Source organism: Adiantum capillus-veneris, chromosome 12, assembly GCF_014529385.1.
Source record: "Adiantum capillus-veneris isolate H3 chromosome 12, ASM1452938v2, whole genome shotgun sequence".
Classification (NCBI taxonomy): Eukaryota; Viridiplantae; Streptophyta; class Polypodiopsida; order Polypodiales; family Pteridaceae; genus Adiantum; species Adiantum capillus-veneris.
In genome coordinates, this window is record NC_140942.1 from 83,482,736 (window position 1) to 83,554,824 (window position 72,089).

At 41.6% G+C, this 72,089-nt stretch overlaps 1 pseudogene; it reads left to right on the forward strand.

The window, feature by feature from the left end:
• Positions 1–29,722: 29,722 nt before the first annotated feature.
• LOC147446055 (uncharacterized) lies at positions 29,723–39,266 on the forward strand (annotated as a pseudogene).
• The last annotated feature ends 32,823 nt before the right edge of the window (positions 39,267–72,089 follow it).

Here is a 72,089-nt window from a genome sequence, read left to right on the forward strand (position 1 = left end):
CACGACTAGCTAGAAATGCATTGAATTCATGAGACATATACTCCCCCCCTCGATCGGAACGAAGGGTGCCCATAGTACATTTCGAGACATTTTCAGCCATAGCCAAAAATTATTTGAAGCACATAAAAACTTTGGACTTCTCTTTAAGCGGAAATACCCATGTATGCCTGGAGTAATCATCAATGAAAGTCACGAAGTATAGGTAATTGCCCAAGGACGGAGTTTGTATGGGCCCACAAACATCACTATGCACAAGCTGCAACTTGCATATGGCCCTAACTGAACCATCCTTTGGAAACTTAGAACGGTACATTTTACCCAAAATACATCCCTCACAAACATGTTTGTGACAGGTGCTTCAAGAGGCGTCAAAGAAGCAACCATATAAGATTTCTGCAAATGCAGCAAACTGGCAAAATTCAAATGACCAAAACGTGCATGCCAAAGTTTTGCATCTGAAATAGCCCTTGAATCTGCAACAACATTTGCAAAATTTTGTCCACACTTGTTATACAAAGTGAGCTTATACAGCCCACGGCACAAAAGGCGAGATACAACAATTTTATCACCAAAACTGAGATCATGAACTGTACATCTGTCATCCACAAATTTGACTACAAGTCCAAGTCTAGTAAGTGCGAATACAGACAAGAGATTCTTCTTGATCCCAGGTACATAAAGTGCATCAACAAGTGTGAAGGAACTGCCATTTGCAGCAGTAAGCACAATCTTTCCAACTCCCTGAATCGGATAAGAGGCATTGTTGGCACAAGTGACTGAATTCCCATGAGGGACAGACTTGAGAGTGGTGAATAATTCACGATGTGAGGTAATGTGCTTTGTAGCAACACTGTCAAAATACCACACATATGAATCTGCAGCAAAATGACAAGCACGCATCATGGACAACAGGATTGTAAGTGTACTCTGCGCTAAAAGCCCATTCTACATCAACATTAGCAACACTATCTCCTTTCACAAAAGACTCAACAATGGCTGCATTTGTAGTGGAACCACAATTTGTAGTGGAACCACCCTCTTTCTTCTTAGCCTCTTTTGTCTTGAACTTAGGACATAACTTGATCAAGTGATCATAGCTTTACAATAATGGCAATGCATCTTCTTTTTGCCCGTATCACCAGAATTGCAAGACGAAGTGCTGCCAGCAGAAGCATTAGGAACATAAGTTTTTCCACTTGCAGCAGAACCATAAGAAGTGGTTGCATTGCTGTTACCACCCTTTCTTTGAGAAGCAATAAAAGCCTGTTCAACTACACGCTGTCTAGTCTTGTTTTTTCTGGAAAGTGACTCTTGCAACAACAATGTGCATAATGCATCAAACTTGACAACTTCTGGATTTCCTTGGGTCATAAGTCTCCAAGTACTAGAAAAAGTCTGGTAAGAATCTGGTAAGGCATCAAGAACAGTCTGCACAAGGGAACTATTTGAAATGACTTCACCTGCAGAAATAAGTTTCTCATTGATATCCTTGACACTAGCAAGGAAAGTGTACATATCATCTTCCTCATGCATAATTTTTGACTCCAACTCTTTACGGAGCAAAGCAATTTTAGCCTCATTGCGACTTGCATAAAGACCAGCCTAAATATCCCAACCCTATTTTGCAGATTTTGCTGAACGGCTGTGAGGAACAATGGTGTGCTTCACAAACAACGCAATCAATGCATGAGCCTGTGCATCCTTTACATCCCAACGAGCTTGTTCTATCATAGGCAAAAGAAATCTAATAGCAACAATCCTTGCAGCAAGACCTGCAACATCCTCAACATTGCCTACATCCTCAGAACGAGGACGTACATCAATGCCCTGCACAATAATCCAGACGTCCTTTGACACAAGAACGTGTTGTATCATATAAGTCCACATAGGGTAATTATCCCCATCGAACTTGTCCTCAGTAGCAAACCTCTTGAACACATCGGTGTTGTTGTTGTCAGCCATGGTAAATGCTGCACCTGATGTGAAAACTGCTCAAAAATAGGAGAGACGGAACGGGAACAACACGTGCTATGTAGCACAAACCGTAGAAGACTATAAGGCACCTGTTATGCAGAAAAAGACAGTGATAAAATTTCTGCACAAAATGACGAAATAACCTGTGCAGACCTGCCTGTAGTGGAAACACAGGCCGAAATGAGCCCGAATTAGAAATCTGAGCAGACTAAGCTCTACGAGCTTCCCCAAAATATTTGTCGACCTGCAAACGCTCGCCAAATTTCACTGTAATCAAAGAAAGTGAGCAGGCGTGTGCTGGAGTAGCTGGCGACTGAGCCCAGGAGGACGTAACCTGCTCTGATACCAATTGTTGGAATTCGGGTTGCAGAGAAACGTACGCAGCTTGGAGAAGACGAAGGAAGCTCAAGGCACACAATAGAGAGTGTATTACTTAGTGTGCAATGGAAAGATAGATAGCCCTAGAGTGATGGGCGTATATACAATGCTTGGAGGGAAAAACCTCCTAAAGAGGGAAAAAATGCCCCGACAGTCCTAGTGTGTTCACACACATCACTACGATATGTATATGGTAACGGGATTGACCATTGAACATTTCATTTGAATTTTGGAACTTAAGCTTTTTGAAAGTCTTAATGGGTTGAACCTTAGGGTCTTTGAAGCCCATTGATGCACACCTTCTTTCGATCCCTATTTTCCCTCCTTTGCATCCCTACTGTGACCATTCTGCTAGTGATAGCCGTTTTTCGGCTTTCCATAATTGCCATAGTGAGCTACCTCACCCTATCAAATCACTCAAACATTTTGGTTATCCCTACCATTTCACTGTACATAGGCGTGTGTGAGTTAGGGGACTTTCCCCATATTTTCTTAAAAACCCTCAATTAGCTAGTCACTGGGCTAGTTGAGCAAAAACAAACAAAAAAATACAAGTATATTATAGCCCATTTGTGTGTAAATATTTCATTGTATATAGGGCCTAAATAAAAGGATTTTTCATAATTATTTTGGCATTTATTTAAATATTTCTACCTATGGTGTGTTATTTATGCTATGTACATTGACTCACCATTACCATATTTTTTCTTACCATTTTGCATACTCTTTATTCCATATAAAAATAATTTCATGCAAGATTCTCTTATTTTTGGTGTAACTCTATCTCAACAAAAATCCAAAGAAACTAGTTTATTTATGTGTATATTTTTTCACTATTGTGATTTTTTTTCTTCCTACATCTATTCTCTATTACTTTCATAAATTAGAACACAAAAAATATTCATCTTTTTATGGTAGATTTATAATGAGAGATTTATTTTGACCCCTTTATATTTTTTCCACTTATATTATTTATATTTGACATGTACATATTTTTTTTAGACCCTTCAATATTTGATTTTCTTAGTTGTACTATTCACTTATATTATGATCTCAACAATATCTTCAATTATAGACCTACCAAATAAGGTCAAGAGTATGTAAATAAGGTCAAGAGTATGTGGCATGCATGCATGCACTATGGGGGGCTCACTCTTGGAGGTATTCAATAGAATCATCCAAAGAAGGACCTCACAAGGACTTTGTACAGTGGAAAAAATAGTCGGTTTTGCTGAATTTTTAAAGATCACATGCTCTCGAATTTGAAAAGGTGATATAAACAAAAGTTGTAGCTCATGGGCTGAACTTTTATCTCAAATGTTTTCATATTTTTTTCAGCTATGAGCTGTGAGCTATGATTTTATTGGTGGACCCCAGTTTTCCCATGCTATGCAGCCACACTCCCTCTTTCACTTTATCATTTTCCTCTTTCACACACACCTCTCCACTCATCATCCCCACCTCTCTCACCATTCCTCTCTGCACCCTACTCACCTTCTTCTCAACCTTGAAGAATAAGAGAAACCATGGTGAACTCATGTCTCCTACACACACTTCCATTCCAAAATTAACCACCTAGTCTCATTTTTTCTCATCCATATTACCCATATCTATCAAAAAAACCACAAAATTCAGCCTCTTCTCTTGAGAGATAGCATCATGATGATTGATTTCTCATGTTCACTTACCTTGGCTCCCAAGGAAGGTCGAGAGTGAAGAAAAAACGTACCGTCAAAGCTAGTGGACCGTCAACAAGCGTCAAAATTGACCCTACTCAAGATACTTGGAGCATCAACATTGTAAGAAATCCATATTTTCTTACCTATTAAGAGTTTTTTCTTCCTTATTTGTATCCTACATGGATACTCCCATTGTAAATATCCAATTCCATTTGTAAATCAATAAAATACTAACTCTACTAATTTACTAACACTAACCTAGTATGAAAAGTCCTATCACCTCCACTTCTCTCCTCTCTCTCTTCTTCATCTATCCCCACGACCTTCTTGATAATTCCAAGCAAAAGAAATTAGATAAGTGCTGAAAATCTAACCCAACCATGGTTAGAGGAGTAACCCTAGCGCTCAAAATTACTATAAAAGGAAGGTGTAGTTAGCACAAAAGGAGAGCCATAAGCAAGAGCACTATGCTATAGCTTGAGAAGCCAAGCTCAATCTTTCTAGAAGGAGCTCTTGAGTAGAAGCTCATTGCTTATGCATATGCATGTATTGTATTAGGGGTGATTAGCAAGGGAACTCTATGCCATTGTAAGAAAGAGTGATCACTCAATTGAGAGTAGGAAATCTATCATTTCTCCTACTAGTGTAAGCCCAACATTTGATGAATCAAGGAGGGTGGATTTGGACTAAGCTTGGATACTTTGCCTCTCTTCCAACGTGAAGTAATGGACAACAATGATGTGTAAGTGTCTTGGTGTTTTTTTAAAGTTCTTGATAGCTTGTCTCTGGGCATTGTCATCAATTTAGCCATAAATCCCATATACTGTAAGAGGGCAACAGGGTGGAGAGGACTCCCTTGGCCTTAAGACAGTGATTGGGGTGGCTTTTCTTGTGATGTGTTGTGTAATTTACTCAAGCTATATTGAACAAATACTAATCTCACTTTGATTGGTCATGACAGATTTGTAAGAAGATATTAGTGCAACAAGCACCCCTTCCCCCTTCTCTGTCTTTCTTACATATATAATTGTGTTTGCTTGATCATTGACGATACATTTCAAAGCAGCACGAGCACTCTCTCTCTCTCTCTCTCTCTCTCTCTCTCTCTCTCTTTACGCGTCCTAGGACGCATCCACAACTAGGTGGTGCCCCAAATTTGTGTAGGGTTAGGTTGCGGGTTTGTGTGTGTGTTTGTTGTTTTTTCCAACCCCAACCCAATTGAGCAGCACGGGAGCTTAGAAGGGTGCTTAGAGGCCACTCTTCTTGTTGCTCGTCCCGGACTGCCTCAAATTGGTGCCCCCACTGAGGACGGCTTTGATATGTTTTGTGTAGGCTCAACCTTTAGCATAACCAAGTAGCTTGCATGAATCACGAGAATTTGTATGATCCCTTCATTCCCATTGCAAGGCAAAAGGTACACATAATTGTTAGTACTAAGTTGCAGTTTCAACGTGTAATTCGTAGAATTTTAGGTCCTCTTAGGTTGGCAGAGATAAAAGCATCAGTAAATCCTTTTATTTTGCCTCTCATTAGGTACGACCTTAGTTTGGACGTCTATATTTTTGTTTTGTTTTAAGAATTAGGTCATGCATAGACCATGGATAATGGCCTAGGAATAGAGGTTTTCCCCTTTCATTTCACTCCACACATTGGAGTAAACATTTCAATTAGTAGAGAAATCCATTTTCAACAACGTATGGTGTTCATGTTTGGTGCCCAAAGAGTAGGAGAAATTCTCGCATCACCAAACCCTGTCATTCTACCTCTTATTGATTAATCATAGGTCATTTGATGTGAATATTTTTATTCTGTTGTAGAATAGATTGCAATTTAGAAAATATTATTGTGTAAATCTTTTAAGGAGAGAAAAAACAAAAACGCGTCACTATGAAATCAATTGAATGGAGAGCCAACGCCAAATGTATGGATATCCTCTTTTATTTGGAGAGCCTGGAGAGGATGCAGAATTATTTTTAGCGAATTTCAAGATGTCTTGCCGTATCAAGATGATAGTAACTGATCAAGAACGTGTAGAAATGTTTGAGGTGGTCCTTAGGAAAGATGCTAGCACTTGGTTTGACTCTTTGCTTGAGGAAGTTAAGAGGAATTACACAGAAGTTTTGAATCGTTTCAAGAAATACTTCTTTGATCTCCAAAACACTCAAAAACTATGGCAAGACATTGTTTCTCATAAGCAAAAAGACTTAGACGACTACTACTTGTACAAGCAAGAGTTTCTACGTCTTTGGGCTCTATGGATACGAAATGTTGCTAACCCTAGTGATGGTGCAGAATTTCTAAAGAAGGAGAGGTTCATATCCGAACTCTTTCCTGACCTTAAGGTAAAAGTTGAGGCCGGTGCACCTGCAACCTTTGATGCAGCTGAAACTAGGGCTGCTGAGAAATATAGGAAACTCAAGTGCTTAAGGGGGGAGGTTCCAATAGAAGGTCTCAGACCCAAAGGTAAGTCACAAGCATCAACATCTAGGGAGCTTCCTGAGGTAACGGCGAAAGTGATTGAGAAGTTAAATGAATCTTTAAGCAGCTTGTCAATTCACTTTGCACAAGCTGTAGGTCCAAAGGGACAAGCAAAGAAGTCTGAAGAGCGAGATTCACGACCTAAGAGAGTCTTGCAATGTTGGAATTGCGGTGAGTCTGGACATGGGATGTATAATTGTCCTTGGCCCCGTGGAGAGCCAGGGATACCTAACTTGAATTACCCAGTGATGAATGCAGGTGAAGGAACTAGTCAGCAACCACGGATTCTACAAAGGCCAAATGGAGCAAGACCACCTCCACAAGAAGTGGAAGGAGTTCCACCTTTGCCTGACCCAAATGTGCATGTGGTAGAGGTGACAAATCAAAAGAGGTTGACATGGAAGCAAATGGCATTAAGCGTGGCCGTGGAAAAGGGAAGGAGAAAGAAGGAGTCACGTCACAAAGTGATCATGGACAAGAAAAGAAGGCAAAGGAGACCAAGGAAGCTAAGAGGACTCGACATCGTATCAATCTCCAAGACTTCCTTCTTGGAAATGGTATGGCTCCATACAACCTATTGGAAGACATGAGAGGTAAGGGTCCTGATATCTCATGGCCTCAGTTTTTGGCATTATGCCCACAAGTTAGGAGGGATTTAACAAAGGCAGTTAGCACTAGGAGAAAGGTAAAAGAGAGTGTGCTTGTTGTAAAAATTGCACATGCTGAAATGAATGAGGATATTACACCTGTGCTAGATTGTTACATCAAAGGAAGATTGGTTAGGAAAGGTCTAGTGGATGGGGTGCACAAATTTGCATCATGACAGAGAGACTCATGCAAAAACTAGGCATGCACATCCATGAGACACCTGAAATTAAAGTCAAGATGGCAAACAATAGCAAAGCTAGGTGTGTAGGCATTTGTAAAAATGTTTTTGTAGAAGCCTTTGGCATTAAGAAGGCGGTGGATTTTTATGTTATGTCTACCAAAGGAAATGGTTACCCATTTATCCTAGGGAGACCATGGCTAATGAAAATGCGAGCTTTGCAAGATTGGGAGAGTGGAAGCTAATTTGCAGGAATGACAATCATAAGAAGGTTGTCTTTGACATGAAGGAGCAATGCCAAGACGAGCTCCATGAAGAATCAACTCAAAGTGAGACGGAGGAAGGCTGGACCGATAGCACTTCAGAAGGAGAAAGTAGCGGCAACATTACTGAAGATGAGTCTTCCATCGAAGTCATGGGGGTAAGGTTTAAGCCAAACAACCAAGAGACCTCTTGCCCAGGTTTGGAAGAGGTAGGTTTCCAAGAAAACCAAAAAGTGGAAGATGAAAGAATGCTAGAAAGTATGTTATCTACAAAACTTACAAAAGATGAAAGAGAGGAGTTCAAAGGTGTGTTAAGGAAATTTCCTAGGCTTTTTGCTAAAGACTACATCGAAGTGCGTGGAGTAGATGCTGTTCAACACAAAGTTGAGTTGAAGCCAGAGGCCACACCTAAGGCTCATAAGCTACGAAGGCTAGGAGTCATCAAGGAGCAGGCTTTACTCAAGGAGATAAAAAAGCTTTTAGCAGCAGGTTTCATTTATCCAGTGGAGAATTCAGAGTGGGTCTCTCCCGTCGTTGTCACTCCCAAGAACAACGGCAAGTGGAGGGTGTGTGTGGATTACCGTCCACTCAATGAGGCAACAAAAAGAGATCACTTTCCCTTTCCATTTCAGGATGAGATACTAAATGAGGTAGCTGGTCATGAAAAGTACACTGTGTGTGATGGCTACTCGGGTTACTTTCAAATAGGTATCGCATTGTAAGATCACTTGAAAAAAACCTTCATCACTCCTTGGGGTTGTTATTCTTTTAGAGTCATGCCATTTGGACTGACAAATGCTCATGCAACTTTCCAACGCTTCATGAACATGGTATTTCAAGCATTCTTTGGAAAGTCCATTAGGATTTTTATTGATGATTTTTGCATTTATAGCTCAAAATCATTGCATCTACAAAGGGTAGAAGAAGGTTTAAAGAAGCTCTACAACATGGGAGGTCAACTCAACCCCGAAAAGTGTCACATAGGTGAGGATGAAGTGATCTTGCTTGGTCACAAGGTTTCCTATAAAGGCATTGAGGTGGATCCTTCAAAGGCAAAGGCTCTTATTGAGCTCCCATCACCCAAGAATCTCAAAGAGGTCATCTCATTCATTCAAAAGGTGAAGTATATGTCACGCTTTATTCACTTAGCTTCAGAGTTTCTTCACCCTTTGCAAAAGTTGACACAACAAGTAGAATTTGCATGGTCTGATGAGCTTGAAGAGTACTTTTGTAACATTAAAGTCATCCTGTCAGAGCTACCAATACTCATGCCTCCTTGTTGGGGGTACACATTCTTTGTTAGCTCTAGTGTTGGGAAAGAAACAAATTGAGCGGTTTTGCTACAACAAGATCCCCATAGTACCCGGATGCGACCCATCTACTTTGCTAGTAGGGTCATGAATGCTTTGGAGAGAGGCTACACGGAGGCAGAACTCATGATGCTTTCTTTCATGTTTACGATGAGAAAGTTTAGATCCTACTTGCTACTAAAACCTTTTGTAATTCTCACTGCAGAAAATTTGTTTCCTTGGGTGTCATCTCAAATGAATCTTAGCACTAGGATCTCAAAGTGGATTATGGAATTGCAAGAGTTCCAATACTCTTTCAAGGTAGAAGATAGTGTGTGTGCACAATTGGCAGGGATCCTTACTTATAGGGTACATGAGAAGGAGATTAAGGTGCCTGAAGTAAAGACCCTACTATTGCTACCACCTAAAAGTATTCCTAATGATTTTACCTTGTTCTGTGATGGAGCTTTTCGACGAGTCACAGGAAAAGCAGGGGGAGGGCTAGTATTGCTCAACCCAAGTGGAGAGGTGGCCATGAAAGAGAAGGTCAATCTACCAAGTTCAACTAGCAACAATGAACTAGAATACGACACACTACTTCATGGTTTAAAGATATGCATTGTCCAAGGTATACAACGTCTCATGGTAAAAGGGGATGCACTTCTCATTGTGAAGCAAATTTTAGGCATTTGGGCATGCAAGAATGAAAGCTTAAGGACAAAAGTTCATGCCATTCGTAGGATGTTTAATCAGTTTAAAGAAGTGCAACTATATCATATTCCTAGGAAACAAAATGAAGATGCCGATTTACTTGCACAACAAGCAGTTACATGTGTTGAGAAAGAAGTGCAGGTCATCATTGTGGCAACAACTATCAAGCAACCGAGATACCAGGGATTGGAGTCATTGACTCCCATTATTAGCTACATTTTGGAGGGTGAGTTTCCACAAGACTTCATGAAGGCTCATAAGAGGAGACTCATGAAAAAGGCAAGCGCGTATCTCTTCCTAGAAGGATCCCTCTATCAAAGATGGAAGGATCAAGTGTGCAAAAGAGTACCAACTATCAAGGAGATTCCACCCATTCTAAAAGGTTTGCATGAAGAGGCATGTGGTGGTCATTTTGCCCAAGAGTTAACTGTGAAGAAGATTTTTCTTGCGGGGTATGTTTGGACAAGTCTCCATGTGGATGTCTAACATTGGTATAAAAGTTGTCACAATTTTCAGGTAAATGGGAATAGAAGATTGGTTTATGGTCCAATGCAAATCGTGCTTGCAAATGGACCCTTTGAAAAGTGGGGCATTGATGCTATGGGTCCTCTCCCTAGGATAAAAAATGGTAAACTCTACATTCTAGTGGCTATAGACTATATGACTAGGTGGGTGGAAGCACAAAGTGTGGCAAAGGTAAATGAGAGGACAGTGAGCAAATTTGTCTACACTCACATTTGTTGTAGATTTGGCACACCTTTGGAGATTGTTTTTGATAATGGTCCAGGGTTTAGAAAGGGCTTGCTCGCAGAAGTCTGTGAAGAACTTCACATTCTACATCGTCATAGTACACCCTACTATCCCCAATCAAATGGTTTGGTAGGAAAAGCTAATGGTGTCATTGTACGCATCATTAGAAAGATGGTGAGAAACAAGAAAAAGTTGTGGGATGACTTCTTGGATGGTGCCTTGTGGGCGTATCGAACCACATATAGGGAAGCCACGGAGTTTACACAATTTCACTTGGTCTATGGTTAAGAGGCTTTACAACCAATTGAGCTCAACATTCCAACAATGCTACTTCATGGCAAAGCAGCACAAGATGATCAAGAAGCATGGATGGATCGACTTCTTATCTTAGCTGAGCTTGAGTGGAAAAGAGAAGCAGCATACGAGTGCTACAAGAGAACATCCACACAGATGAAGGAAAAGCTTGACAAGAAACTGAAGGACAAAGGCATCAATGAAGGAGATCTTGTGCTAAGATATGACAATCGACTCGATAATCGTTTTGATGCCAAGTTTGAAACTAGATGGCAGGGGCCATACATAGTCAAGAAGGCTTTCAATTCAAGTTACTATCAACTTATGGACTTGAATGGGAAAGAGCACTCCAGGAAGGTAAACGGGTATCGCTTGAAGCCTTATTTGAGTCGCCTTCTACCAAAGGATCTACCAAAGATATGTCAAAAGGCATCTATCACATGTAAGTATTGTTACGTGAAGCATGAGTGTAACTCAAACCAAAATTCTGAGGGGCCAAACAATTAAGATCTTGTCAAGGTCTCTGAAGCACTCTCTTTAGAAAAGATGCTCTATGATAGTACATGAATATACCATTATTATGGGGGAGGGCTAATGATAGCCGTTTTTCGGCTTTCCATAATTGCCATAGTGAGCTACCTCACCCTATCAAATCACTCAAACATTTTCGTTATCCTTACCATTTCACTGTACATAGGCGTGTGTGAGTTAGGGGACTTTCCCCATATTTTCTTAAAAACCCTCAATTAGCTAGTCACTGGGTTAGTTGAGCCAAAACAAATAAAAAAATATAAAAAATATAAGTATATTATGGCCCATTTGTGTGTAAATATTTCATTGTATATAGGGCCTAAATAAAAGGATTTTTCATAATTATTTTGGTATTTATTTAAATATTTCTACCTATGGTGTGTTATTTATGCTATGTACATTGACTCACCATCACCATATTTTTCTTATCATTTTGCATACTCTTTATTCCATATAAAAATAATTTTATGCAAGCTTCTTTTATTTTTGGTGTAACTCCATCTCAACAAAAATCCAAAAAAACTAGTTTATTTATGTGTGTTTTTTCACTATTGTGATTTTTTTCCTTCCTACATCTATTCTCTAATACTTTCATAAATTAGAACACAAACAATATTCATCTTTTTATGGTAGACTTATAATGAGAGAGATTTATTTTGACCCCTTTATATTTTTTCCACTTATATTATTTATATTTGACATGTACATATTTTTTTAGACCCCTCAATATTTGATTTTCTTAGTTGTACTATTCACTTATATTACAATCTCAACAATATCTTCAATTATAGACCTACCAAATAAGGTCAAGGATATGTGGCATGCATGCACTCACTATGGGGGGCTCACTCTTGGAGGTATTCAATAGAATCATCCAAAGAAGGACCTCACAAGGACTTTGTGCAGTGGAAAAAACAGTCGGTTTTGCTGAATTTTTAAAGATCACATGCTCCCGAATTTGAAAAGGTGATACAAACAAAAGTTGTGCTCATTGACTGAACTTTTACCTCAAATTTTTTCATATTTTTTTCAGCTATGAGCTGTGAGCTATGATTTTATTGGTTGACCCCAGTTCTCCCATGCTATGCAGCCACACTCCCTCTTTCACTTTATCATTTTCCTCTTTCACACACACCTCTCCACTCATCATCCCCACCTCTCTCACCACTCCTCTCTGCACCCTACTCACCTTCTTCTCAACCTTGAAGAATAAGAGAAACCATGGTGAACTCATGTCTCCTACACACACTTCCATTCCAAAATTGACCACCTAGTCTCATTTTTTCTCATCCATATTACCCATATCTATAAAAAAAACCAAAAAATTCAGCTTCTTCTCTTGAGAGACAGCATCATGGTGATTGATTTCTCATGTTCACTTACCTTGGCTCCCAAGGAACGTCAAGAGTGGAGAAAAAACGTACCGTCAAAGCTAGTGGACCGTCAACAAGCGTCAAAATTGACCTTACTCAAGACACTTGGAGCATCAACATTGTAAGAAATCCATATTTTCTTACCTATTAAGAGTTTTTTCTTCCTTATTTGTAGCCTACATGGATACTCCCATTGTAAATATCCAATTCCATTTGTAAATCAATAAAATACTAACTCTGCTAATTTACTAACACTAACCTAGTATGAAAAGTCCTATCACCTCCACTTCTCTCTCTCTCTTCTTCATCTATCCCCACCAACTTCTTGATAGTTCCAAGCAAAAGAAATTAAATAAGTGCTGAAAATCTAACCCAACCATGGTTAGAGGAGTAACCGTAGCCCTCAAAATTGCTATAAAAGGAGGGTGTAGTTAGCACAAAAGGAGAGCCATAAGCAAGAGCACTATGCTATAGCTTGAGAAGCCAAGCTCAATCTCTCTAGAAGGAGCTCTTGAGTGGAAGCTCATTGTCTTATGCATATGCATGTATTGTATTAGGGGTGATTAGCAAGGGAACTCTATGCCATTGTAAGAGAGAGTGATCACTCAATTGAGAGTAGGAAATCTATCATTTCTCCTACTAGTGTAAGCCCAACATTTGATGAATCAAGGAGGGTGGATTTGGACTAAGCTTGGATACTTTGTCTCTCTTCCAACGTGAAGTAATGGACAACAATGATGTGTAAGTGTCTTGGTGTTTTTTTTAAAGTTCTTGATAGCTTGTCTCTGGGCGTTGTCATCAATTTAGCCATAAATCCCATATATTGTAAGAGGGCGACAGGGTGGAGAGGACTCCCTTGGCCTTAAGACAATGATTGGGGTGGAATTTCTTGTGAAGTGTTGTGGTGTAATTTACTCAAGTTATGTTGAACAAATACTAATCTCACTTTGATTGGTCATGACAGATTTGTAAGAAGATATTAGTGCAACAAGCACCCCCTCTCTATTCTCTCTCTTTCTTACATATATAATTGTGTTTGCTTGATCATTGACGATACATTTCAAAGCAGCCCGAGCACTATCTCTCTCTCTCTCTCTCTCTTTACGCGTCCTAGGACTCATCCAAAACTAGGTGGTGCCCCAAATTTGTGTAGGGTTAGGTTGCGGGTTTGTGTGTGTTTGTTGTTTTTTCTAACCCCAACCCAATTGAGCAGTACGGGAGCCTAGAAGGGTGCTTAGAGGCCACTCTTCTTGTTGCCCGCCCCGGACCGCCTCACTAGCCTTACCAATATTCTTCCAACATTTAATGGCCTATTAACTTATGTGTAGTGGAAAATAGCATAAACATAGTGAGCATTTCATTAGAATAGATTCCTAATGAGCATAGCAAGAGTGCTTGGATGGAGAGAGCAAGAAAAAGCATAACACCTACTTAGATAGGCATGAACAATACTTCAAAAGAGAGGAAAACTAAGCTATCTACAACAGTTGAGGACCGGATTTATGGTCCCCCCTCCAAAAAGCTTTGTATTTTAGGTTTCCCCCATCAAGGGAGACATTTTACAATACAGTTCTTTGTGTTCCTTCAATAACTAGCTACTGCAATGAAGATAGAAGTTTCAAGCACTAAGCAAATACTTATAAAACACATTAATTCCCTCACAGTCTCAGACCCAAGACCTCACACACCTTCGAAGATGGTGAGAGCTAGCGGGGTATGCGAGTAGATTGAGAGGAAGAAGGAGTAGTCTGATGAGAAAGAAGTATATCTCCTCACATAATCACTCATAATAGCTTAACATAGCTTAGTAATTAGCATGGTAGAGGAGATGAGCATGCATTGGAGCTTGGCTCTTGGTTGGATTTGCATCACAAAGCCAAGAGTTGTTGGTGTAGGCCTCCCTTCTCACAAGCTTGGAGTAGATGATGAGCTTTCCATTAAATCTTGAAAAGGAGAGAGATCTTATTTGCTTCACACATGAGATTGTGTGAGTGTGTGTGTGATATTAACGTCTTGCCAAAATCAGCCCCCTCTCTCTCTCGGTCGACCCCTCTTTCAAAATACTCACGTGCTGAGACCCCATTGGACCCTACAAAGCCTAGCCAATGAAAATTGAGAAGCATAAGTGATACCCTTGTGACATGTGTCCCCCTTTTCCCTTTTGTGAGAGCTTTAGGTAATTAAATAATGAAGCTAAAATCTCATTGGACCCCTTTGTCTTCTGGCCAACAGGAATCAGGCAAGCCATTGGGCTGCTGAATGCTCATTGGACCCCTTGGGACATTGTCCAATAGTCTTCTAGAGAGCTTACTTCTTATTGGTTCTTTTATTAAGTATTTTTAAATGAATTAAACTAGATTTACTCATCCTAATTCTCATTGTTCCACCTCTATGGCCATCCAATAGGATTTGAGTGCACCTTGTGGGCAATTGGGCTAGGGAGCTGACATGTGTCCATTATTCCCTTTGTGTAAAGGGAAGATTTGGAGTGTGTGTGTGTGTTCTCTCACCTTTTCTCTCTCTTCCGGTACGTTTAAGGCTCGCCCCCTCCTATGTAGGAGTCTTGAAGACTTTTGTGTACACCCATAAAGTATCCAATTCCACTAAGCTTGACCATTTGGACTTACCTTTGAATTTTTGAAGTCTTAATGGGTTGAACCTTAGGGTCTTTAAATCCCATTGTTGCACATTGCTCTTTTGCATATGCCCCCCCCCATTGGATCCCTACGTTCCCTCCTTTCGATCCCTACTGTGGATGGTCTGCCAGCTTAACCAATGTTCTAGCTTTTTCTTCGCTGGTACTTCCCCATATTAAATGATCAATTTAACATGAGAAAATCATTTAGAAGAATTAGATATTAGTTATTTATTACCTCTCTCTTGAAATCATAGTCGTCCTCGACTATGGGGTAGAGAAGATAGATACTATTCATTAGTCCTTTTTCTAGCGGGGGTAGAGGATCCCTATCTTACCCTACAACATCGTTCCAGAATGGATGACTAATCCATTTGGTGCTTGAGAGCCTAAGACTGCCGCAAGTATGTCTGTGCAAGTCCTATCAATCTTCCATAGTAGAGTAACAAGCTCTACTTGGTGTTTGGAAGACGTCACCTCCTCAAACTTGATTCTAAGCATGCATACTACTTAACAATTGTGCACATTAAGAAAAAGAGAGTCTTATAAGACAAAACTTTTGTTCATTTTAAACATTTGTACATTTTCTTACTCTAGGGAAGCATTGTAAGCATTGACAAGGTTTAGGTTATCCTTTAGTTGTATGCCTTGGATCCATCTAGCATCTTCAAAAGGATAATTCTTAAACTCAATAAGATACCATCGGATAGTCTTACCGCCTCTTAATACCTTGTCTTCATGCCACTATTTCACTTTTTGGAGTACCACAAAGTGACTACTTTGGAAAGGAATTTGTGATAAATTCAAAAAAGAAAAGGGGAATTTTAAAATGTTAATGGCCTTAGTAGTTGGAAGGGGTGTCTCATTTATCATTTCAAGGTATGCGTGATGTGACGTGTCATAGAACGACGTCAACGTCAAATTTTTTCCGTGTGCCAGGTGATTTCCCTAGGCTTTGGAACAAACGCTCGTCTCATTCACTCTCGCCTCTATTCTGTCAGATTGAGAAGGTAAACCCTACTACTAAGGTTTGCAGACATCTCATTCACTCTCGCCTCTGCTTTGGCGGACTGAGAAGGTTAACCTACTGCCGTTTTGAACTGCCGAGGTTTCCATGTCTGCATGTGCCGTTTTTCTGCTTCTTTTGAAGTGAAGCTTTGCATGCATCATGAATACTATAGCACTTGGAGCTACACATATGCATGCATAAGTCTTTCTCCTCATGGTCATAAAGTGTCAGAGGATATAAATGCTTCGAGCCATTTAGAGCAACTTGAGAAGTTGATGCAACTCAAACAAGAATTTCCAGTGAGGAGGAAATTGATTCAAAATATGTTTAGTGATTTGACACAAGGAGAAAGAAGGGAGTACTCAACAATGCTGGACAGGTTTCCAAATCTTTTCATCATTTCATATCAAGAAATAAGGGCTTTTGTTGGAGATCCGGTAAAGATTGAACTAGTTGAAGGGGCAAAGCCAGTACGATAGAAATTAATAAGGATGGTAAGGATCAAATGAATGATTTGAAGGAAGGAGTGGATAAAACTTTCGATGCAGGGTTCATTGTGCTAGTTGATAATGCTGAATGGGTGAGCCTTGTAATCGTCACTCTAAAGAAAGATGGACGTTGGAGAGTTTGCATTGATATATGCCATCAAATGCAGTGACCAAGAAAGATCCTTATCCCTTACCCTTCATCGATCATCTTTTAGATGCAGTGGCTGACTTTGAATGATACAGTGTCTGTGATGGTTATTCAGGGTATTTTCAACTTATCCTTGATCATGAAGATAAAAAACAGACTAGTTTTATCACTCCATGGGATTGTTTCTGCTTTTGCTGTCTTCCTTTTAGGTTAACAAATGGGCCTAGAGATTTTGAGACAAAAGTAGATTGGGTCCTTACCATATTTCTTGGAAAGTTTGTCAAAGGATTCATAGATGATTTCTCTGTATACAAATTGAAGGAAAGAGCATGTTCAAGAAACTGAAATGACTTTTACAAGGTATAATGAATGCGGGGTTTAGTTGGACCTTAAGAAGTGTCATTTGGTGCAGCCAAGGGTGAAGGTTCTTGGACATGTGATTTCAGAAAATGGGATTGAAGCAGATCCATAGAAAGTAGAAGCCTTGTTATTGCTGTCATCTCTAAAGAATACAAGACATTTGGCCACTTTCATACAAAAGCTTAAATATCTGTCTTGATTCATACCTTTAGCATCACAATTATTGTATCCATTGCAACAATCTGTTAAGAATGATCCATTAGAGTGGACACCTGAATGTGAAGATGTTTTTGACAAAGTGAAAGAAGTTTTGAGTACACTACCATCATGCAAGCTCCTGATTTGAAGAAGTAGTTTTATGTCAACGCATCAGTGGGAGATGATTCCATTGGGGCTATGTTGTTGAAAAGGGGGAAGGAATCTCATTATATAAAACATGGTCATTATGCTCGCAGAGTGAAGACTCCTCATGAAAGAGACTACTTAGAGACTGAATTGGTGATGACCAGTTTGGTTTATGCTTCGGACGATTTAGACATTACTTGTTGCAAAAGTCGTTCACTTTTCTCACTAGTTATTCATTGCTTCCTCAGCTCTTTAATAATTTGAATATATAAAAAACAATGATGAAATGGGTGTTTGAGGACAGATCAAACGGATGTCCACTTGGCAGAATATGTAGCCGGACCCAACATTTGTACTCTATTAGTTTTTCGAGCTAGTCTCTGCGTAAATCCTAATTCCAGAGTAGCAGCCAATTCCCTGAGTTGTAATTCTGTCATGACAATTGTAAAGGTACATGTGAATGGGGCACTAGCCATCTAGAATGCCCTAGGTATAAAGGTCAATAACCTTAATGTGAAAAGGAGGCTTACCTTTAGAGAAGAAGGAAGCTCTGTTAAACGTACACTCAAGCTACGAGCTGCTCCAACTTGTAATCATCGCAGTTAATGAATGGATAATCAATTTTCAATTCCAAAACTTGCATTGTGTTCCTCTTTCTTTGCTCTTTCATTCAAGTGTAAGCATTGTTAGTTTTGTTGTGGTTCGCGAGACTACGTGTTAGTGAGCCTTAATTACAATTTTGAGTGCTTAAATCACTATTTCTAGTCGTTTTGACCATAGGAGAGTATTCTTAGACCATAGGACGATATTTTTGGCATGTTCTGTTGCAGTTTTTAGGAATTTTTTCATGATGGATCATGATTTTGATACCTTGTTGGATTGCAAACAGACTTGTTAGGATAGTGTCCTTGGATGTCCTAGACCTCCTCCTAAAGTTTTGTTGCATTTCAAGTCCGTTCGAGTGCCAAAATTGCGTGATGACCTAGAGCATGAGAAAGGACATAGGCAGATTCCCGTGATCATTGAGTGTTGGTTTGCTTGTTGAGTTGTTGTGTTTGCTTGTTAAGGTTTGCTTCTTGAGATTGATGATTTCAAAGAGTCTCCGTGCCCCATCCAAGTCACTTCTCTAAGTATTGACATTATGTTACTACAAAAAAGCTATGCTGCAGATGTCCGTCGTGGGACCCACGAACATTGGCGTCGTTGCCGAGGATATGATCCTTAGATGGTGAGTGACCTAGTGCGTATTTAGAGCTTTCTTTTTGAAAGATTTATCCTTCCATTCCATTTACACCTTAGCAGTGAAACAACTAGACACGAGATTTAGTGCTTGATAGAGTCTAGAAGTGGAGGACTTGCTAGATCTATTCTTGAGAAGTAAAGAGGGTTGTGAGTGAGATAGCCAAAAGTATTTCATTCTTCGATTTTCTCTATGCTTTTAGAGTGCTATACCAATTTTTGTTATGACTTTATTTTGTACCTTTTTGTTTGTTTTTATTTCATGTTTCATTTTAGTACTTAGGAGTAGGATAAGTAGAAATTGCCACCATTAAATTTGGGCTAAAAGATTAAGGGAAAAAAGGGTGAAAACCACATTTTGGCAAAAATGACCATAACTCTGAAATTCTGAAAATTTTATGGTAGAGATCTCAAAAGTGATCCAAACTCAAAAATTTGTGGATCAAAGGCATTAACAAACTCTCTATAAGCAATCTGGAAGGTTTAGCTAGATTCTGTGTAGAAACATGGATCGCGATCTATGTACTCCAGAGTCCATTTTTGGTAAAAAGTGACTAGTTACAGTGTACATCATTGGGAAACTGATTTGATCAAGTTTGCTTGAAATAAAAACTCAAAATCACTTCAAAATTGGTTGTTAGGTCAAAAACAACAAAACGAGCATTTCAGACACAAAATTTGGGTTTTCTCAATTTTCTAGGATCCAAATTAAAAAAGGGCTAAGATTTAGCCTCTATAGGGGATAGAGAACCAGTAGAATAAAATTCATGAAAAAATGCTGCCAAACATGGATCGTGATCCATGTACCTTTTTGACATTTTGGGTTAATATTTGACAAGTACATCCCTGATAACAGGTGGAACAACTTTGCCAAAACGGACCATGTCAAAAAATTGAAAAAAAGGTCAAAACAGTCAAATACAAAAACTAGTCAAAAACCGCAGGACAAACAAAAAAACTTGCTTTTGAATGACAAAAATTGGTTTAAATCCAAAACTTTTGATACCATAGCATCTAGTAAACATGTTGATTCTAATGGTACCAAGAAATGACACTTTGGCTTCCAAACATGGATTGCGATCCATGTATCTCATGAATTTTTTTGGCAGAGATTTGAGTAGTAGGTAGCTAGTATCATTTGGAACAACTTTCCCAAAGAACCATGTCAAAAGATTGAAAAAAGTGGTCAAAAGAGCCAAAAATAGAACATTGTCAAAACGGGCACAACAACAAGAACCACATAGCTAGCACCAGGAGGCCAAGGGGAAGCTGTGTGCCAAGTTTCAGTACCATCTCACACATAGGTACATGGATCACGATCCATGTTCCTTTGTCACAGATTGATATCAAACTTGCACCATAGCTAGAGGACATCACAAGGAATTTAGTGGTCTTTTCAAAAGTGAATTTGGATACCAGAAACAAAACCAAAAGCCCAGAACTGCCAAGTACTTTGACAGAGTACCAAAACTGACCTAACTTTCAATCCAAAGGTCCATTTTCAAAAAAATTGTTACCACAGGACCTACTAATCATTCTAAATTTGATGGTACCAAGAGAAATCAATTTGGGCTCCAAACATGGATCGCGATCCATGTACCCATAGTGAAAACTTGACTTGAAACTTTCTAGATCAGTAGTGCATACACAAGGAAACATATGTCCTAGTCCAATTTTGGAAAAAATTGAGCAAATTTGGGCCAAAAGGAAGCAAAACATATGACAGATAGAAAACTGTTGTGCAGACCTAGTATGGGCCTTTTGACCTATCAAAACAAGTCCAAATCCAAAAAGATTTGAGATTTAGCTTGTGGACATAGAGTGCAACAAGCTTCCAAGAGACCAAGTCCAGATGTGGTTGAAAATGGATCGCCATCCATGTATCTCAACCTCAGAATTTTGTGAAAAATGGTATAGAACGTGCACATGAGCTTGTTACACACAATCAAAATTCGGAGAAAAGAATTTCATAGGGAACATGGATCACGATCCATGTACCTCAACATAGTGGGGGTATCTAACTTCATGATCTTGTAGACATACTTGAGAACATCCCAAATCTCAAGTGCTGTTTTAAGTGTAGTTCACTAAAATTGCTCTAACTTTTAATAGAACACTCCAAATTGAGTTAGGTATAGCTAGGAAGATAGCTATCCTAGGTTTCCTATATCCAAACTTTTAGGGTATCCCAAGACTAGTTTCCAGAGACCAAAAAGTCACAAATTCTGACTTTTGAGAGACTTTACTAGAGGCAAAAGGGGATAAGTCGCACTAAGTCAAAGTAGGCTTGTAAGAGACTACCTTGAGAGTTTTGAGGGAGCCTTCACCATGATAAATCATCCACCACCTGGGTTTTCTACTCCACTCAGAGAGATGAGAAATGCAACAAACGATGCAATGCCTTTAATAGTGGGATTGTGAGAATACCTAGAGAAGAGGTGGGCCTCTAATCCACAAACCAAATGTGAGATTCATCAAACCCAATGAATCCATGAAGGTTCTTACAAACTATGCTCATGAGGGTATATATAGATTCACAAATGGGGATGCATATATCTTCTACAAGTGTGTAGAGCCCTGTGGTAGAGAGTTGACCACCCATAAAAACCTCTATGCATTTACGTATACAGATGCCAACGGAGTGCAAGTTTTGATGGTAGATAAGTATGGACGTGAGTACAAACCTGTCGATCCAATTTGCCTAGAGAGATACGCATACAAGGGTACTTGGATCTCTACTTACTTTCAGACATAAATGATGCTAGAGTACACATCAGAGAGGATTCCGTTGGGGTTTTCTCTAAGAGGAGACGAGAGCACGAGAGACACCTTTCCAAGAGACCATGAATTGGTTAGATTAGTGACTAAGACACAATGTTTAAGACCATATCAAGTGTCCCAATGTGTCAAGACAAAGTACAGTGGGTCAGGGGATCCATATGCTCATGTCTTTCTCTTCAAACAAGTATTGAGAGCTGAAAAAATTGCTGATTTCTATACTCAGTATGAGGGATTTGGACTGACATTAGAAGGGACAACCTTCACTTGGTTCCAACCGCTAAATAGAGACGATTTTCCCAACATAGCACAACTCTTACACGAGTTTGTATAGGAGTTTTCAAAAAAAGGGGAATCAAACATAACTCAATGTCCCAAATCTACGCTTACAAACAGAAAAAGAATGAAAGAGTGAAAGAAGCTCTGCTTCGCTTCAAACAATACATGGAGAGATGTCCTGTGCAAGAGCTATTGCAAGATGAGAGATTATCAGCTCTCTTCATAGAGGGCTTGAGGAACGAAACTCTTAAAAAGGACCTACATCGTAAAGGATGCATGACGTTTGAGCAATTCACTAGAGAAGCTCTTTATCTACTTGACAATTGTAAGGCATATGGAGAGGTGGATAAAGATATAGACAACGCGACTAGTAGTGCCTCATCTCCAAAAAGAGAATCAACAACAAAGAAGGATGTTCAAACTCCTTGGGAACCAATCATTGATCAAGTGGTCTAGGGGGTGATTAGAAGAGTAAACAAAGGCTACAAACAGAACCTGAATGTATGACAGCCTCAATTGAAGAGATGTAATACTTGTGGAGGGGATCACCCCACTCCATGGTGTAGCACTCGGCCAAAGCCGCAACAAATGCTAGGGCAACAACCACATATTCTGAATGATGGGAGAATGATAGTCAACTACACTCGACCAACGCATGTACCATAACCTGTCATAATAATCAATATCTAATTCTCCTAAATGATTTTCTCATATTAAACTGATCATTTAATGTGGGGAAGTGCCAGGGGAGAAAAAGCTAGAATATTGGTTAAGCTAGCAGACCGGCCACAGTAGGGATCCAAAGAAGGGAAAATAGGGATCCAAAGGGGGGGCCATCTGCAAAAGAGCCATGTGCAACAATGGGCTAAAAAGACCCTAAGGTTCAGCCCATTAAGACTTCCAAAATGCTAAGGTTCCAAAATTCAAAGGTTGTGTCCAAAGGGTTAAAGCTTAGGGGGAATTGGATGCTTTGTGTGCTCTCCAAAGTCAATGCACATCCCTACATGGGAGGGGGCGAGCCCTTCTTCTAGGGAATGAGAGAGAAAGCCACACACACACACACACAAGCTCCTTTACACAAAGGGAATTAGGGACACATGTCAGCTCCCTAGCCCAGATGCCCACAAGGTGTGCCCAATTCCTATTGGATGACCCTTGAAGTGCACCAATGAGAATTAAGCTAGAGTAAATCTAGTTTAATTAATTTAAAAATATTTAATAAAAGAAACCAATAAGAATTAAGTCTCCTAGAAGACTATTGGGCAGTCTCCCAAAGGGTCCAATGAGCATTCAGGAGCCCCATGGCTTGCCTGATTCCTATTGGCCAGGAGGCAAAGGGGTCCAATGAGAGTTTAGTTTAATTATTTAATTACCTCAAGCTCTCACAAAAGGGGAAAGGGGGACACATGTCAGAAGGCTATCACTTATGTTGCTTAATTGTAATTGGCTTGACTTGGGGAGGGCCAATGAGGCTGCAGGGAGAGCAAATAACAAGGGGGCTCGCCCAAGAGAGAGGGGGGGCCCACTATGTTCATGCTAATTTCCGCTACACATAAGTTATTAGGCCATTAAATGTTACATTGGTGTCAGAGCACCAGGTTTGTCTTTTCTTGATCAAGAAGGGAGGTCCTCAAGCTAGATACAAATGGTTGGTATTATTAATTGCCTGTGAGTAAGTAGAATAGGGATTTTTCAGCCTTGCAGTGCGCCTGCCTTTGTGTAGTTAACGGGGCATCACCGTCGAGAGCTATGGTCTTAATAGTGGAGTCCTACGGGGCTTGCCTTCGGCTTAACCACTATTGAGCTATGAGAAGCTTGACAGGAGCCGGTGCTGTTTTGGTGTTGAAGGACCCTCTCTTCTATTCCTTGCAATTAAGGGTATTCGAGCCGCGGGTACAGTAGCTTGAGCGCTTTTTCTAAAGGGGTAAAGAGGAGTAGTAACTAGGGCTTGAATTGCCAAAGTACACCTAAAAGTTGTTAGAATGGCTGACAATAGTAAAGAGAGCGAAATTAATGTTGATAACTTTGATTTTGCTCATGAGCAAGCTACTAATGATGCTTCAATGCTTGTTAACTATCTTGTTTCTAGGATTCAACAAGCCATGGGCAATCCATCTCTCCAAAGTGAAGTGCAACGGCAGCTCCGTGCTCACGGGATTCTCCAAGCGCATCACCATGACGAGAGAACACCTAGGAAGCCTCCTTGTGAGACTCCCAAAAGAGGTCTCTCTCCGATTCGGGAAGAAGAAGCGAATCCTTATGAAGGGCTCAAGAATTTACTTCTTGATGATGCATCTCCTTCCCAAATGAGAACTCAAGAGCCTCCACCGAAGGAACGAGAAAGAAGCGAGTCTCCCGCCACCTCGGCGAAGATGGCTCCACGAACACGGTGGGCTAAACGCTCTCCATCACCACCAAAGCGGAGAAGACCATCGTATTCTTCTCCTCACCACAATTCAAAGAGGGATGATAAAAAGCAAGAGAAGAAAAAGGCAAGAAAGAGGACACCCTCTTCTCCATCTTCTTCAACCTCTTCCTCTTATGAAAGCTATGGTGAAGACGACAAAGATCAAGACAAGAAAAAGGCGAGAAAGAGGTCACCCTCTTCTCCACCTTCTTCAAATTCTTCACCTTCTGAAGAAAGTGATGGTGCAACCTTTGAACCATCAAAAATAAGAGGCCATAGGAAATCCTATGCCGCATGGAAGAGGTCATCCAAGCTGAAGAAATTCAAAGAGGGAGGGAAGTGCATCTCTTTCCTTACCTATGATGGTATCTTTGGTGCTATGGACAAAGTATTGGCCTTTATCCAAGAATTCCATGCGGCGTTTGAAGATGAGGGCTTCAAGGAGTCCTCTAAACTACGCCATGTAGCTATGGACTTTCAAAAGTCCGCCAGACAATGGTGGTCTAGCCTATGAGCCAACGGTGAAGCTCCACGAACATGGAAGGCTTTAAGAGCGTCCATTATGAAGCAGTTTTTGGCCACCGATACCAAAGACAAAGTACTCACCTAATGGCGAAGCTTAAAGCTCTCTCCCAATGAATCCATCCACAAATATGTAGACACGTTTTGGGACTTACAACTCAAAGCCACTGTCTTCAAAAAGATGGATTTTGGAGAGCAAAAGAATCAGTTTTGTGCGGGCTTAACCGAAGAAATGGCAGAGCATGTCAACTTCCAAAGGCCACGTATCATATCGGCGATAATACACCATACTATGGTGGCCTCTAGAATCAATTTCCAAACGGGGGTTAAAAGAAATAATAAGCCCCCGGAAAACAAGGGTTCCAATGAGCCTAAGGGGAAGGACAATGTCCAAAAGTCTCCTAAGGTCAACTCCAACAAAGCTAAAGAGAAGGGAGTTTACAAAGGTAAGAACAAACTCCCTCTTGAAGATCTTGAGCGTTATCGCAAGGATAACCGGTGTTTCAAGTGCTGCGAACAAGGGCATGCGTACCACGCTTGTCCCCAAAAGAACAACCGCCAAGATCCTCCTAGAGCTTCCTTGGTTGAAATCCAAGAGGAGGAGACTCACCAAACAACTCACAAAGGATCTCCTCTATGCCATGCTTGGGGAAAGGTAACAGAACATGATACTTTTATTCTCTTTGACCCTGGTTCTACTCACAATTTTATATCTATAGAGTTGGCCACCAAGCTAGGCATACAATCCTACGAGATGGGAGATATCCTACCCACAGACAGTGCCTTCAAGGGGCAAGAAGCTTCAGTCACTCCCTTAATCGGGAAATTGAGGCTTCATGTCCAAGGCTATGTGGACAAAGAGGACTTCTTTATCTCTCCTCTCAAGCATGAGGATGTAATCCTAGGGGCACCATGGTTTGACCGCCTTGCTGCCAATGTTAAATTTCCTGAAAGGAGAATCTCCTTTAAGTTCAGGGAAAAAGACATGTATATAGATGCTAAGGAAATGGGTAACACCATCCCCGTTGTACATACAACAGCTTTCAACAAGTCAACAAAGAGCTCTCTTTCCGTGTACATGATTTTTGTTAAAGATTCTCAAAATGAACCTAATGCTTTAGCAAAAGAAAATAAAAGCAACCAAAAGGAATTTGAGTTATCCAATTTTCTCAAGGGGTTTAAAGATGTTTTTATTGACGACATCCCTTGTGAGCTACCTCCTAAACGAGGTAATGATGACCATGCAATTGAACTTCTTCTAGGAAGTTCACCGCCTAACAAACCCCCTTATAGAGTTTCTCAAGCTCAACAAGAGGAGATTATGCGGCAAGTGCATGAGCTAGTTGAGAAGGGCATGGTTAGGCCTAGCTCATCTCCATTTTGCTCACCTGTGCTATTAGTGCAAAAGAAAGACGGCACATATCGTATGTGTGTCGACTATAGAGCTCTAAATAGGATCACTATCAAGAATAGTTTTCCCGTTCCACGGGTAGAAGACCTATTTGATAAGCTACAAGGATCGACCTACTTCAGTAGGATTGACCTAAAAAGTGGCTATCATCAAATAAGGATAGTTGATCAAGACATTGTAAAGACCGCATTTCGTACTACATTTGGTCTTTACCAATACATTGTTATGCCTTTTGGCCTGACCAATGCACCAGCCACATTCAACCGCTTGATGGAGAAGCTGTTCAGGCCTCATCGAACCTTCACTGGAGTGTTCTTTGATGATATTATCATCTACTCTTATTCATTGGAGGAACACAAGCAACATCTCCAGGTAATATTTCAAGTTTTAAGAGAGAATAAACTATATGTTAATCAAAAGAAAAGTGAAATTTTCTTGCAAGAGATTCAATATTTAGGTCAGCTTATCTCTCAAGATGGCATCCAAATGGATCCATCCAAGTTAGAGGTAATAAAAGGATGGCCTAAACCAAGGAATCTTCATGAACTAAGAAGCTTTATAGGTATGTGTGCATACTATAGACGCTTCATAGAAAAGTTCTCACAAATTGCGGGACCATTACATGACCTAACAAAGAAAAGCGTTAGGTATACATGGTCTGCTAAGGAGAACAATGCTTTCGAAAAGCCTAAACAAAAGCTTATCTCTCAACCTGTGCTTACACTACCGGATCTCTCAAAACCATTTGAGGTCCAATGTGATGCTTGTGGTGATTGCCTTGGAGCTGTTTTGCTCCAAGAAGGGCATGCCATAGGCTATGAGAGTCGAAGGCTCGACCCTGTTGAGCAAGCTCTAGGCATGTACTAAAAGGAACTCCTTGCAGTTCTACATGCCTTAGACTCATGGAAGCACTATTTATTGGGGACTCCTTTCATTCTGCGAACGGATCACCAAAGTCTTAAGTACTTCATGACGCAGACCAAGCTCTCCGACAAACAAATGAGGTGGGAAAATTTCCTTTCGCAATTTCATTTTCATATTGCTCACATTGCTGGCAAGCACAATCAAGTAGCCGATGCACTCTCAAGACGGCCGAGAGTGAATGCGGTTTCCATAGCAACTCACAATGATCTATCTTCAATGATAGATGAGTACGCTATTGATCTCAACTTTAGAGATGTGATTTCAGCCCTGGTATTAGGGAAGAAAGAAGAACCATTCACTTTACAAGATGGTTATCTTCTCTATGGCAATAGACTATGCGTTACTAACTCACTACGTGAGAAAGTAATGTATGAATCTCATGCTCCACCTTATGCGGGGCATAGAGGCATTCAGTCTACCTTAAATGGAATAGAAACATATTTCTATTTGCCTACTAATGTGTAGACATGCTTGTGGCAGCCTCAGGCTCTCAAGCACCAAATGGACTAGTCATCCATTATGGAATGATGTCGTAGGGTAACATAGGGATCCTCTATCTGCTAAGAAAAGGACTCATGAATATGCTTTATCTTCTCTACACCATAGTCGAGGACGACTATGATTTCAAGAGAGAGGTAATGTCATAATAATCAATATCTAATTCTCCTATAATTTTCTCATATTAAACTGATCATTTAATGTGGGGAAGTGCCAAGGGAGAAAAAGCTAGAATATTGGTTAAGCTAGCAGACCGGCCATAGTAGGGATCCAAAGGAGGGAAAATAGGGATCCAAAGGGGGGGCCATCTGCAAAAGAGCCATGTGCAACAATGGGCTAAAACGACCCTAAGGTTCAGCCCATTAAGACTTCTGAAATGCTAAGGTTCCAAAATTCAAAGGTCGTGTCCAAAGGGTTAAAGCTTAGGGGGAATTGGATGCTTTGTGTGCTCTCCAAACTCAATGCACATCCCTACATGGGAGGGGGCGAGCCCTTCTTCTAGGGGATGAGAGAGAAAGCCAAACACACACACACACACAAGCCCCTTTACACAAAGGGAATTAGGGACACATGTCAGCTCCCTAGCCCAGATGCCCACAAGGTGTGCCCAATTCCTATTGGATGACCCTTGAAGTGGACCAATGAGAATTAAGCTAGAGTAAATCTAGTTTAATTAATTTAAAAACATTTAATAAAAGAAACCAATAAGAATTAAATGTCCTAGAAGACTATTGGGCAGTCTCCCAAAGGGTCCAATGAGCATTTAAGAGCCCCATGGCTTGCCTGATTCTTATTGGCCAGGAGGAAAAGGGGTCCAATGAGAGTTTAGTTTAATTATTTAATTACCTAAAGCTCTCACAAAAGGGGAAAGGGGGACACATGTCAGAAGCCTATCACTTATGCTACTTAATTGTAATTGGCTTGAGTTGGGGAGGGCCAATGAGGCTTCAGCAAGAGCAATTAGCAAGAGGGCTCGCCCAAGAGAGAGAGGGGGCTGATTTTTGCAAGGCATTATCACACACACACTCACACAAGCTCATGTGTGAAGAAAGAGAAGACTATCTCTTCCCAAGCTTTAATGGAGAACTCATCACCTACTCCAGGCTTGTGAGATAGAAGCCTACATCAACATTCTCTTGGCATGTGGATGCAAATCCAACCAAGAGCCAAGCTTCAATGCATGCTCATCTCCTCTACCAAGCTAATTACTAAGCTAAGCTATGATACATATGAGTGATTATGTGAGGAGATGTACATCTTTCTCGTAAGATACTCCTTCTTCCTCTCAATCTACTCTCATACCCTGCTAGCTCTCACCATCTTCGAAGGTGTGTGAGGTCTTGGGTCTGAGAACGGGGATAATTCAAGTTGTGTTTGTTAAGTGTTTTGCTTAGTGAATGAAGTTTCCATTTTCATTGCACTAGCTAGTCTTGAAGGAACACAAAGAATTGTATTGTACAATGTCTCTCTTGATGGGAGAAACCATAATACAAAGCCTTTTGGAGGGGAGACCGGCTCCATACAAATCCGGTCCTCAACTGTTGTCAATAGCTTAATTTCTCTCTCTTTTGAAAGTATTGTCGATGCTATCTAAATAGGTGTTATGCTTTTTGTTGCTCTCTCCACCCAAGCACTCTTGTAATTCTCATTAGGAATCTATTCTACTGAAATGCCCACTATGTTCATGCTAATTTCCGCTACACATAAGTTATTAGGCCATTAAATGTTACACTGGTATCAGAGCACAAGGTTTCTCTTTTCTTGTTCAAGAAGGGAGGTCCTCGAGCTAGCTACAAATGGTTGGTATTATTAATTGCCTATGAGTAAGTAGAATAGGGATTTTTCAGCCTTGCAGTGTGCCTGCCTTTGTGCAGTTAACGGGGCATCACCGTCGAGAGCTATGGTCTTAATAGTGGAGTCCTACGGGGCTTGCCTACGGCTTAACCACTATTGAGCTATTAGAAGCTTGACAGGAGCTGGTGTTGTTTTGGTGTTGAAGGACCCTCTCTTCTATTCCTTGCAATTAACGATAATCGAGCCGCGGGTACAGTAGCTTGAGTGCTTTTTCTAAAGGGGTAAAGAGGAGTGGCAACTAGGGCTTGAAGTGCCAAAGTACACCTAAAAGTTGTTAGAATGGCTGACAATAGTAAAGAGAGCAAAATTAATGTTGATAACTTTGATTTTGCTCATGAGCAAGCTACTAATGATGCTTCAATGCTTGTTAACTATCTTGTTTCTAGGCTTCAACAAGCCAAGGGCAATCCATCTCTCCAAAGCGAAGTGCAACGGCAGCTCCGTGCTCACGGGATTCTCCAAGCGCATCACCATGACGAGAGAACACCTAGGAAGCCTCCTTGTGAGACTCCCAAAAGAGGTCTCTCTCCGATTCGGGAAGAAGAAGAGAATCCTTATGAAGGGCTCAAGAATTTACTTCTTGATGATGCATCTCCTTCCCAAATGAGAACTCAAGAGCCTCCACCGAAGGAACGAGAAAGAAGCGAGTCTCTCGCCACCTCGGCGGAGATGGCTCCACGAAGACGGCGGGGTAAACGCTCTCCATCACCACCAAAGCGGAGAAGACCATCATATTCTTCTCCTCACCACAATTCAAAGAGGGATGATAAAAAGCAAGAGAAGAAAAAGGCAAGAAAGAGGACACCCTCTTCTCCATCTTCTTCATCCTCTTCCTCTTATGAAAGCTATGGTGAAGACGACAAAGATCAAGACAAGAAAAAGGCGAGAAAGAGGTCACCCTCTTCTCCACCTTCTTCAAATTCTTCACCTTCTGAAGAAAGTGATGGTGCAACCTTTGAACCATAAAAAAGAAGAGGCCATAGGAAATCCTATGCCGCATGGAAGAGGTCGTCCAAGCTGAAGAAATTCAAAGAGGGAGGGAAGAGCATCTCCTTCCTTACCTATGATGGTACCTTTGGTGCTACGGACAAAGTCTTGGCCGTTATCCAACAATTCTATGTGGCGTTTGGAGATGAGGGCTTCACGGAGTCCTCTAAGCTACGCCAAGTAGCTATGCACTTTCAAAAGTCCGCCAGACAATGGTGGTCTAGCCTATGAGCCAACGGTGAAGCTCCACGAACATGGAAGGCTTTAAGAGCTTCCATTATGAAGCAGTTTTTGGCCACCGATGCCAAAGACAAAGTACTCACCGAATGGCGAAGCTTAAAGCTCTCTCCCAATGAATCCATCCACAAATATGTAGACACGTTTTGGGACTTACAACTCAAAGCCACTGTCTTCAAAAAGTTGAATTTTGGAGAGCAAAAGCAATAGTTTTCTGCGGGCTTACCCGAAGAAATGGCGGAGTATGTCAACTCCCAAAGGCCACGTACCATATCGGCGGTAATACACCATACTATGGTGGCCTCTAGAATCAATTTCCAAACGGGGGTTAAAAGAAATAATAAGCCCCCAGAAAACAAGGGTTCCAATGAGCCTAAGGGGAAGGACAATGTCCAAAAGTCTCCTAAGGGCAACTCCGACAAAGCTAAAGAGAAGGGAGTTTACAAAGGTAAGAACAAACTCTCTCCTGAAGAGCTTGAGCGTTATCGCAAGGGTAACCGGTGTTTCAAGTGCGGCAAACAAGGGCATGCGTACCGCGCTTGTCCCCAAAAGAACAACTGCCAAGATCCTCCGAGAGCTTCCTTGGTTGAAATCCAAGAGGAGGAGACTCACCAAAAAACTCACAAAGGATCTTCTCTATGCCATGCTTGGGGAAAGGTAAGAGAACATGATGCTTTTATTCTCTTTGACCCTGGTTCTACTCACAAGTTTATATCTATAGAGTTGGCCACCAAGCTAGGCATACAATCCTACGAGATGGGAGATATCCTACCCGCAGACAGTGCCTTCAAGGGGCAAGAAGCTTCAGTCACTCCCTTAATCGGGAAATTGAGGCTTCATGTCCAAGGCTATGTGGACAAAGAGGACTTCTTTATCTCTCCTCTCAAGCATGAGGATGTAATCCTAGGGGCACCATGGTTTGACGGCCTGGCTGCCGATGTTAAATTTCCTGAAAGGAGAATCTCCTTTAAGTTCAGGGAAAAATACATGTATATAAATGCTAAGGAAATGAGTAACACCATCCCCATTGTACATACACCAGCTTTCAACAAGTCAATAAAGAGCTCTATTTCCGTGTACATGATTTTTGTTAAAGATTCTCAAAATGAACCTAATGCTTTAACAAAAGAAAATAAAAGCAACCAAAAGGAATTAGAGTTATCCAATTTTCTGAAGGGGTTTCAAGATGTTTTTATTGACGACATCCCTTGTGAGCTACCTCCTAAACGAGGTAATGATGACCATGCAATTGAACTTCTTCCAGGAAGTTCACCGCCTAATAAACCTCCTTACAGAGTTTCTCAAGCTCAACAGGAGGAGATTATGCGGCAAGTGCATGAGTTAGTTGAGAAGGGTATGGTTAGGCGAAGCTCATCTCCATGTTGCTCACCTGTGCTATTAGTGCAAAAGAAAGACGACACATATCGTATGTGTGTTGACTATAGAGCACTAAATAGGATCACTATCAAGAATAGGTTTCCCGTTCCACGGGTAGAAGACCTATTTGATAAGCTACAAGGATCGACCTACTTCAGTAGGATTGACCTAAAAAGTGGCTATCATCAAATAAGGATAGTTGATCAAGACATTGTAAAGACCGCATTTCGTACTACATTTCGTCTTTACGAATACATTGTCATGCCTTTTGGCTTGACCAATGCACGAGCCACATTCAACCGCTTGATGGAGAAGCTGTTCAGGCCTCATCGAACCTTCACTGGAGTGTTCTTTGATGATATTATCATCTACTCTAATTCATTGGAGGAACACAAGCAACACCTCCAGGTAATATTTGAAGTTTTAAGAGAGAATAAACGTTATGTTAATCGAAAGAAAAGTGATTTTTTCTTGCAAGAGATTCAATATTGAGGTCACATTATCTCTCAAGATGGCATCCAAATGGATCCATCCAAGTTAGAGGTAATAAAAGGATGGCCTAAACCAAGGAATCTTCATGAACTAAGAAGCTTTATAGGTATGTGTGCATACTATAGACGCTTCATAGAAAAGTTCTCACAAATTGCGGGACCATTACATGACCTAACAAAGAAAAGCGTTAGGTATACATGGTCTGCTAAGGAGAACAATGCTTTCGAAAAGCTTATCTCTCAACCTGTTCTTACACTACCGGATCTCTCAAAACCAGTTGAGGTCCAATGTGATGCTTGTGGTGATTCCCTTGGAGCTGTTTTGCTCCAAGAAGGGCACGCCATAGGCTATGAGAGCCGAAGGCTCGACCCTGTTGAGCAAGCTCTAGGCATATACGAAAAGGAACTCCTTGCAATTCTACATGCCTTAGACTCATGGAAGCACTATTTATTGGGGACTCCTTTCATTCTGTGAACGGATCACCAAAGTCTTAAGTACTTCATGATGCAGACCAAGATCTCTGACAAACAAATGAGGTGGGAAAATTTCCTTTCGCAATTTCATTTTCATATTGCTCACATTGCTAGCAAGCACAATCAAGTAGCCGATGCACTCTCAAGACGGCCGATAGTGAATGCGGTTTCCATAGCAACTCACAATGATCTATCTTCAATGATATATGAGTACGCTATTGATCCCGACTTTGGAGATGTGACTTCAGCCTTGGCATTAGGGAAGAAAGAAGAACCATTCACTTTACAAGATGGTTATCTTCTCTATGGTAATAGACTATGCGTTACTAACTCACTACGTGAGAAAGTAATGTATGAATCTCATGCTCCACCTTATGCGGGGCATAGAGGCATTCAGTCTACCTTAAAGGGAATTGAAACATATTTCTATTGGCCTACCATGAAAGTGAACATACAAGAGTATGTTTCCAAATGTGTGGTATGCCAAAAGACAAAATTTGATAGAGGGAAGCAACTTGGATTGCTTCAACCCTTGAGAATCCCTAATTCACTATGGGAGAGCATATCCATGGATTTTATCTTTGGATTGCCTAAGTCTATCCATGGGAATACGGGAATATGGACGATAGTAGACAGGTTTAGTAAACAAGCTCATTTTATACCTGTCAAAAAGACTATGAAAGCCCATCAAATGGCAAACCTCTTTATTTCACAAATTTTCAAGTACCATGGCTTGCCCATGTCCATAGTGTCGGATAGAGATCCTAGAATGACGAGTAATTTCTGGAAGGGTCTCTTTGAGAATTTAGGTACAAGGCTAAACTTCTCTTTGGCCTATCATCCACAAACGGATGGCCAAAGTGAAATAGCTAACCTAACAATTCTCGATCTACTAAAAGCCTATGTAACGGAAGTAGATCAAAGATCCCAATGGGAGAAGTACTTACCCTTAGTGGAGTATGCTTACAATAACACTGTACATACTTCCACGGGAAAATCACCTTTCGAGGTAATTGAGGGAAGATCAAAAAGTCCCTTGCTACTTAAGGTACATGGGAAGATCTTCACCGCAGATGAGTATAGCCGAGACCTACAAGAATCTTTTCAAAAGATTAAGGATGCTATTTGTATCTCACAGCAAAGGCAAAAGGCTGCTGCTGACAAGCATAGAAGAGCCCAAGCCTTTAAAGAAAACGATTGGGTCTTGTTAAAGTTTCCAAAGGCTCGATTAAGGCACACGACGGACAAGAATCCTTCGGGCCACCAAAAGTACTATGCTAAACTAACAAAAAGGTACTATGATCCCTTTCAGATTCTTAGGCCAATCAATGAGATGGCCTATCAACTCAAGTTGCCCAATCATTGGCTCATACACAATGCTTTCCATGTGAGCCTATTAAAGCCTTACAAAGGAGAGCCACCTGAAGAACCAACTATTGAAGACCCACCGGAGATCGAGGACCAAGAGGAGATGCTGCAGCCCGAGTCCATTCTCTGACATGAAGACAAGGTACTAAGAGGCGGTAAGACTATCCGACGATATCTTATTAAGTTTAAGAATTATCCTTTTGAAGATGCTAGATGGATGCAAGGCATACAATTAAAGGATAACCTAAACCTTGTCAATGCTTACAATGCTTCCCAAGAGTAAGCAAATGTACAAAATGTTAAAAATGAACCAAGTTTTTGTCTTATAAGACTCTCTTTTTCTTTATTTGTGCACAAAAATGAAGTAGTATGCATGCTTAGATCAAGTTTGCGGAGACGACGTCTCCCAAACACCAAGTAGAGCTTGTCAGTCTACTATGGAAGACTGATAGGACTAATGTGTAGACATGCTTGCGGCAGCCTCAGGCTCTCAAGCACCAAATGGACTAGTCATCCATTATGGAATGATGTCGTAGGGTAACATAGGGATCCTCTACCCGCTAAGAAAAGGACTCATGAATATGCTTTATCTTCTCTACACCATAGTCGAGGACGACTATGATTTCAAGAGAGAGGTAATGTCATAATAATCAATATCTAATTATCCTAAATGATTTTCTCATATTAAACTGATCATTTAATGTGGGGAAGTGCCAGGGGAGAAAAAGCTAGAATAAGAGTTAAGCTAGCAGACCGGCCATAGTAGGGATCCAAAGGAGGAAAAATAGGGATCCAAAGGGGGGGCCATCTGCAAAAGAGCCATGTGCAACAATGGGCTAAAAAGACCCTAAGGTTCAGCCCATTAAAACTTCTAAAATGCTAAGGTTCCAAAATTCAAAGGTCGTGTCCAAAGGGTTAAAGCTTAGGGGGAATTGGATGCTTTGTGTGCTCTCCAAAGTCAATGCAAATCCCTACATGGGAGGGGGCGAGCCCTTCTTCTAGGGGATGAGAGAGAAAGCCACACACACACACACACAAGCCCCTTTACACAAAGGGAATTAGGGACACATGTCAGCTCCCTAGCCCAGATGCCCACAAGGTGTGCCCAATTCCTATTGGATGACCCTTGAAGTGGACCAATGAGAATTAAGCTAGAGTAAATCTAGTTTAATTAATTCAAAAACATTTAATAAAAGAAACCAATAAGAATTAAGTCTCCTAGAAGACTATTGGGCAGTCTCCCAAAGGGTCCAATGAGCATTCAGGAGCCCCATGGCTTGCCTGATTCTTATTGGCCAGGAGGAAAAGGGGTCCAATGAGAGTTTAGTTTAATTATTTAATTACCTAAAGCTCTCACAAAAGGGGAAAGGGCGAAACATGTCAGAAGGCTATCACTTATGCTGCTTAATTGTAATTGGCTTGACTTGGGGAGGGCCAATGAGGCTTCAGCAAGAGCAATCAGCAAGAGGGCTCACCCAAGAGAGAGAGGGGGGTGATTTTTGCAAGGCATTATCACACACACACTCACACAAGCTCATGTGTGAAGAAAGAGAAGACTATCTCTTCCCAAGCTTTAATGGAGAACTCATCACCTACTCCAGGCTTGTGAGATAGAAGCCTACATCAACACTCTCTTGGCATGTGGATGCAAATCCAACCAAGAGCCAAGCTTCAATGCATGCTCATTTCCTCTACCAAGCTAATTACTAAGCTAAGCTATGCTACATATGAGTGATTATGTGAGGAGATGTACATCTTTCTCGTAAGATACTCCTTCTTCCTCTCAATCTACTCTCATACCCTGCTAGCTCTCACCATCTTCGAAGGTGTGTGAGGTCTTGGGTCTGAGAACGGGGATAATTCAAGTTGTGTTTGTTAACTGTTTTGCTTAGTGCATGAAGTTTCCATCTTCATTGCACTAGCTAGTCTTGAAGGAACACAAAGAATTGTATTGTACAATGTCTCTGTTAATGGGAGAAACCATAATACAAAGCCTTTTGGAGGGGGGACCGGCTCCATACAAATCCGGTCCTCAACTGTTGTCAATAGCTTAATTTCTCTCTCTTTTGAAAGTATTGTCGATGCTATCTAACTAGGTGTTATGCTTTTTGTTGCTCTCTCCACCCAAGCACTCTTGTAATTCTCATTAGGAATCTATTCTACTGAAATGCCCACTATGTTCATGCTAATTTCCTCTACATATAAGTTATTAGGCCATTAAATGTTACATAACCCATGAGAAATCCATACTCTGATGCAAATACGCTCATGTTCATAACCCATGAGAAATCCATACTCTGTTGCAAAGACGCTCATGTTCATAGCCAATCATCAGGAGTATGGTTCAAAGAACATTATTACTAGACAACAACAACCATTGGTTGGCTCACCAGCTGTGCTGTGAAACAAGAAGGTCCATGCTATGAGTGTGGAGGTGATCTTTGGGCACGAAGTTGTCCAAACAAGGGTCCACAAATAGAAATATTTGTATTCTGTGAACGTTGTGGGATAGACCATCTACACCAACATTGTGCTAAAAATACAAAATATAGGGGGAAAGCAACAATGAATGTTGTAGGCATGATGCCTTCTTCAAGTGGATCCGAGGTAGAACCCACTATTCCTTTAAACGTGATGACTCGAGCTCAAGCTCAAGAAGCATCCAAAAACATAGTTAACCCACATTGCCTGTGCAAATAGAATTTGAAAACTTATTGGTGAGAACAAGAAGAAAATAATGGAAATCCAAACAAGATAAAATGAAAGCAAAGAGGGTGCATGGGAAAGCTACTTTGGAAACTGAACTAAATCAAACAAAAGAGCAGCTTAGATGAGAGCAACAAAGCAAGAAAAACACAAAGGGACCTAAAGAGTCAAAGACTAACTCGGGAGGTTCAGTCTTGGTCGAAAATGTCTTTGAACCTTTGGATGCAATATAGAAAGCTTATGATTCTAGGTCAAAGAACAACCAAACCCAAGAGGATAGATTGCTAATGTACCCTCACCCAGGGTATGAAAAGAGAGGTTGCAAATGTGTAAGGAGCTCATCTAGAAGGCCCAAGCTCTTACGGAACCAGTTCTAGATGCTCCAAAAATGGAGGTGCTAATTCGTGATAAAGTCCAGGAATTGGAGAGACAGGGTATTATAAACAGGGACCAGGAAGAGTCAAGAATTGGGGCACCTTTAGATACAAGCGAAGTAGCCAATACCACAAACGGGGTGGGTTCATAAGCAGTGATGCCTATTCGAAGGTAGAAGAATCATAGCCACAATCCTTATGGGAATCAATCAGAAATAAAAAAGATGGTAGTGCTACTTTACAGTCAGCACCTATCCCTGAGATAATGAATCATGAATTTTTCCCAGGGGATATAAGATCTCTATATGGGGATGTCGGGTCTGTTGCATCTAAAGAGAGAAAACCAGGCTCTCTACAGACTTTACCATCATTCATAGGAGAACTCAAAACAAAATCAAAGGTTAAAATGGTTCCTTCTCAGTGGAAAGCCACACCAAAAATGATGGATACCAAGAGCTTGCACGAATTGATGTCTTCTCCCATACAATGCACACTTTATCTCTCAGAGCTACTAAAAATTAGACCGTATCTATGGGGCCAAATGGGAAAAAGCATGGGAAACATGGGGTTGAAAATCCCTTCACATGACCAGCTTGCATATGAAAACAGGGATGACACCATGCCTAAGAAGCCAGAGACAAAGCCAGTACCAGTAAATAAGGTGGGTGACCACTGTGAAGGAGAAGAAGGAAACACCACCTTACCACTTGAGTACAAAGGAATAAAGATGGTTGCTATATTAGATAGTGGGGCAGGAATTGCCATCGCAACCAAAGAGATATGGAAAAAAGGGAAAAGCCTCTTATTACAAAAACTCAAATGAAACTGTAATTAGCAGATGGCTACGTGGAGAAACCGATAGGAATATTAGAACAAATCATTGCATCCTTGTGTGGCATTGAGTATGAGCACACCTTTGCCATAATGAATTTTGACAAGAGCAACAACTTTGACATCATATTGAGTAGACCATTCATGTGTCAGTTTAAAATGGTACAAGACTGGGGCTATGATTATATCTACCTGAGACACAAAGAGGTCACTACAGAAATTTTTGTTAAATATCATCGTTATAGAGATGTAGAGCGAACCCCAGGGGAAGAATTAAACTCCACAACCAATTTGGACAGCAAAGTGCATATTTAGATGTATTGAGCTCCTGAGAGTGCAAGTCTTAAAAAGGAAGATTGCATTCTAGAGTATTTCGTAGAAGGTGAAGCTTATATTAAGGAGCCATTCCCAGAGGAGATAATTGAACCCTTTGGATAGGATCAAATACTGGCGACTCTTGATGTCTGCGTAAATGAGGTGACCCTGACTAAATTTTGCAATGAATATGGGTATGATATAACTCCCGTATTTACGATAAAGGTGTTGAAGGAAGCCAATGAAGTTTGTGAGTGTGAAAGAAGAAAAGGTGAGACAGATAGCTACGTCCTGGAGCATGGTTCCAAGATGCAAACAAAGGAAGCAGAGAAACCACGAGAATATGTCATCATTGACATACCTGAAGAATCGACAAAAGCAGTTTCAAAGAAGTCCACTCCAAAAAAAGTGCAAATGAAAGCAGATGAAGGAGAAAAGTTTCCAATTTCAACTTCAAATGTTCAGCAAACACAAGATCAAGAGAAGAACAAGGATATGAGAGAAGATCAACTATCTTCTACGACAATCAAATTCAGTATATGCAGAGAAATAGGACTCAAAATCACATGTTTAGTTGTGATAGATCCAGACGTGACAAATAATACAATGTCTTATGGTACTACGTGGATCATGATGGGAAAGCCACCAATCACTGAGCTATAGAAGATCATGTACAGAAGTTCAAAAATGCTGATTCCTAGCTTCAGAGTGGCAGAAGCTGTACTCAAGTTGAGTACCAGGGAGTCTAAGGATACTTTCCACATAATTGAATCCCATCATATCAAAGAGAGTTTGATCCTGACAAAAAGCTGGAGGAACATTTTCTTTCAACAACAACCAAAAGCTTCAACAATGACAGCGGTAAGACTCCATGAAGCTTCTCAAATCCATGCAGAGAAAAAATCACCAACCATCATAGAAAAAGATAAAGCAAAGGTAAGCCGTGAAGTATATCAACCTCGCAAGACAACTTTACCTTCAATGTGCTTCCATCAAATTTCCCGCGAAGACTCTACATCAAGAGCCAAACCATCGACAATGCAATGGAAATTAAAACACAAAGTCTATCAACAAAAGTTTCCATCACATCAAGTCATTAGGAAGAAGCAGAGGAGAATCAACCAAGTGCTAGTATCCAAAGATCACATCCAAGTCAAAGACCCAGTTTGGATACATGAAGCACGGGTTCAACCACAACACCAAAAGGTGATAGGGTAGGTAGCATTAAATGAGTCAATCACTACTCATGGCTACTTCCAAGGAAACGCTAATGTTTGGGCCAAAAAGACTAAAGTAACATCCTGGATCTACTCATCTCAACCAAGGAGTTCTACAAAGAGCAAGACGAGCTATAAACACAAGACACAACAACTCAACCGGGAGAAATAACTACCACAAAAGGCAAAATAAAAAATCAAAGCAGCGAGAAATGCGAAATGTAAGGGTGCCAAAGTCAGACCTTAGCGAAGCTACCCAACACAAACAGGTGAATCAACGGATGACTCTAGTTAAGCTACTCGAAGCACAAGGATTTTATGAAGTTAACACTCAAATATGGTTACCAAAAAGTGTAGCTCAATCTGGAACAACCAAGAGAAATAATGCAGCACAAGCTTTTACCCAAAGGCAAGCAATGATAACCAACAACCAACAAGAGCCAATTGCAACCAAAGCTGATGCAATCTACACATGGAACCTTGATTCCAACTACACAAGCAAGGATTCTACAAAGGAAATAATTCAAATTTGGATACCGAAGCCTAGTGTCCATCAAGTCACCGAGAAAAAGAATCAAATGCAAAAGACAATCACACAAGGACCAAAAACAAGATGGGTTCCAAAATCGACAGTGGAAAATCAATCACAAAGAACCCACACACAGATTCAATCGCTTCTCATGCGAGATAAAGAAAAGGCTACATCAGTCACTCGACAAGCAAGCCAAAAGGAGCCAAAATATGCCAACCGACTCGACAAAATGGTGGCATCTAAAGACCAAAACAATGGAAAAGGCCTAATTTTTTTGAACTTATGGAATTGGGTTTTTGGCCTTGAACAGGTAAGTCCATTAAACATACATGGCAGAAAAGTATGAGTCGGGCAGCTAAGCCAGTAAATGAGCGAGGTATTAGTCCCAAACCTTTATGTAATATTCTAGGTGGTCTAAGCGTCTTAGCTATTCTAGATAGTTCTCAAGCTGGAAGAGTTGAGCATATTTAGGTTATGTCGCTCATGCTGGTATAGGTGAGCATAAGAGTCAAAGTCATTGTAGTATAGTGGTAAGTGAAGCAGGAAGTCCAAAAAACACTCACACCCTCATCAAAGTGACGTATGAGTGAACAAGCTTCTACATTGAAAACCCTTCTTAGAAACGTGGAAGCTATTGAGACATCCTTTGATGTCACATGTGCTACATTTGTTCCTTGAAGGACCCATCAACTCCATCTCTTACACTACATGCTTTTGTTTGACAAATCTCTCATATGCATAAAGAGTGTCCCATAATTGACACTTGCATTAGACACTCTTCCTTTGTTTCTCCCAAGCACTCACCTTTCACGACATCCAAATGCTCAACTCCAATAAGAGCGTATTTTTCCCTTTGGTCATCTAGGTTTTAAGACCCTAATCTAGAAACCCTCATCATTGACTTCTTGTATATATTTCTTCTACATCAACACTAAGGAAATGTCTACCCAAATCAATTGACAATGACTTGGAGCAAAGACTGCAGGTCTCCATATGCTTATCAATAGATTCTTTTATCTCATCCAAAGTCGACAACAATGCCATCAAACAATGGCAAGTCAAAGAATGGCCTACATGACAAGCAATGAGAAATTCAACAAGCAAGCTATCCACACCAATCAAAAGTAGCTCACACATTGCTTCAACATTGGTGACCTATTGCAGACAACTCAAATTGCAGTGGAACTTGAAAGAAAATCCATCATAAAGTCCACACCCCAAAGAGGATCAGTTCTACAAACTCAAACACATCAACATCCACCTTTACGGTGGCTAAGATTGGAAGCAAAGAGGCGAATGCACAAGAAGAAGAAAATTTACCTCAAAAATCAAAGATCAAATCATGTATCAACAAAATGAGAGATATGAATCACTCAAGGAAGGGGGAAACATCATCAACTACAAAGCACTTCCCAAGCTTAAGACCAACCTTGAAGACAAAGCTGAAGTCGAACCTTCAAGACAAAGCTGGCTGAGGACCAACTTTCAAGACAAAGCTGAAGATAAATCTATGACAAGATTGCACAAGGTCGTGTCAAGGGATGACACGAATTAGGAAGGGGCAAATATTTAAGGACAGGTCAAGCGGGCGTCCACTTGGCCGGACACATAGCCGAACATCACATTTGTACTCTATTAGTTTTTTGAGCTCGTGTAGTAATACTCTATGTAAATCCTAATTCCATAGTAGCAGTCAATTCCCTGAGTTGTAATTTTGTCATGACAATTGTAAAGGTACATGTGAACCGGCCACTGGCCTTTTAGAATGCCCTAGGTATAAAGTTCAATAACATTAATGTGAAAAGGAGGCTTATCTTTAGAGAAGAAGGGAGCTCTGCTAAACGTACGCTCAAGCTACGAGCTGCTCCAACTTGTAATCATCACAGTCAATGAATGGGTAATCAGTTTTCAATTCTGAAACTTTCATTGTGCTCCTCTTTCTTTGCTCTTTCATTCAAGTATAAGCATTGTCAGTTTTGTTGTGGTTCACGACTACGTGATTCCTGTCCCATCCAACTCATGCAAGGTATAAAGTTGCATTCCCATGTACATGCTGAACCACATAAGGAACAAACCATCTCTTTGAAAGCTTTCTTATTGTTGAATGCTGGTTATCAAGACTATTTTCATACACCAACACCCAATCACTTTCCTCAATAGCTTTAAGTCTAAGCCTATGAATCTTATTAAATCTGGCCTTATTCTTTAACCTTGCATCTTTCAATCGTACTACTGTAATCCAATATCTTGAGGCCTTCTTTCTAACTGCTGTATGCGCAAAGCAAGAAGGTCTTCCCTACTCATCCCATCTTCCCAATGCAATACATCCATGTGGGAATTACATCCTCTATTGGCATTATAGAATTTTGACCTTACATCAACTCAAAAGGCATATAGCCAGTAATTGGCCTATGAGTTGTACGATCATCCAATAAAGCATAAGTTAGTAACCTAGGCCCTTTGCAGGCCTTAGCTAGAGATTTAATGATAGGAGAATGCCCACACTCTGATTTAACATTTTCCTCAAGATGGTATAATGCCCAATCTAGAGAAAAACTCCCTTGCTTTGTGAGCATCCAATTCACCCCTGTCTGCTGTTATTTTCCTAACACAGCCGTAACGGTTAATTATGTCATCCAAGAGGAACTTACATATCCCTTCTGTGCCTTTTGTTCTTAGAGCACGACCTTCAACTTAGTTGGTTAAATCTTCCGTGCAAGCACTATGTATCTCATTTTCCATAAACCCAACGGCATTTGTAACCAAATCTACTATCCATTTATAGTGCATGGCCAATGGGTAAGTAGGGTGAAACCCATCACGAGGACGTATTGTAACCAAATCTTCTATCCATTTATAGTGCATGGCCAATGGGTAATTAGGGTGAAACCCATCACGAGGACGTACATTTCAATACATTGTCAGGTTTCACAAGACTCCACAAAGTGAGATACATATTTATCCACATACCTTTTCACCAATGCCTGTCTTTAATTTTAGTAAAAGTGGACAATACACCTCTATGTCTAGCATAAAGACTCTCATGCAACTTTTTCATAAGCTCACTTTGAGTGTGCTTATCATCCACAAATTTCAATGGCATCCTATTTATTTGTTGCGGATGCTTCCACAAGTACCCATCTTTCAAAAATAATCAATAGGCCTTTCTATAAATTCACTTGAACTCTTGATCAGTCCACTATTCTTGCCTTGTCAAAGTGCTCAAATAGCATTCAATGAGAAACTAATCACCTTGATATAGGTCCTCTGTAAAGGATTCAAGTGCATTTGACAAGAAAATATGATCACCCTTGGCATGAGAGATACTTTAGAATCTTGTGTCTACAACATTGCCCTCGACAACCATGTCTTCTTCATTTTCATACCTTGCTCTTGGAAGCATATCCGCAACTGGATTATCTTTCCCTGCAATATGCTTAAATTTTGAATTTAAGGACTTTATGTAGGCAATCCATCTCAACATAGCAATGTCGGGAGTTGAGCAGCTTGTGATCATTCCAAGAAGGGGTAGACATCAGTCTCCACTGTTACATTTTCTCCTATCAAATACTCTTTATTACATTTCAATGTTGCGATTACTCCCCATAACTCTCTTTTTACCTGTGGATGATTGTGTTGATGAGCACTTTAGACCTTTGCACCAAATCTCACCACATATCCTTTGCCATCATCATCATCTTGCCCAATTGCCCATCCAATTCCTGTGGGACTAGTATCCACTATCACAATTACATATCTTCCTCATTCATAGTTTTATTTTCTTAGAGCTGGAGAAATAAGCATCAACTTCTTTATGGGGAATCCAAATAACATAAAACACACATGCACCCAAGAATCTTCAAACCTCAGTTACATTAATACATGTATCTCTCATTCTTTGAATCACATCAATCTTTTTTGTACAAGGCCTTCTACCATATGGTCCACACATATTTCTCTTAGAGGATTGATTGAACGGGCGCTCACCTGGCCAAACATGTAGCCAAAGACCACATTTGTACTCTTATTAATATTTTGAGCTAGTGTAGTGATACTCTGTGTAAATCGTGATTCCAGAGTAGCATGTCAATCTTCTCAAATGTAACTCTTTTATGATTATTGTAAAGGTCCATGTGAGTCATTATGTGTAAATTGTGTATATCACATGTATTCAAGTACTGTTTTTAAAACTCCTTATCTGTGAATTTTTGACAAATAAAGTACACCCTTTTCTTATTTAATCTGTAAATCTTTTTTCCAGTTCCATTTTAGAGTACCCTTCTGTATGTAAAAATGTGAGATAGAATAAAATTCAATAACCCCTTCTGCTGCACTCACTTGATAATCATATATTTATTAAGGGACCCCCCCAAGATTGTGTTCCTCTTTCTATACTCTTTCAATCAAGTGTAAGCATTTTCAATTTTGTTGAGGTTCATGACTATGCATTAGTGAGCCTAATCTTCAGATAGTTCTTAAATCACTTTTTTCTGACGTTTTGACCATATGAGAGTGTTCTTAGACCAAGGGCGACATTGCTGGTACATTACGTTGGATTTTTCAAGACCTTTTTCATGATGGATCATGATTTTGGCACCTTGTCGGATTGTGACCAGACTTGGTAGGATAATTCCCCTAGGTGTATTAAACCTCCTCAAGTTTCGTTGCATTTAGAGTCCGTTCGAGTGCCGAAATGGCGTGATGACCTAGAGCGGTGAGAAAGGACATAGGCAGATTTGATTGATCATTGAGTGGTGGCTGCTTGTTGAGTTGGTGTGTTTTCTTGCTAGGTTCACTTCTTGAGATTGACAACCTCAAAGATTCTTTGTGTCCCATCCGAGTCACTTCTTTGCATATTGGCAGTATGTTAGTGCCAAATAGCTATACTACAGACGTCCGTCGCGGTGACCCGCTAACATTGGCCCCGTTGTTGGGGATAATGATCCTTAGATGGTGATATGATTGCACATGTACGTGGATGCATGCGTGCGTGATGCACGCGGAGAAGGGAAGAAGCATGAGACAATGTGGGTGGAGCAGCTCTAGGAAGTATGAGTGAAGATCTCCTTATTCTTTCTATATCTTATTCTTCATATAGAAAGAATAAGGGTATATACACACGTGGGCGAGCAACCAGACATCGAACGTCCAACCATGAGCAAAGGTGCAACATCTTTACCCCAACAAACTCCCACTTAAAGGTGATGTGTCGATAAGCGAGGCCTACTAGCTAAACTACTAGTATGTACAAGAAACTAGGTGAGAGAATCTCTCAACCTATGGCCCCACTGAGTCACTTTGTTGATCTACACACAGACGTATTGACTCTGGTGGTAGATGAGCATGGATACCCACACTAGAGCTTGCATGTAAATCCTACAAACAACTTTGTATGGTCTGCAAAACTCTACTACGCATCATGCTAGTGTCAGCCACCATAGCACGATTGACAACCCTTGCTACAAATGATCCCATTCCAGTTGCTAGATTGGAACTTGACACTAAGAAGTTGAACATGAGACGCCCAAACGCTGACAAAATATATACAAACGTGGATTTACTAGCCTCCCTTGTTCTATTTGTAATCATCGCATCATTAGAACCACCCATCGCGTATGGATGTGTCAATGCCGACACTCAGATAACTGTTACCACCAAGCGACCACCTTTTATGTAGCCATGGACCCGGCTTGTCAGACCCGCTAGTAGTGTATTATGTTATTGGCCAAGCTTGTCATTTGAGTAGGAATGGTTAAGAGTGATCACTGATGAGAGGTGCACTCTAAAACTGGAACCTATAATGTTTGGGTAAGATTGGCTAAGTGTGGGCGTCCAAATGTGAATGGGCAAGCCTATATAAAAGTCAATCTAAACCTAAAATACCTGATTCTCTCATTTGTGCAATGCAAGAAGAGTGCTCTTGTTCCATCTCCTTCTCCGTCTCCATCGTGTACTAGTATGCGTGCACGAGAGAGAGAGAGAGAGAGAGAGAGAGAGAGAGAGAGAGAGAGAGAGAGAGAGAGAGAGAGAGAGAGAGAGAGAGAGAGAGAGAGAGAGAGAGAGAGAGAGAGCATCACGGAGGCACGACGGCGGCGAGGCGGTTGAGTGCCGCATAGCGGCAACTCCTTCTTCTTCACAACAAGGAGTCCTCCATGACAGCAAGCGTAGAGCGGTGAGTGACACACCATCATCGTCTTTGAGCTTACTAGTTTACGCTAGTTGCATGTTTGGAGCCATTTGTGGCTTGCACACAGTGTAGGCAACGCCCTTGTTTCGATACGTGCGACAGAAGCCCACATTTTTGGCGCCACTGCCGGGGAAAGGCCTTGCACGAAGCTCAAGAGGTACTCTGTGCTCTTCTGTGAATGTTTGTGTTAGGAAGGAAGAGGAAGAGGAAGAAGAAGAAGTTATTTTCTGCAAGTTTTAATTTCCTGCATAATCTTTGTTTTCTGCCAGTGTCTGCTTTTACACAATTTTCTTTTTTTAATTTGCACAGTTAGTAGTTAGTGTGTTAGTAGTGAATGAGTGTTTTCTGCCAATGTCTGCTTGCACACAGTCTTTACATAGTTAGTGAATAGCTTGTTTCCTGTCAATGTCTGCTTTTACACAGTTTTTTATTTTCACAGTTAGTAGTTAGTGTGTTAGGTAGTGAATGAGTAAGAAAAGTAGGAAGCTGTACTGTGAAGGAACAAAAAATTAAAAAAACCCAAAATTATTAAGCGTGAGGCATGAGTGTGTTCTACAAAAACTTCCAATCGGGATCGGAATCATTTTTCCAAGCCCAAGTCTAAGTCTAAGCCGAGGCCCAGGCCTCAGTCTTATGATATATACTAGACTCTCTCTTATATATATACCCTACCCCCACATGAGGGAATGAGGGAATGTGGGACAAGTTCCTCAAGTCCTCCACCATCCTCTTCACACACACCCTTTGGACTTACTAGTTCTAGCCCTCTCCCCACCTAGGAAAATACTAGTTTTAGGATTCTGAGGGCTGTACGTAACCAAATCGGTGGTTGTAAAGCACGGCACATCCCTCTAGCCAAGACGCTCATTTTGAGATATCGCACGCCATTATATGTGGCTCCGTTAAAAAAAGGGACAAAAATACAAAAAAATTGGGTTATAAACACCTAAAAAACTAGGTGAGCGGTCTCCACGGTCACTCACCAACACCTCTAGAGTGTTGAGGTCACATTCACCTACGCTCTGGTTGTGTGCTAGAGGACAAGCACATTGAGAGTGTATCCATTTATGCGGATACTCATTATTCATCTACCTTAGGCTCTAGGCCCTCAACGAGAACCCTAGGTAGGACCACTCAGGACCTGCATATAGCGTCTAGTGACTCTTCCTCTGACTACGACGTCATGGAGGGTTACCCAATGCCTAATCCTACTAGCTCAAGCCAAGACATGCATGCCATGGGACCGCGGTATGGGCTGAGCATGCTTAGCCGCTAGAAGGAAACCTTTGATAGAGCCACTCGCTCCAAACATGGAGCTAATGATGTAAATGAGGGGGGTGGGGAAGTAAATTTGCCATTCATGACCAACTTAGACCCTATGCTCTTAGAGAATGTGCACATGAATACTCCATTCAATGCACCCCTTGACTCTTCAGAATTATTTCCCTCCGCGGTTATATCACCTAATGGTAGAAGCCTTGCCGACATGCAAGCGGTTGAGCGATATACCATTGTGGCTAGGGAAAAGGAAATTGAGAGCTTACGCAAGGCAGAGGAACGAAGAGAGTTAAAAGAAAAAGCACCTATGTCAATATCCTTGCTATGAGAGCAATCGAGTGCTCCTAAATTAGCGACCACTAAGGGTCAACCCATAGAGAGCCACATTACATCTAGTTCAAAGGACACCCCTAGCACCTCAAGCCTAGATGAAGAGTTCCTAAATGAGAAGTGGGAGTACAAACTACAAACAAAAACTCTAACCGACCTATACATAGGTCACACCTATCACGTGGGTTGGTTAGATGTCCTATAATCCACAACATGTGCTACTAGTGTGGAGAATCAACAACAAAGAGTTTGTGAGGTCTGTTAAGTATGGAGCCTGATTTACCCTTGTAATTTTCTATGGTAAAAGCGCACATTTGTAAGGCCCCCATTATAAGGAGAAGCCATCGTGCGTGAAGGAAAATCACTCACCGGAAACCAAAATTTTTCACGGACAAGAATCAGGGGCAACTTTAAAGGCCTCGGGGGCGGAGGCCCCCGAGACTTTTTTTTTTTTGCGCCGGAATATTCTTTTTTGCCGGAATATTATGGCCGCACGGCGGCCAGAAAGTGGTCGGAAAACAACCGGTCGGTTGGCCGGTGGCCGGTAGTCAATGGCCGATGGCCGGTGGTCGGAAGTCAATGGCCGGTGGCTGGTGGTCGGAAGTCAATGGCCGGTGGCCGAATTCAAAAGCGGACTTGTCTTCTCAAGGGCGGCCACACATGGGCGGATTAGAGGGTCCGATTTGGACTTATTCGCACAAGGGCGGCTACACATGGCTGTCTCTCATAAGAGAGGGCAGCCCTTTTGGTCTATAAAAGGAGGTCATTTCTATACACATTTCATAATATGAAGTTGATGCAACAAGGTGAGTGTGAGGTGGTGAGAGTGAAGCAAGGCGGGAGCTCCATTAAGGGTATAATCCCTTTGTAAACTACTTCTTGTTTTGAAGTACTAAAGCCATTGAGTGGCTGCTTTCCCATGGACGTAGCCCACATTGGGTGAACCACGTATATCATGTGTACTCTCTCTCTCTCTCTCTCTCTCTCTACTCTATAATCTCGTGTATATAAATTTGTCTCTCTCCATTAAGTAATCTACTCAATTATCTATTTAGCTACATCTTATTTCCTAACAACTGGTATCAGAGCAAGGTTTGCTCGTAGCTAAATTATCTCAAGGAAAGGATTCCTTGAATTGAGTGGGAGTTATGTCGGAGGAAGGGAAGCTCAAGATTGAGAAGTTCAACGGCAAAAACTACCAACATTGGAAGATGCAGATTGAAGACTATCTCTACCAGAAGGACCTCTATTTGCCACTAGGCGATCTTGCGAAGAAGCCCGCAACAATGGCAGATGAAGCATGGATTGTCCTTGATCGAATGGCACTGGGAACAATCCGGTTAAGCTTGGCGTCAACGGTGGCCTTCAATGTTTCGGAGATGAAGACCACGGAGGACTTGATGAAGTCACTTGACGACTTCTACGAGAAACCATCGGCATCCAATAAGGTATTTCTTATGAAGCGCTTGTTCAATCTAAAGATGGCAGAGAATGGTTCAGTTGCAGAACACCCAAATAACGTTAACACAAACATAAGTCAACTTCGATCAATGAAAATCAATTTCGATGACGAAGTGCGAGCTCTCCTTATACTATCATCTCTACCGGATAGTTGGGACAGTCTTGTGATGGCTGTAAGTAATTCTATCTCTGGCACAAATACTCTTAAGTTTGATGATGTTGTGGGTGTTCTCCTAAGCGAGGAAATGCGAAGCAGAAGCACAAGAGAATCATCAAGTGCTGCACTATCAGTGGAAACAAGAGGAAGGCTTAAGGAGAGGTTCAAAAACCAAAAGGGTCGTGATCGCTCAAGGCGGAGCAAGTCACACACAAAGTCAGTTCTTGAATGTTGGAACTGCGGCAAGAAGGGCCACGTCAAGAAGGATTGCTGGTCCAAGAAGAAGAAGGAGATAGAGTCTCAAGACAACAAGCCAACATCGGAGGCCAATGTGGCAGGTAAAGTAGAGCAAGATGCTCTAATTCTCTCATTAGACAATGTGTCTAATTCCTGGATAGTAGATTCCGGGGCTTCATTCCATGCGACACCACACAAGCAACATTTCCAAGACTACACCAAAGGTAATTTTGGGTATGTATACTTGGGAGATGATAAAGCTTGTGAGATTGTTGGCAAAGGTACAGTTTCTGTCAAACCTGCTAATGGAAATGAATGGAAGCTTAAAGATGTTAGGCATGTTCCTTCTCTTCGCAAAAATTTGATCTCTATAGGACAATTGGACGATGAAGGTCACAACATTGCATTCGGAAACAAACGGTGGAAGATCTCAAAGGGATCTTTGGTGGTTGCCAAGGGTGAAAAAGTCGGTACACTTTACTTGTGTACAGAAGTTGACAGTGCGGTGTGGCACTACCAACTTGGGCATATGAGTGCCAAAGGAATGCAAATCCTTCAAACAAAGAAGCTTCTACTAGGTTTGAAAGAAGTGGACTTAGAGTTATGTGAAGATTGTGTTTATGGTAAACAAAAGAGGGTAAAATTTCAAAAATCAGGAAATGAAAGAAAAAATAAAAAACTTGAGTTGGTTCATTCTGATGTTTGGGGTCCTGCAAGTACACCATCACTTGGTGGCTCATTGTACTATGTAACATTCATAGACGATGCGACTAGAAAAACATGGGTTTATGTCATGAAGAATAAATCCGATGTATTTTCCATATTTCAAAGGTGGAAAGCCTTTGTGGAGAATGAAACAGGTACCAAGGTTAAATGCCTCAGATCCGACAATGGAGGCGAATATTGCAGCCAAGATTTTGAAAGCTTTTGTGCTAGCAATGGCATTCGGAGGCAAAGGACAACCCCAAGGACACCTTAACAAAATGGGATTTCGGAAAAGATGAACAGGACAATCATGGAACGAGCACAAAGCATGCGGCTACATGCAGGCCTACCGCTTGAGCTTTGGGCGGAAGCTGTAAGTACGTCTGTGTACTTAATCAATCGGTCACCCTCAACGGCATTGGATTGGGGAATTCCAGAAGAGGCATGGACAGGTAAACCGGTGAATTATTCATTTCTCAAAGTGTTTGGGTGTAAGGCTTTCATGCACATAGATAGAAGCCTAAGATCAAAGTTAGATGCAAAGTCCAAAAAGTGTTTCTTCATTGGCTATGGAGAAGGAGACTTTGGGTATCGCCTATGGAATCCTGAAGATGGTAAAATCTTAAGGAGTAGGGATGTGATTTTTAACGAACAAAATATGTACAAAGATTACTTGGAAAGAAAACAAACCAAAGAAACAGGTGATGAGTACATGGAGCTTGAGGACGGTGAAGACTCAAGGACTGCAAACGGTGACAATGTGCAACAACGTCAACCAAATGAGGAGCCTCAACCTATTCCCCGAAGATCTACAAGAGCAAGTAGACCTCCAGAAAGGTTTGTTCCTTCCTTCAACCATCTCTTGATCTCAGATTCTGGAGAGCCGGAATCATATGAAGAAGCTATGCAACATGAATCCAAAGAAGAATGGACGAAGAGCATGCAAGTGGAGATGGACTCACTACATCGCAACCAAACATGGGAGTTGGTTGAGTTGCCTAAAGGTAAGCGGGCACTTCAAAACAAATGGGTGTACAAGCTAAAGGAAGAAGAAGGTGGGAAGAAAAGGTACAAGTCTAGGCTTGTGGTAAAAGGTTTTTCTCAAAAGAAAGGTATTGACTTCAATGAAATATTTTCTCCTGTTGTAAAAATGAACTCAATTAGGCTTGTCTTAAGCCTTGTGGCTGCTCATGATCTAAATCTCGAGCAAATGGATGTAAATACGGCATTCCCTCACGGTGACTTAGAGGAGGAAATCTACATGCTTCCGGCTCTCCAGCATACCCTTTTACTTCTACAGGAGGGGTTTGCAGATTAAAGAAGAGCTTGTATGGTTTCAAGCAAGAATCAAGACAATGGTACTTGAAGTTTGATCGATGGATGTTGGATCATGGATTCACAAGATGCAACTCGGATCACTGCGTCTACACGGAGAATTTGGGAGATGGGAAATTCATCATCCTAATGTTGTATGTTGATGACATGTTGATTGCAAGTGCTAACATGCAGGACATCAAAGACCTAAAAGAGCAGCTGTCTTGTACAGTGATAGCCAAAGCGCTATCCATCTTGCGAAGAACTCAGCCTTTCATTCAAGGACAAAGCACATTGAGGTGAGATATCACTTCATACGCACTCTTTTGGAAGAGGGACAACTAAAGCTAGGAAAGGTGCATACAAGTGAAAATCTTGCAGACATGTTTACAAAGGTGGTCAATAAGGAGAAGTTGAGCTTTTGCTCATCTTCAATCGGCATTCAAGGATAAGAAGCCAGAATGGAGAGCAGTCACAGGTTTGGTTTGGAGATCAGTCTCCAAGTGGGAGATTGTTAAGTATGGAGCTTGATTTACCCTTGTAATTTTTTGTGGTAAAAGCGCACATTTGTAAGGCCCCCATTATGAGGAGAAGCCATCGTGCGTGAAGGAAAATCACTCACCGAAAACCAAAATTTTCACGGACAAGAATCAGGGGCAACTTTAAAGGAATATTCTTTTTCCCCGGAATATTATGGCCGGACGGCGGCCACAAAGTGGTCGGAAAACAACCGGTCGGTTGGCCGGTGGCCGGTAGTCAATGGCCGATGGCCGTTGGTCAGAAGTCAATGGCCGGTGGCCGGTGGTCGGAAGTTAATGGCCGGTGGCCGGTGGCCGGTGGCCGAATTCAAAAGCGGACTTGTCTTCTCAAGGGCGGCCACACATGGGCGGATTGGAGGGTCCGATGTGGACTTATTCGCACAAGGGCGGCTACACATGGCTGTCTCTCATAAGAGAGGGCAGCCCTTTCTGCCTATAAAAGGAGGTCATTTCTATACACATTTCATAGTGTGAAGTTGATGCAACAAGGTGAGTGTGAAGCAAGGCGGGAGCTCCATTAAGGGTATAATCCCTTTGTAAACTACTTCTTGTTTTGAAGTACTAAAGCCATCAAGTGGCTGCTTTCCCATGGACGTAGCCCACATTGGGTGAACCACGTATATCGTGTGTACTCTCTCTCTCTCTCTCTCTCTCTCTCTACTCTATAATCTCGTGTATATAAATCTGTCTCTCTCCATTAAGTAATCTACTCAATTATCTATTTAGCTATGTCTTATTTCCTAACAAGGTCATCCATAGGGTTATTGAGCTAGAGAGACAGAACAAGGGGATCCACATGCCTTCAACGGGTCTCATGAGATTCTTGGATATAGGAAAGCATAAACAACCAAACTTATCGCAAATGGAGACTCCCTTGGTAAGTCCGATGGATCCTCCATATGTTGTTTCTCTAGGGGTCTCAATGCAATCTGAGCCCACAAGTGATAGCTTTACCTTGTTAGAGTCTAGATCATCTTTTCCTTGATGATACCATGCCTACCATGCCTACCCCAATGATGGGCATGCGAAGAAACACGCCATGGACCTCATTTGTTAGTAAAGCACCACTACATGGTAGCTCAATGCCTATAATAGTACCTACAAGTGTGTACCAATCGTATACACCTATGGGTCTTCATACTCATGTAGTTTTTACCCCTCCCATTGTTTCAACAACCTATGCTCCACAACCACAACACCCAAGCTCTTATTTCCATGGGACCATACCGGCTAGCATTAGCAGGTCACATCCTAGGGCCACACATATGAACTTTGGGCCGCCACATGGCGCAACACCGTACCAAACATGGAACCCAAGAGCTTCCTATGCGCCAAGCCCAATGACAATACCTATTCCACATGTAGTCTCTCGAGCGCCTTCACCCACAGTGCCTGCTCACTTAGGTGACTTGGCAACATTTTCTCAAGCTATCGGTTGATCTATTGTTGAGAATATGCATAACACACCTGATAGAGAACCTAGAAGTAAGGCAGTACAAATAGCCAAGCTCACACAAAAATTTAGTGGAGAGGGAGATGTGAGAAAACATATCGAAGTGTTTGAACAAATATGCAATTCTCTAGGAGAGCACAATGACCTACATAAGAGTAATTCTTTAAGCCTAACCTTAAGTGGGAAGGCTGGGGATTGGTAAAGAACCCTAAGGGTGGACGAAAAAACAATTTACCCTACTCTTAGGAGACTGTTCTTGAAAGAATACATACGAGAGGGAGTGCTTTGGCGTGTAGCCTCTCAGCTCCAGAAAGCCCAACGAGAGGAAGGAGAGTCGGCGAGAAACTTTATTAGTCGCTTAAAGCATTTGAATTCTTGTTCTAATCCAAATGAGTGCTTCAATAATGATCAATTTCTTGATAGATTCATTAGGGGATTACGACATGAGGATATCTACAATGGCCTAGTCATTAGAGGCATCACCACTTGGGAAGCGGTCACCACCAATGCGATCCAATTGGAGGATAATTTAATGATTCAAGGAGAAAGAGTGTCTGTTGAGCCTAAATCTATTAGCTCGCAAGCATCGGGGCATCAACCAATGACCCTAAAGCCTATTGATAAGGAGCCAAAGATATCTGAGATGACTTTAGCAGACCTCACCAAGGCCATTCAAGAGAGTCTTGGAGACAATCATGATCTGCAAAAAAATCATATGTATCCAAGAAGGGAGCAACAATGGTGCTTAGTATGCTATGGTCTGCATAGTACTAGTGAATGCTCTACTTTTAGAGTGAAATTCAATGGTAATTGCAATGCCTGTGGGAGATACGGCATCAAGCTAAGGCTTGCATAGTGTTTAAGCGTACGATGGCCAATATACCAACCTTAGCATGTACAGACACACCTCGAGTGCCTACATTGATTCCGGCTCCACCTCTTGAACAAAAGTCACAACACATGGTCCCTAGGGCCCAAAATGTTGTTCAAACAACACCCTTACCACCTCCAGTGCTAGGACCGCAACCACCACATCCGAGAGTCACTTCTATGAATCAAGTGGGTTGTGAGTCATCTATTGCTTGTTTGGAAGGCTATGAGGAAGATACAGACCCTAAAAGTTACTTTTACACATGTGTAATAGCACGGGTATGCTCATTGCCAATGGTGTATCTTTGTGGAGATTGCCTATGGTATTGTTGTGCTTGAAGAAAGTCCACAATACTACATGGAGGACTATTGGGGACAAGTCAAACCTATCTATCAAGTAGCTGCTCTTGCTGCAAGAGGCCAAAATATCAATTACACTTCTAAGAGACCACCTCTTCAATGCTATGAGTGTGGAGGTCCACATCGTGTGGCCGAGTGTCCTATTAGGCTACAAAAGAATGCCACACTAATGGAAACCAATCAAGCGAGCACGTCTACAATGCCGATACTCATGTGCAATCAATGTGGCATAGATCATTTGATTGCCCAATGTCCAAATAATCCAAATGCACCGAAGATCAGGCCATTAAACTTGATTGAGGTTACCGAGGAGCCATCACAAAGTACGCCTATGGTACCAGTAAACGTACTCACACGATCGATGCTCCAAAAACAAAATTATATTCTTGAGGAAAGAGACATGGCATCAGTAACCCAATCTCGGAAGAAGAATAAAACAGGAATAAAGAGATTGCAAAAAGCAGTGAAGTCAGACCCCAATTCAAAGACCAACATAGCCTGGATTGGTGACGACCTCGTATATATAAATGAAACTGAAGAGGATTTTGATTCAGGTGAAACCATGGAGACCAAAAAGATCAGTAGGAAAGAAACCAACAAGGAAGATCGTCAAGAGCCACAATGGCTAGGATCCAAGAAGAAGATAGAAACTTACCCAAACCCTACAGAGGATATCGAGCGAGTCAAGCAATTAAGGAGTTTGGTAGAAGATACCCAAAGGGATCTAGAGCCAGCACCTAGGCAAATCCAGATTACAGACACATTGTTCCCTACGCAACATTAACCTCACAAAGTCCATAGACCTCTAGCCATACCTAGTGTCATCCAAGAAGAAAGTGACTTAAACTCATGGAAAAGTGGGCGAACTCACTTCTTGTTGGAAATAATGTTTACAGAGAGACTACCTGACCCTATCGAAGAAATGGAGATCCCATCTTCCCCACGTCAAGGGATTGAAGCCCAAAATTTGTCGTTAAATATTGCCAAATTGATGGATTTCATGGCTTCAGAAGTTGGAACCACCATCATGTCCAAACTATATGGAGCATTAGGGAAAATTAGGACTCACAAAGGGGCCTTATAAGAAGTTTTATTTCCTCTCTCATGTCCAAAACGGGCGTGCAGTAAATTTTTTGTAAACCAACTCTAAACTTGATGGAGATTTGACACAGTTAGAATCTACTCTTTAAGCTCTTTCTATTGATATATAGCACACCATGAGATTCCTCATACTTTGAAAGATTTTATTTTTGATTCTCTTTTGATGTGACAACTCGGTCTAGAATCTAGAGAATAAAAAATAAAATCTTTCAAAATATGAGGAATCTCGTGGCGTGCTATATATCAATAGAAAGAGCTTGAAGAGTAGATTCTAACTGCCAAATCTCTGCCAAGTTTGTAGTTGATTTGCAAATATTTTACAGCAGACCGCTTTGGACATGAGAGAGGAAGTCAAAATCCTTATAAGGCCCCTTTGTGAGTCCAAATTTTCCCTAATGACCCTGAGCTATTCTTAGCTCTTTGAGCTTTCCTCAATGGAGAAGTGAAGGTCAGGCTACCACAATTTGCACATATGGATGGAGCTAGGGGATGCCAATAGAGGAGGAATACTTAGATCCACAACCCAACCTAGATGAGAACCCTATTGTAGAAATACTTGCTAACAAGTTGGGACAATACTTTGAGGGAGATGAATCCAATGCAACCATACCAATCACTACCAAGGGATTATCTGTGAAGGGAATCCTTGATGGTGGCACTGGGGTTAGCATTGTGACTAAAAATTGTTGGGAAACTATGGGAAGACCTCACCTTGGAACCACAACCATAGTAGTAAAGATGGCCAATAGGTCTATTGTTAAACCTATTGGGAGGCTAGACGATCTCAAGATCAACTTCTTTGGACATAAAATAAGAATGACCGTCATTGTTATGGATTTCTCCAAGCACACTATGGCATCTAAGATGATCTTAGGACGTCCTTCATGAGGGAACCAAAAATGGGGTATGACTGGTCTAAACACCATGTCTACTTGCAGCTCCAAGGTTCTGTCATTTGAGTGGATCTTCTAACTGGTCGAGCACATCTTCTAGGAAACAAGTTTATAATTAATCATAGATCTGAAACCACAGTTTACTCAGCCCCATTACATATTGTTACACGTGTAAAGCGGACACTGATGTTGGGGAAGATTCTCCTTATATGGATGTACTACCTGGGATGACTGAGTCGGACAATGTGGATTGGGTCCACCTAGCAGCAACCATAGACACTTAAGGCAACATGGAGATGACCTGGGTAACACGTGAGAGGGATGAAATGCCACCTCTCGTACCCTTAAATATACTAGAAGCAATGGATATAGCTTCTGATGACCTACAAAATGAAGGTTTGATTGGCATTGGAACCAGTAGCGTCTCACAAGACTATAGCCCACACAATTTGGGGTCAAAATCATCTATTGAAATTGACTCTGAGGATGAAGAATGTGAGTTAAATCTTAGTGAAAATGGGGAGACAAACCATTCAGGGCCCAGTGGTGCCCTAGATGACAATCTATCCAAGGGAGCAGAAGACATAAGTAGCAATTCATCTAGTGACTCTTTACTAGAGATCGTCCGTAATAAAAAATTAGATAAGAAGAGTAAGAGATATAAGAGGCGATGATATCGAGCAAATGTGTGTGCTAGAATAAATAAAAAGAAATCTACCACAGAATGGCTTAATTATATAGAGGCATGTGATGGTCATCGAAAGTTGGTAGATAATTGGGTGAATACCTTCAAAACGTTATGTGGTGTAGTCCACAATCCATTGAAATCGCACAACTAGAAACTACAGAGAAGCCCAAGTTGAGCCGTATTGTAAGGAGACAACAAAATTGAGAGTTAGCTCAACAACAAAAGGAATCGGAAGTGAAATCACAGTTCACAGATCAACGGGACCCCAGAGACTTACACCCTACACCTGAACATTTCAAATCCTACACCACAGAGGAACGTAAGGTTGTGTATACAAAGGCTCAAAGAAAACCTATCAATGGCAGCAATGGAGTCTATGATGGTCCAAAAATAGTTAAGGAAATAGATTTAGCAGATCTTAGAGAAGAGTCCAAACCTGTTTTCATTGCCCAAGAACTGACAGAGAGTGAAAAGTGTGTACTTAAAGAACTTCTCAAGGAATTCAGGGATATATTTGCTTGGACATATCATGATATGAAAGGTGTTCCACCTTCCGTGGTGCAACACACAATCCCCATTAATAACATGGCTAAACCGGTTCATCAACGACCCTACCAAATGAATCCTAAATATGCAAAGATTGTTCAAGAAGAGATTCTTGTGAAATGCAAATTCATATACCCTATTGAGCACTCAGAATGGGTGTCTCCAATAGTGATTGTACTGAAAAAGAATGGGAATCTCAGAGTGTGCATGGATCTCAAGAAGGTCAATGCAGCCACTAGGAGGGACCATTACTCCTTGCCGTATTCAGAACATGTGCTTGAAAGAGTTGCAGGGAAGGAAGCTTATAGCTTTTTAGATGGGCACTCTGGTTACAATCAAATAACAATTGCGCTATAGGATCAAGCTACAAAAACCTTTATAACCGAATTTGGAGTGTTTGCATTTTGTATTATGGCTTTTGGCTTAACTAATGCCCTTGCTATCTTTCAAAGATTAATAAACACTGCTGTTAGATAATATTTGTGGGAGTTTCGCAAAGCTTTCTTAGCTGACCTTTGTGTTTATTCCTCTTGGAAAGAACATCTATCATGCTTACAAAAAGTGTTTGAGAAGTGCAGATTGTATTGCATCTCCTTAAACCCTTTCAAATGCCAATTTTGGGTTAAACATGGAGTCATTTTAGGGAATATAGTGTCCAAAAATGGTATTTCCACAGATGAGAGCAAAATTAAAGCCATTCACTACAAGAGGCTATTCATATTAGCGACGCTCACACAGAGACGCTCAAAAAAAAAATCCCGGTGTCGCTATGAGCGTCGCAAATTTCTTTGTAAATTTGCGACGCTCATAGCGACGCTCATAGCGATGCCGGCTGGGCTAGAACAATAACCGAGCGCGCCCAAAAACTCAGATCTCAGATCTGAGTTTTTCGGCGCCCTCAAGCAAGGAGCAGGTAACGCTCTTCCTCTCTCTCTCTCTCTCTCCCTCTCTCTTTTTCTTCTCCACACACACACACACACACACACACACACACATACACACACACACATGAGGAGAGGAAGGAGAGCCAGGTATGCTCCTTCCCTCTCCTCATTCTCATGTTCCCTTCCCCTCTTTCTCTCTCCCTCTCTCTCTCTCACACACACACATACACACACACATACACACACACACATAGTGTTTTTGAGAGAGAGAGAGAGAGTACAAACATTAAAAAAAACGCACACACACATACATAAACAAAGAATGCACACACACATTGAGAGAGGAAAAGAGAGAGAGAGCATGCATAAACAGAAAACGCACGCATTGAGAGAGGAAAAGAGAGAGAGAGAACATGCATAAACAAAAAACGTACACATTGAGAGAGGAAAAGAGAGAGAAAACATGCATACGATCCAAAAAAACGCACACACATTGAGAGAGAAAGAGAGAGAAACTAATTTAACGTCGTAGGAAACTAATTAAAATTAAAAGACCTAAAGATCTAGCCGACGAGGAGTTGAACTCAAGACCTATTATTCAAGAGGGAAATGGCATAATCAATCTATCATACTTGGCATGGGTGATAGAAAGGTTATACCATTTATCTCTTTTTATTGGCACACACATCCACACACGCGCACACACACAAGAAGAAGAGAGTTATAACGTCGTAGGAAACTATCCTAAAAGACGTTAAAGATTAGGTTAGATGTAGACTTACGTTAAATTAGATTTAGGTTTATTTAAGTTAAATTAGATTATATTTAGGTTTATTTTTAACTAGATTTACGTTTATTTACGCTAGATTTAGATTTACGTTATATTAGATTAGATTTAGGTCTCCATAGACTGCGATGCTTGCATGAAGCGGGTGAAGAAAGCCCTCAATGGAATATAGGGTATTGCTGCCTTCACTCATGGTGGGCTCCGTCGATCCAAAAGTACTGGTGAAATGTCTTCAGAAGATAGGGAAGAAGGTGGATCTTCAGGGCGGCAAGAGTCACTACATCCCCGACACAATGACCATCTAGACAACCTCTAGTCATTCAACAGCAACTTCAAAGTTAGTAACAAGAGCAAGAACGGTCTAAAGGGCCAATTGCTGTCGTCAGATGTGGATGGAGATGAGGCAGCGTCACCGCCGGAAGTTAACTCTCACATCTTTAGTGATGAGAATGCCAACTCTTGCCGAGTTATGTGAAAAATTATGTGTTAAATCAGTTTTAAGGTTCTTATAATCCCTGTTAGTTTAGTTCTTTGTTTTTAATATAACATAATTTACGTTAGATTTAGATTTATGTTATATTAGATTAGACTTAGGTTTATTTAGGTTTACCCACACACACACACACACACACACACACACACACACACACACACACACACACACACACACACACACACACACACACAAGAAGAAGAGAGTTTTAACGTCGTAGGAAACTATCCCAAAAGACGTTAAAGATTAGGTTAGATGTAGACTTACGTTAAATTAGATTTAGGTTTATTTTTAGTTAGATTTACGTTTATTTAGATTTACGCTTATTTACGTTAGATCGAGTCCACGCAAGAATTACTTACGGTTTAGGGTTTAGAGTTGGACGAACAGTGAAAAGATCTACTGTGAAAAGATGTTAAGATGCTGTGAAGTGCTACAGCTAGAGAAGAGGCAAAGGGGTTTTGTCCACTACATGCACTATTATGTAGACGTGGGTGTGTAGATTTCTTATACCCACAAATATAGGTATTGACCAATAAAGACGAGATTATAACCCGGTGGTTCTGATCTCCGTGCACCTCTAGACCGAGGTGTGCGGGGATTGGACATGACTAGAGAATGTGAGGTAGAGAGAGAGAGAGAGAGAGAGAGAGAGAGAGAGAGAGAGAGAGAGAGAGAGAGAGAGAGAGAGAGAGAGAGAGATAAGACGAAGAATGCCAATAGAATATTAAATTTGTTGTCCAGGTTATAAGATTTTTATCCTCATTATGAGTAGTGACGAGGATGTGGGACCGTCCAACCGAAACACCTATCTCTCAACGAGGGTCTTATGTCCTTGTAATCAATGCAAGCATGCTGTGCGACTGACAAGACGTGTTTCTTTGCAGCACGTTCGCGAATTTGGCGAGTTCGATCCATCTATTATAGATCGAGTTGTTGCCAATTATAACTTGTCGGACTCTGACGCTGGCCAACAAGCAGCAATCTTGCAACCCAATAGACGTGTTTGCAGGCGCTTTGGTCAAGCACCATATGTGAGGCCACAAGATGTAGCCTCTGACAGCTCGGGGGATGATCATGCAGAGCACATTCCCAACGAGGCAATGTTTGAGCCCGAGATTGATGAAATGATCGAGACAATCATGGATTCAGAAAGGCTTATCTATGATGATATGAAAAGTGAAGCCGATACGCCGTTGTATAATGGATCACGTATGTCTAGATTGAAAGCACTCCTGGTTCTTCTCAACATGCAGGCAAAGTTTGGATGGAGTGACACTAGCGTCACAGCGCTTTTCAGGTGATCTATTACAATTAGTTTACCTTAATAAAACTCTAAATGTATAATGATCTGATAGATTTTTACATGACTGTATCGTATTTTTATGTTGTGTAGATTGCTTAAAGAGCACATACTACCAGCTGACAATGTGATGCCAGATTCCCGAGATGAAGCAAGAAAGATTTTGTGAAACTTGGGGATGGATTACAATTCTATCCACGCTTGTCCTAATGACTGCATTCTTTTGAGAGGGGAATACATAGACATGGAGAAGTGTCCGAAATGTGATTCCAAAAGATATTGAGTAGATCTCCACGGGACAAAAATTCCACAAAAGGTTTTGCGACATTTTCCTCTGCTTCCTCGCATCAAGCATTTCTTCGAATGTAAGTCCATGGCCGAAATTTAAACAATCTAGTCGACGACGTTCCTCTGATGCAGATCCTGTGGTGGCGGAACTCACTTACTTCGGCACGCTGCAAGAGATTTTGAGGATCGATTACAGAGGATTTTTTGTCGACTTGTTCGACGTGCAATGGTTCAAGATAATCATGGAGGGTCGCAACGCTACTGTGCGTAGAGGAGAGTCTGGTTTTCTTGAGGTGGATTCTACTAAGAAATGGACTGACCTAAGAGACACTTTCGTACTACCCGAGCATTGTGAACAAGTAAGTATGTAAATAGTTAACATCCCCCTTTTACAAGTTATGTGCTTGAAAGCTCTCATGTAAGTTATGTGGCTCTGGTAGGTAATATTTCATCCTACAAAGTCTACATCAAACTGGTGGTACGTCATAGAGGTAGCCCCTTGTAGTGCAAGGACATATGAAGGCTACCATGTGCCAATCACAACGGCATCAATGGAGGAGATCAGAGAAGATGCTCAATCAGAAGCCGCTGCGGTGGTGCCAGACGAGCATCAAGATGCTACTACTCTATATGGGGTGCATGCAGAGGAGCTACAAAATGAAACAGAGGATATGTGTTTAAACGGAGAGCTCTATATAGATATAGGAAGTTATGCTGAGTTATGCGAGGATGAGAGAGAGATCTCTTAAAGCCACAAATATTGTATTTGAACAATTTTGCTCCGTGTTGTAAAAGCTCTGGCTCTCTAAGTACCTTCCATGGTGTATAACGCTCTTTTCTACTCGCGCTCACATCTTTTGATTGAAAATTCTGAGTTTTCGACTTGCCTCTTCTATCACTCAATTCATTGCGTCATTGTATTTATATGCGTCATTACGTCATTGTATTTAATGGTCTTTGCGTCATTGTCTACTCTATTCATTCAATATTAAGTTTAAATATTCGTGTGTTTAATGTAGGTATGGATGATGAGGAGTTTCTTTCTTCTTTGTCACCGCAGCAGAGACAGTGGTACGTGGAGCGTCATCGCTCTGGCGCATCATCGCGCGTTCCTACTCCATCCGCATCTCCCTCTCTTTCGGAGCATTCGGCGCGCTCCGAAGCTTTGGCGTCGACGAGACGAGCTTCACACTCGTCTAGACACCGGCGCTCTAGTGGTGGTGGTGGCGGTTATTGTGGGGATTCCGCCACCGATGCCTCCACACCGCCTCGTGTTCGACGAGGCTCTTTACCCTCCCCTTCTTTGCCTGCCCCCACACCAGCCACAACATCGCCATCTACGCCAGGTTTTGCACGGCTGACTGTTCCTAGAAGCTACACACCTCTACCTACTCTGCCAGGAGCCACCCCACTCGAGACTCCTCGCTTCGGGGCCCAGACGCCGGTGGAGACACCTGACGTCCGTACCCCCATCGACACGCCGCTAGAGACCCCTGCCGGGACACCCAGGTTCACGCGTCACCGGCCAGAGGGCTTGTCTTACTCCGTCGACTTCAGCGGCGGCATCATCATGGATGATGACGGCAAGAAGGTGATCTCGCGCATGTGTGGTCTTTGCTCTCAGCTGTTTAGACACTACATGTGCGCTCCTTGCCGCACTGTCGAAGCAAGGGACTTGCCAATACACCGTGTGAAAGCCACAAACGGCTCCAAGCACACAACAAGCCTAAACTAGCAAGCTCAAGAGAGCAAAGGGTGTGTCACTCACCGCTCTACGCTCGCCTTCGCGATGGATTCCTCACCGCGATGAAGAAGAAGCTGCAGTCGTGCCGTGCTCAACCGCTTTGCCGCCGTCGTGCCTTCGTAATGCTCGATCGCACACACACTCTCCCTCTCTCTCTCTCTCTCACACACACACACACACACACACAAGGAGGTGAAGAAGAAGAAGATGGAGATGGAGCAAGAGCACTCTTCTATTGCACAAATGAGAGAATGAGTAAAAATTAGGTTTAGTTGGCTTTTATAGGAGCTCACCCCATTCACACTTGGGCGCCCATGCTTAACCAACTAATCCCTTGAATGTCCAAGTTAAAGTGCGCCTCTCATCGGCGATCACTCTACCTTTCCCTATTGGTCCGACAAGCCCGTTACCTGACTCTAAATAATACAACGTTTATAGATCATAGGGTGTCCGTGTGCCGGGAGGGTTAACATGCCCCCCTTCCTGATGTAGATTTCGTCCTTGGAAGCTATTGAGTTGAAGCTGGTTCGTCGAGGTGGAAGAGCATTTGAGATGAATGTCCTTAGCCTTCTTCAGTCACTGCAAAATCAAACAACATTGGCACAGTAATGGCATTCTCTTAAAAAGCATATGCAGTTTTAGGTAGACAAATTGATTGGTAAAAGAATTTCAAACAATTTGTTAGCAATGAACATTAAATTGCAATGTAATCAAATGCATAAACAGATGTAAAGGTAAAAAATTAAACAAGTCCGGGGTCGCTAATTTGACGGTCGAAAGGCAGTAGAGATCGAATATTAATACCATGGGTAAGCTTCTTAATTATCTGTGGTTAATTAAGTTGTTTAATCGCGAGAGCCAAGTATTCATGTTCGAGGGCTGACTAGAGGCTATATCTAGAAAACCTTGTAGTTAAGCTACCATAAAAGGAATTTCTCATGAAATCATCGCCTGACTGATTACTTTTTCTTTGACCCCCCAAAGTCTTTTCACAGTGATTCAATTATGATGTGTGTGCTTATTTTGTATGCCTTGGGTTTTTTGCTTTTCAAGGAAAAGCGCCCACACTGGGAACCTCTAGGGCTCTAGTACCATAGGCAATACATGTGAGTGAAGTACCAAATCAAGCCGAGATTTCTCTTCCAGCTTAAAATTTTACATTGTGGCACTTTGATTTTTTGTTTGTTCATTTTCAACATTTTAATTTTGTAACGTTGGGGGGTCATATAACACTGTTACCCTCCCCAGGCTCATCACATTAGTAAACTCCCTTTATAATACTTAAGCTAAAGGTCACTAGGGTTAAGCCCACTAGAAAGCCCTAGTACATTTCATACAATGCTGCCTAAATCGGATTAAGAACCTAAGTAACCATTGATTATTAGGAAGGCATTCCCCATGGTATTAAGAGAAGATTTCTAATACCTAGCTTGGTCAAACTAGCTTAGTCGGACTGCTTGATTTTTAAACCTAGACAAGTGATTATGACAAAACATTACATTGAATTAAATGTTTGATACTAAGCAAATGCGCTGAATATTATGCTACCAATCACAATCAAAGCAGACAAACATGGATGCAAAAAGATAAGGGCAATGCTAATGGACAAGAAACACCTGTTTGTGTCGATGGTCGCGCTTGATCCGAAGTGTGAATGAGAGAAAGATTCCATGAAGGTCCAAATCCTATCAATAGCAACACGCTCCTGTACACACTAGGAAACAAAAGGAATACCTCCAGGAGGCACATTAGTGGGAAAAGAGAACTTTGCGAATCACTCAACTCTAAAACAGAAACACTCCTATCGTACTAATCTTACCTACCCTCCATCACTCAAGTGATGAGGATCAAAGGTGTTTTATGGCATAGGTTTCTGTTTCACTGTACCAGATGTGACATGTGTAGGTCTGAGTCAATGTTTTGACTTTTATTGTGCATACTCGTTTGCGAATTGCTACTGCTCTTTATTTTTATTTATTTTTTTGTGAGTATAAAGCTTTATATGTACATTCCCTAAGATCGGAGATTAAGAGGTCAGGGAGAAAGGTTGAGAGGGAAACAAATGAATGATGACAGTCAGCAAACACACCCCCCTTCCTTGGGTAGATCATACCGTTTGAAATGAGCTTGTCACCCTTTGAAACCAATTGTTCCAGTTGGTAATTGGTGAGGATTTTTGCCAGTAGTTTTCTATTACCCTAGGCACCTTGTCGAGTTGCAAGGGTGGTAAGGTACTCTCCCAGGATCGAACTTGAAGTGGTTCATCAGGTGATTCTTGAACATTGGGAGGTGTGGATTCTTTTGTAGCTTCATGGAGGTCCACTACTATAGATGGAGGCTGTGTAGAAGCTTTTACCTCTATGGATGTATTACATGAGGAGCTAGACGCTTCATGGGACTCCCCCCTTCCTGAGCTAGGTGGAACAAATCGTTCTTTCTTTGGTACCCAAACTAGCTCGGGAGCGGGTGTGTAGCATTCTGTGATTTTTTTCTTTCCACGATCATTGATTCGTTTTGGAGCTACGGGATTGGGCTCACTTGGGTCAGGTGATAGGTAAGAGCACAATCTACGTTTTGGCACCCAGATTTGATCATTTCCTTGATAGTAGCCTTGGGCTTCCAATAGTCGTTTAGGGATCCATCGCAACATTTTCTTATTTTTCTTGGAGCGAGTGGTACGTTTCTTACAAGGCTTCTGTTTTTTAGCACTAGATATGGTCACTAAAGAATCTTTAGGGACCCACTTGTATGTTTTCTTCGTTACATTAGGATGAGTCTTGTCAGAAGCGATATGCATTGCTTGTAGCATATTTAAGGGTATAGGCATTTCAGCCCCCTCAGGTGTTACCTAGGTCGTCCCCCTATTTCCCCAAGTGTCTATGGTTGATGCTAGGTGGACCCAATCCACATTGTCCGACTCAGTCATCCCAGGTAGGATATCCATATAAGGAAAATCTTTGCCAATGTCTGTATCCTTCTTACAAGTGTAACAATATTGTAGTGGGGCCGAGTGAACTGTGGTGTCAGAGCGATGATCAATAATGGTTTTACTCCCTAAGGGGTGTACCTTACCAGTCACCAAATCCACTCTAAGGACAGAGTCTTGGAATTGCAAATAGACATGATTTTTAGACCAATCATGAACCATTTGTGCTTCCCGCATGAATGGTCGTCCTAAAATCATTTCATATGACATAAGGTGTTTAGAGAAATCCATTACAATGAACGTATGTCGCACCTTGTATCCTAGAACTTTGATCTTCAGATCCTTGAGCATCCCCATAGGTTTGGCTATGGTACCATTTGCCATCTTTACCACAATGTTTAGTAACACTGAGGCGGGGTTTTCCCATGGATTCCCAACAATATTTTGTAACGATGCTAACTCCCGCACCACCATCAAGAATTCCCTTTATAGTTAATCCCTTGGTAGTGATGGGTAGGGTCGCATTAGACTCGTCGCCTTCAAAATAATGCCCTAATTCGTTAATGGGTACCTCGATCACAGACTCGTGTCCATCTAAGTCAAGTGATTGCACATGATTTTCCTCATCAATCATAATCGAGTCAGGCCTATTTGGTTGCGCAAACTGCGGTAATCCCGTTCGTAGCTCTCCGTTAAGGAATGCTCGAAGTGCAAGGAATAACTCAGGATCTCCATACAGCTTTGCTATGATCGTGGTTCGAACCTCAGAAGACATGAAGTCCATTAGTTTGGCAACATTCATTGGCGTTTTGCAGGGTGTAGGTCCTTGACTAGGAACTGGTGAGGATGGAATCTCATATTCCTCAATGGGATCAGGTATTCCTTCGTTAAACATCCTTTCCAACAAGAAAGGTGTATGCTCACTTTTTGATGTCCCGTCCTCACTCCCTTCTTGGATGATACTAGATATGGCTAACGGTCTATGGTTCATGTGGGGTGGATGAACTTGCGTGGGAAACACTGTGTCATGAATTTTGACATGCATGGGTTCTGGTTCTAGTTTCCTTTGAGTCTCCTCCACTAAACCTCTTAGATGTTTCACCTGCTTAATCTCGTCTACTGGGTTTGGGTACGTCCCAATCTTCTTCTTACGATTCTTCCCTTTTTTCCCCTGCGGTTTATCTTGGGGGTCTTGGATTGGATTTGGAAACACTTGTGGTGTTTTCAGAGGCTCTTTATGATTTTCTCTTATTCGGTTTTCATTTGGTTCCATGTTACGGTTTTCTTTGTCGGTCTTGCTCTTTGTGGTATTGGTTCTAGTCTCCATTGTCTCGACTGAATCTGAATCATCCTCGAGGTCATTCATATACACGGGGTCATCTCCTGTTCCTATGTTTGTTTTGGAACTTGGCTTTGAATTTTCCGTATTCTGTGACTTCTTCCTTCGTGTCTTCTTTTTCTTTGCTTGGATAACTGACGCGGTATCTCTCTCTTCGAGGATATGGCCTGGCCCTTGAAGCATGGACCGTGTAATCGCATAAGCGGGTGCGACGGGTGGTATTGGCGATGTCACACTAGCAATTTCGACCAAATTCAGGGGTGTGATTTTAGGCGCATTTGGGTTATAGGGGCATTGGGCAATCAAGTGATCTATGCCACAACGATTACATGTGAGTATTGGCATTGCAGACGTGCTCCCTTGATTCATTTGCATCTGTGCAGCATTCTTTTGCAGCCTAATAGGGCACTCCGCTGCCCGATGTGGTCCACCACACTCGTAGCATTGAGGAGGTGGCCTCCTAGCCTGGGTGTTGATATTTTGACCTCTGGATGCGAGAGCAGCAGCTTGATAAACCGGCTTGACTTGCCCCCAACAATCTTCCATGTAGTATATAGGACACTCTTCCAATGTATCAAGTCCGTAGGCAATACTAGTGTCTATTTCCTCCTCACAACCATCTGCATAAGCATTAGATGGCTCGCAACCCACTTGGTTCATAGGGGTGACCCTTGGATGCGGGGGCTGCGGTCCTAGCACAGGAGGTGGTACCGGTGTAGCTTGTACAACAGTTTGAGATCTAGGGACCATGTGTTGCGGTAGTTTCTCAACAGGTGGAGTAGGCATCAATACAGGAGCTCGAGGCGCATCCGTCCAGGCTACAGGTGGTCTATTTGCCATCATACGTTTGATCATTAAACAATCCTTAGCTTGGTGACCATACCTACCACATGCGTTGCAAGGTCGATTAAATTTTACTCTAAACGTAGGGCACTCACTAGTGCTATGTGGACCTAAGCAAATGGAACACCATTGTTGCTCCCTTCTTGGATACATGTGACTATTTTGAGGGGGTCGATTATCCTTAAGAGACTCTTGGATTGCCTTGGTGAGGTCTGTCAAGAATGTCTCAAATACCTTTGGCTCATTGGCAATGGGCTTTGCAGTCATGGGTTCATACTCAATGGCTTGTGAGCTAGTGGATCTCGTGTCAGTAGACACCCTCATGCTTGCTATCATCAAGTTGTCCTCTAATTGGATTGCATTGGCAGTGACATCTTCCCAGGTTGTGATACCTCTAATCACTAGTCCATTATAGATTCCTTCATTCCTCAACCCTCGAATGAATCGATCAAGCAGTTGGTTATTGTTGAAGCGCTCATTTACAGGGCAGCGAGAGTTTAAGTGCTTTAGACGACTAATGAAGTCCCTTACTGACTCTCCTTCCTTACGTTCGGCCTTCTGTAGCTGAGATGCTACACCCCAAAGCACACCTTCTCGTATGTACTCCTTTAGAAACAACCTTCGAAGGGTAGGGTAGATTGTTTTCTCGTCCACCCTTAGGGTCCTATACCAATCTCCAGCCTTCCCACTTAATGTCAAGCTTAAGGCATTGCACTTATGTAGTTCGTTGCGTTCCCCTAAGGAATCACATACTTGTTCAAACACTTCAATGTGTTTCCTAGCATCTTCGTCCCCATTGAATTTTTGCGTGAGTTTGGCAATTTGTACTGCCTTGCTTCTAGGCTCTCTATCAGATGCATGACGCATATTTTCCGCGATAGATCGACCTATGGTTTGAGCAAACGCTGCCAAGTCACCTATGTGAGAAGGCAGGGCCGGTGGAGGTACTCTTGGAATCATATGTGGGAGAGGGATGGGTGCCGGTCTTGGCATATGTGTGGATGATGCAGGATATGGAACATAACCGGGCATAGGTCCACTCGGATAAGGGCTAGGGAGCGGCACTCGAGGAGCATGAACAAGTGGTACAATTGGAGGTGTGGGGGCCATGTGTGCATAAGGGGCTAGAGGCACATATGGTCGAGGCCCCATATTAGGTACTACGACACTAGGTAGTGGCACTGCGCTAACCGTAGATGTCATCGGTACATTCTCTGTCAGGCTTATCCCTGGAGTGAGCACTGTGTTTTCCTTGATAGAGGGTTGAGCCAAGTTAGGGAAGCTAAAGTTTTCGCTCGGAGGCTCAGATTGCATAGAGACCCCAGGTGAAATGACGTAAGATGGGTCCATGGGGCTCATTAGAGGAGTCTCCATTTGTGATAGAGTAGGCTGTTGAGCCTTGCTCGTATCCAGAAATCTCATGGGGCCAGTTGAGAGTATATTTACCCCTTGGTTTTGCCTTTCTGATTGAATAATGCCATGGATAACATTACAGATCATTTTTTGTTGATCTTCGATGCTCGTGGCACTAGAGGTGGATTGTACAATCTCTATCCATCCTACATGGTAGGCGTGCCCAGAGTGTAGATCCGTCAACACCTCAGTGTGGAGGTCGTATGTCCAATGATCAATCCTTCTAGAGTCGACGTGTTAACGGTTTCTTGTGAGGTAGAAGCAATGTTGCTCCCCGTGGTTTTACTTGTCACCAACGGTACTCTAGAGGGAACTTCTGAAGGAGGCAGCTCAACAGGGCCTTCTTGGTAAGAAGTTGGTAGGATATCCACATGGACACTCTTTGGGGGTGTGGGGTCCATGTGCGATGTGAAAGGAAAGTCCACTTCCCCACCCCCTTCGTGTGCTTCATTTGCATCAGGTTCCGAGCGAGTAGCTCTACCTAATGTTTCCATGAAACGGCTAAACATACTAGTACTAGGCTGTGGAGCTTTGGGAGGTGCATGGCCTTCTCTCTCAGTGTTTTGGGTAGGGTATGCTTCCATGATTTCTGAGTCGGAGGAGGAATCACTAGCGGCTATTTTAGGGTCTTGGGTGGTGCTACCTTGTGTCTCCGCTGAGGGTCTAGAGCTTATCGTGGATGGGTAATGGGTGTCCGTATGAACAGAGGCACCCTCAATATGCTCGTGTTCTAGCACCCGCCCAGAGCGTAAGTGCATGTGCTTTTGATACCCTAAGGTGTCAAAAAGCTGCTCTAGGAGGCCTTGTGACTAGTTTTTAGCGTGTTTTTTTGTTTGTTTTTTTGCTAGATTTTTTAGAGCGTGTCGTGGAATGGGCCGTGTGATAGCTCGAAACGAGCGTATCGGTCAGAAGGTCGTGCCGTGCTTTACAGCCCTCCGTTTGGTCACTCTATGCCCTCGGAATCCCTAAAACTGTCAATTTCCAGTAGGGAACTAGGCCCAAACTAGAAAGTCTAAGGGTGCAAGTGGGAAGAGAAAGGAGGAGAGTGGAGGACTTGTCCCACATGCTCTCATTCTCTCTTGAGGGAGTAGGGTATATATATATAAGAGTGAGTCTAGTATATATCATAGGACTGAGGCCTGGGCTTGGGCTTGGGCTTGGGCTTGGGCTTGGGAAAATGATCCCGATCCCGATCTATCTTTTATACAAACCAACCCGTCCGTTTTAAGAGTCACGTTTTTTATTTTCGAAAAAATTAACCGCCCGCTTGCTCGCGTTTTTATTTTCCAGAAAACGCAGAAATTGCAAAAATTTGAAAACGCACAGAAATTGCAGAAATTGAAATGCAGAGAACGCAGAAATTGAAATGCAAGAAATGCAGAAAATTGAAAAAGCACAGAAAATGCAGAAATTGCAGAAAATTGGAACTTGACAGAAAATTTAACACCGAAAACGCAGAGAATTGCAGAAATTGAAACTTGACAGAAAATGCAGAAAATGCAAAAACGCAAGAAATGCTAACTGTGCACTGCAAACCAGAAAACGTAGAAAACGCAAAAAACAAAAATCTCCACACAACTACACACCCTCATTCCCTG